Source organism: Cottoperca gobio, chromosome 2 (assembly GCF_900634415.1).
Source record: "Cottoperca gobio chromosome 2, fCotGob3.1, whole genome shotgun sequence".
Lineage (NCBI taxonomy): Eukaryota > Metazoa > Chordata > Actinopteri > Perciformes > Bovichtidae > Cottoperca > Cottoperca gobio.
The window spans coordinates 1,501,756-1,562,703 of record NC_041356.1 but is presented as its reverse complement, the minus strand read 5'-3'; the positions used below and the strand labels follow the sequence as shown (position 1 = coordinate 1,562,703).

General features: G+C 40.0%; 1 protein-coding gene across 2 annotated transcripts; it reads right to left on the bottom strand.

Annotated features, from left to right (window-relative positions):
• Positions 1–2,751: 2,751 nt before the first annotated feature.
• On the bottom strand, positions 2,752–24,537 carry prkx (protein kinase X-linked). Of its 2 annotated transcripts, XM_029447118.1 has the most exons (8): positions 23,810–24,517; positions 17,023–17,191; positions 14,877–15,140; positions 11,193–11,312; positions 8,690–8,785; positions 6,114–6,171; positions 4,689–4,766; positions 2,752–3,852 (listed from the first exon to the last, which is right to left on the bottom strand). In XM_029447118.1, the coding sequence occupies exons 1-8, from the start codon at positions 23,955–23,957 to the stop codon at positions 3,727–3,729; spliced, it is 1,059 nt and encodes a 352-aa protein (XP_029302978.1). In that variant the 5' UTR covers positions 23,958–24,517; the 3' UTR covers positions 2,752–3,726. The 2 variants fall into 2 exon arrangements, with proteins under 2 accessions (XP_029302978.1, XP_029302986.1); XM_029447126.1 differs by lacking the exons at positions 2,752–3,852; positions 4,689–4,766; positions 6,114–6,171; positions 8,690–8,785 and adding an exon at positions 9,709–10,944 and having other exon boundaries at positions 23,810–24,537.
• Positions 24,538–60,948: the final 36,411 nt, after the last annotated feature.

The window sequence follows — 60,948 nt, the reverse complement described above, 5'->3', positions numbered from 1 at the left end:
CATTAGCTGACTATTAGAGCCGGGTCCTGACTGTCATCACACTCAGCCAGACAAAACATGACTCACTTTTCCACTGCGAACACAATAACCCTCCATGCAACTCAGCACATCTACACCTCTGCGTTTCAGAGATAGACGGAGGAAATTAGAGCTCATAGAAATTTACCGTAATCCATGTAAACCACTTAAATGAAGTTGTGATTAGATTTAAAGAGATACAGATGAAAACAGTTAGTGGGAACACAGTCACACCTCTGTTGGAAAACACATGGTAAAAGCTGGGAAATGCCACGTAAGACACTATTCGTGGTTACTCATAATTTCCCCGTCTACCAAGACATTGAGTGATGAAGTGTCTCCTTCGTCATACTAGAGATAAAAACAGAGACTTCCTGGAGTTATCAGGGAGTGTAGACACCACCGAACAAGCTCATTATTTTTCCTTTCAACTCCTTTTTTTCCACAGTTGAGAGAATGTACAGAAACAGAAACAAGGGCAGAAAATGAAACTTTGGACTTAAATACAAATTCAAAGTATTTGTACTTCACTTGAGTATTTCTATTTTACTTTATAGTTCTGCACGATATTTATCAGAGAGCTTTAGATTCAGATGAATACAAATGATGTATTATTATAGATTAAACTACCATGCAGTATTATGTAGCTATACATCAATAATAATAATAATGTGATTTAATATGCATTATTCTAAAAGGTCATTCTGCATAATAAATACTTGTACATTAGGAACTTTGACGATATTTTGAAATCACTAAGCTATTGCTACTTATAAGTACTTCTTCCACAACATTGTCTACTTGTGACATTATATATTTCTGTAGAAACTCTACGGACTTGTTTTATATTTGATATCATTTGTTTTGGGTCCGAGATTGACCCAATGCATGCTGGGATATTTTCCAGTCATCTGAACAGGCAACAGGATGACCAGCCGAGACCAGCAAAGCTTTGTTTTTTTCGTCTAAACTAAACATGTGAAAACAAGAGTCGTGTTTAAAAGTTCACTTCCAGTTCTTTCATTAAAAAGGAATTTGTAGAAGTGACGGTTCTTTTCAGGAAATTAAAGACACTTTTCCCCCTAAGAACTCCAGCTTCACTGCATATTAATATAATTAGTTGCTCAATTATTCGGGTAATATTCCCTACTACAGTATACAATCATGTCTTGTAATGTTGTGTTTGCCGTTTAAATAAAAACTGTTGCGATGTAATCATTGTAGAATACTAGTATATACTAATAGTACTGTGTGTGTGTGTGTGTGTGTGTGTGTGTGTGCGTGTGTGGCTCCGCTGCAGCCACACAGCTGTGTGCATTTCATCACGAGAACCTGAAATCGCTTTGAAACGTCGCTGAAATTAAGAGTTTGTTTCTCCAAATGTCAGATCTCCATTTTATAAACCTGAAAGCTTTTGCCTGCCTACGCGGCTGACCTTCAGAGCGAGGAGGAGAGCGAGGAGACAGGCGGCATACAAGAAGAAGAGCGAACTCAACCTTTCTTTCTAATCGCTTTTCAAACACTTCCAAAGACTCTTCAGTCTCAACACAAACATGTGTCGTTGCTTAAAAAGGTACAAAGGGAGTTGCTAAGTATTAAAAGGCACCGGGATGTTCCGGGTAGAAAATGATGTACGAGTGCAGCAACAAAACAAAGGTTGACGCATATAAAAGAAATACAGAGGCCACGAACGCCTTCGAATGAAGCGACTCAGCGTTTGTCTCTTTGATGCAGTTACAGATGGACTGGAATGGAAAAACCGCAGGTAATGGATTCAATATAAAGCTGCCAGATGTTGATATTTCAGCCTGGTTGATAATATTAGTTTATTGCAGATGTTTAAACATATTCAAGTTATGTACGAGGTCGATTAAAGTTCGTAGTACATTTAGCATTTAGTATAAACCAGCTCAGTTAGCTCTTAAAAGGGAACTCCACCTCAGTGTGTTTCCAGGTGTTTAAAGCCTTTAGTGTCTGATAAATGTCCTCAAGTGATGTCACTTGAGTCAGCGTCGTCTACAAATTGTAAAAGTAAAAAGATTGTGTGGGTGTGGAGTTAGAACGCGTCTCTGCTGCAGGATACAATGAGACACAAGATATCTTCCCGCACTGTCAGTGGCCGCGCTGCATTGTGGGTATTGTAGGTGGGAGGTTTTGCAGGAGGAAGAAGAATGCGTGGAAGTCTTTAGTTCTGCTGCACCAATTTGATCCTTATTTTAAACTGTCCATGTTGTATGCTGTAATTCTTACTAATTTAATTGCCATTAAAATCCAAAATGTGCTATTTAATTTGCCAGTGTTGTAGACTGTGTAAAATATCCTACTCTGTACATATCTTTGTCACAACCCTTTAATCCTTAATTTAAAAGTCAATAAGTCAAATATTGACATTGCTCTCAAAAATGCAGCGGGTCCTTTGGTACATAATAACGCCTCGGAACAGTTTGTTGAAGCAAACTCGACTAAATTTAGAAGGCTCAACCCGGAGGGAGGCAGCAGCAGCAATGATCACATTCATCTACAATTTGCAAGCAACAATAAGTTATGAAACATGACTACATACATAATACTTTAAAAAGCCTGGGATACGCAACGAAACTGGCCTTTCTGCACTGTACACCACTGCTAATGTTCCCGAGCTAACGGTAACGATGACCCCAACACAATGCCGTGTCTGAACACCAACGGCGTCCTTCTAAGTGTGGCTCTATAATGAAGGGTGAGGCACAGCAATCTCGTCGTCACATGGATTTTTAATGGCAGCGAACAAAATCGTTCGATGTTTCAAAAGGCCGATATTTTTCGGAAAACACAAAAATGAAGCCTTCTGCACAATAGAGTGAAACGCTGATGAATACTGAGTGTAATGCAGCTCCTCTCACCCTCACGTGACCTCACGTTACAACAATGATAACGATGATGTCAGTGAAGCCATGGGAAAGTCTTTAGTTCATCTGTGGAACAGCTGGAAGCGCCCGCTAATAACGGAGTCCTTTGGCTGTGAATAAAGCGGGAAATAACAGAGCAGGGGAGCAGAAAGCATGGCGGCACATTCTGCAGCTTGCGTTACTTTCATCAGAACCTATTTCAAGTCAACTTTATGGAATTGCAAAAAAACACATCATGCCCATCAAAACTGTGATGGAAGGCACCTTTCTTTACAAGTGCTACGCATTTTCAAATAAAGTGTCTGACTCGTCTACATACAGTATAAAGTCTGAAAGCACATTAATGACTACTGGCCAGCTGACAGTTCCAGCACCAGGCAACAGTCACAGTAAATATGACTGCATGAACATTTTAAAAAAAGAGACAAAATATAAAACATTATAATATAAAACAAAGACCTGATAATTCTCTTTTTTTTTTTTTTACCTAAAAAGTAACAGTCTTTTGGTTTGTAAAGGAACCACTTTTTTGCATATGAGCAGGCTCAGAGAAAAACTGATAAAAAAAAAAATTAAAAACAGCAACTTAAAGATAAATAAAAGTATAAAAAAAAGCAAGTCATCTCTGTGGTATGATACGTGTCACAGCACCATAGAAGTTTGTCTTTAGGGAGGTCATTATTATTACGGATTAAATGCGACTCCCGAGCTTTGATAAATAAGGATTCTCTCCAGGATTGGTGGCTGTAACGTTACTTTACAATGTGCTGCGTCAACTCTCAGGATATTCCATTAAATAAATAAAGCAAGGCTCAAGCAATCAGAAGTTCTTGAAGGTCTCCAAGTCCTTCTGAGGCACAGGAGGGTCTTTCTTCCAGTCGTCCTCGGGGTACACGTCAAAGTTAGAGATGTCGCCCTCATGGGAAACTTTAGGGACTATGGGAGGCTGCGGACACATAAATAGATACATTAAAAAAATTAATACAAGCGAGTTAAATCGGAGCAATTAACAGCTCCGATGTGTAAATACGGCATTTCTTTTGTTTTTACAAAAAAAGAAAAGAAAATGGAGCTTTTATTTCTCAGGGTTTCATCACGGTGGAAAATACACAACAGCTCGATCAAACATGTGCCGGGAGTAGATGTTAAGGACGAACACGGACTAACTATCGGCTGCTCTGATGATGCTTATTATAGGAGGGTTTTTGTTGCGTTTTTTGATTGTTTTAGAAAAAGAAACAGATAATTATGCGGCCTATTTTCAGCTCGTAGAAGAAGAAGGCATATACATTATTGCGTGTTTATTTACCAGTTACAGTATAGTGTTAATAGTTACTGAATCCAATCATGATTTACAAATTCAGTAAAAAAATTAAGAAAATTAAATCACTTTTATAAAAAAAGAAAGCTGTAATAAAATTTGGAATATTGAATAAAAATGTCCTTGCATTTATCAATATTATTCTTAAGTTTAATGTGACATCAAGATATTGCAGTTTTCTACCTTTGGACAGTTGAAATGAAATAAAAAAATGGAGTTTGCTGCCAACATTACATCGTGTTACATTACACTCTTTATTTCTCTGCCACAGGCACTAAACTCACACGTTAGACACAAAGAAAAGACTGTTGGTGCAGAACAACAGTACAATCATTAAAAACTCTTCATTTTAATATTTAAAAAAATTATCTGATGAATAAAAACTTAAAAGTACAGATTTCTTTGACTGTAAAATGTTACTGATGAGTCACATGGTCGTCATTCAAATGACTTTCTCTCACCTTCAGTTTCCTCAAAGGAACTCCCTCCCAGTCTACGGTCTTAAACCAGCGATGCTTCTTCACATCATCGGCTCCGTTCTGAAACGGAAAACACAGCTGTAACACACACACATGATGACACATGACACAAATTATTGTGATGAAATAATAATCTAATTTTAAAATGGTCTACAAACAAAATGAAGCCGATTGGCCAATCAGAGCTCCTGCTGCTGCTCCGTGGGCTGAACTTCATTTCAATGTTATTTAATTTAAGTGATCAGAACTTTAAGTTTCTGAGTTCATTTTATATTCATACTGAGAAAATAATTCTCAGTAACACTTGATGCAATATTCATATTTCTTTGGTTGACGCTGGCACAAAAATGATTATATTAGTTATGAAGTCCAAACTGTACATAAACAGAGAGATGGAATATGATCCGTACATTTAAAAAATGTGTTTTGTGACTCCAAAATGTTCATTCATCATTAAAAGAAGAATAAAAATAATTTTAAATTGCAGGATTTAGAGTTTAAAAAAACAACCCAACGTTTTGTTTATTAATGCTACCCTATTTAAAAGTCTATAACTATTACAGTGGCAGAGCGGAGCCTCCGTACATCAGCCTGTGACTGTGTTGAGTTAATGCTCTGCACAATATTGGCAGCCACAAATCAATACCATGTTGTGGGATTATGGGATTATGCGAGTTCATCACTGGGTTTACACAAGTATTTGTTTTATTGAGAGGTTCCTTCTCACTAATGTTAATTGAAACACTCCGGTCCTTCAGTTTGAAAGAGAATCTCCACAGCTCGCACTGATGCGTGATGAAGTGGCCGGCTCCCAGTACGATGCAAAACATGCACACTGCTGTGTTTTGTTGTGCAGTGGAGCTTTTTATTATCCTCTTATATTCAGAGTGTCAGGGAGACGACTGACTTTAGATTCTAATTGACAGTTAACCTTCTAAAAAATGTGTTTTATTTTGGAAGACATGATTTTATCATAGAAGTGTTTCTAATATTTACTGTAATATTCTAATATTAGTGGCGTTTTTAATATTTACTGTAATATTCTAATATTAGTGGCGTTTTTAATATTTACTGTAATATTCTAATATTAGTGGCGTTTTTAATATTTACTGTAATATTCTAATATTAGTGGCGTTTTTAATATTTACTGTAATATTCTAATATTAGTGGCGTTTTTAATATTTACTGTAATATTCTAATATTAGTGGCGTTTTTAATATTTACTGTAATATTCTAATATTAGTGGCGTTTTTAATATTTACTGTAATATTCTAATATTATGTGCTGGATGTGAATGGATTACGTCTCTAATGTGAGTCATGTGGAGCTTGGGTCTGTCCGGCTCCTCACGCTGCAAACGACCTCCTGAAGTTATGAAATATGTGAGCTGCAGTCTAACCATCTCACCTTCATGTTGCCTAGCCGTCTGGCTCGGTCAATGACCAGAAATTTCTTGATGAGGTCTCTGGGGGAGGGGAAAGAAACAGTCAGTGAATCCAAAGCTGTACAGTGTCTCTGAAAAGTCTTTTCTCTCTCTCTCTCTCTCTCTCTCTCTCACACACACACACACACAACTGCCACAAGGTTGCCCAGCACTGTCAAAATGACAAATGCATCCCCGCCAAAAGGCAGCTGACAGCCTGTGAGAGGTGACGAGGGCTGGCTAAGTGAGTTGTGTCCCATTGACAATCTTTTAATTGAAGAAAGTCAGCACTTTTTTGCACTCAGGACCTTTCTGAGACTATAAACGTGTAGACATTCATGTGAGGGGGGACTGAAGGTGATTCACAGGGGTTTTAAAATGGCAGGGTGCAGGTTTCCTGATGCGACGCGATAGCTGCTGACAAACGGAGATAAAGGTGCCGTATCTCACGTCCGACGAGCTGCTGACAGCCTCATAAATACAACGGCTGGATGTTGACAAGTCAGCTATTTCTCACTTTGGTCTAAATCCTTCTTATGCTAAAAGACAGGCCTGTGGAGCGATATGTCACAGAGAAATATTTTAATCAGCTTCCGGGGGGGAATATTTGTAATTATACCTTCTCATGTCTGAGGAGTCATCCGGAAATGATGGGAACAAGAAGAAAAGGCTTTTATTTTCCCATGTTGTTTGCTTTGACTACAATTTTCCATCCTTATGGCCATTTCCCTCAAGTGAGACGGTTTACGCGGCCTCAACAGGAAGTTAGTTTAGGATTAGGCTAGGTGTGTTGTGCAACGGATTTTAGTGTTTTAGTTCTTATTCGTTGAAGAGCAGATCTCTTCTTAGCTTGTTCCGTTGCCCCCCCCAAGTATTTATTTTATTGTTGAACATTATTTTTCACTTACTGTAACATTTAGTTACAGCCTGGTTATCCTGAGCAGTAGATTAAATGGAAACTCTTTCTTGGTGAAATTTTACTCCAAAGACTTGACAGTTACCGTTCTGTATTATTCCTTAAAGTATAACAAAGCTCTTTATTATACAAGTGACTGAGCTCCACACCCCTCAGACACAAACTGTCTGCCCTGCAGCAGTTCATTGGTTTGACATCATGCTCAAGAGCACTGTGACAGTAGATGTTAGTGTTACTTATTAAAGCCCCTCTAACACATTCTGCCCAGCCCAGAATATATTAAAAAATATATATATATATTTTACCCTGTCACATTGTCTCTGCTGTGCAGCTGCTGGAGAGGCAGCGCTCTGCCTGCAGCGCTCTGCCTGCAGCGCTCTAACTGAAGCGCTCTAACTGAAGCGGCTATACCTGAAGTGCTCTGCCTGCAGCGCTCTCCCTGCAGTAGCTCTACCTGAAGCACTTTACATGCAGCGCTCTGTCTGAAATGCTCTCCCTGAAATGCTCTCCCTGAAGCGCTCTGTCTGAAGCGCTCTGTCTGAAGCGCTCTGTCTGAAGCGCTTTACAGGCAGTGCTCTACCTGACACTCTCCCTGCAGCGCTCTACTTGCAGTGCTCTACCTGAAGCGCTCTTCCTGCCTCTCACTTCTTGATGGATGGGAGTGTGTGACATGGAACTGTGTAACAGTGATATAAATGGTGGAAATATTTAAAAAATCCTTCCGTCTGCTGGCTGCAAGATGGATGGCTTATCAGCTGGAAGCTAGGGTCTGCTGAATTATCAGGAAGAAGTGTGTGTCTGGCCTTTCCTGTGTCAGGACTGATGGAATGTGTGCATACACACTCACACACTCACACCCAAAGTGCCCTGAGCCTGTAATCTTGCACATTCCTGCACCCTTCAGCTGCTGTAATGGCTGCTGTGAAGGAGGCAGTCCAAATCTGCTGGGTGTGTCATTAGTGACTGAAGCTACCTAAAGCTGCTCGTCAGCTAATTGACCTCCATTTAAAAGGACTTTGCAGCACTTACAGATACCATCAAGTCCAATATGTCATATTATATATACGTTTCATAATATATCCACCAGAATGGTGTTCTGGGTGTGTGGAGAAAAGTTCGAAACATCAGTTAAACCTTTATGTTGAGAAATAATATTAATTTCCTGGAAAGATCTATGTAATTTGGTGCTAATAATATAGAAAATATATGCAAAGTTATTTTAGTTAGTTAACTATCATGGGTATGGAGGCGTTGTTGTTTAACAAAGTTATCAATGTTTATCACATGGGCTCTGGTATCTTAGAATCTGGACAGGAAGTGAGCGGATAATCACGACACTGAAGAACTTTTTGTTAGTCGATGTTATGAAAAGCAGCCGTCTTACACTGCAGCCTCACCGGCTCGCTCGCCAAGTGATGCAGCAGAGAGGTGGATTAGTTTCAAGAGAAAACTTTTCTCAAGCCACCATATAAATTAACAATGGCACCACAATCTCAAGACTGCACACACACACACGGCCTGGTGTCTTACTTGACGTAGAAACACACACACACACACACACACACACACACACACACACACACACACACACACACACACACACACACACACACACACACACACACACACACACAGGTGTCTTACTTGACGTAGAAATCCAGATGGCGTGGGAATTCAAGTTTTCCAGCCAGAATCTTTTGATAGATTCCAAACGGGTTGTCGTCAAAGAATGGCGGGTACCTGAGGAGAGGAACACGAGTCACACACACACTCTCACTCTCTCTCTCTCTCTCTCTGGACTGTGCAAAAAAAACAACAACAAAAAACAACATGATGCAAGGAGCAGGTAAGAGCTCACGTCACGCCACCTGGATCACTTTGAACTAAATGGTGAGTGGGGTGGGGGGAGGGAGGGGTAACTTTCTGCTGCAGACAGAGCAGCCTTTGTCCACAGTGATGTTGAGGACTGTGTGTGTGTGTGTGTGTGTGTGTGTGTGTGTGTTTCTACCACCCACAGGCCCCTTTTTCTTCAGCCGCACACCACTCACCGAATGCTTTTCCCAGCTCCCTGTTCTTCCTCTACTCCGTTCTGGACAAGTCATTACCCGCAAATTACATAATGGGACGGGCCTCGAAAGGCATTACGCACGGAGCAGACAGGCGCGTAATCGCACCGGTTTGTCACACGCCCGCTTGCCTTCCCAGTGAAAAGCTCCAGAGTCAGGAGACTGTGGGATGAGGAGGCGTCTGGGAGCCGGCTGTGTGTGGGTTTTTTTCTCTTTCAAAACTGGTGCTGTCGTAGGTGGACAATGTGGGTCATTGTGGCCAAAATGGGAGAATTTTCAATTTTCACACACAATGGGTCCCTTTGAATTTGTTAGTATATGGATAGTAAAGGTATTTAAACAGTGTGATATTAGAACATTATCTGGTGAAGGGAGATGTCATGTATAAGTTGTTGATGCTTCATATCTTAAGAGGTAAAACTTTAATCTGCTTTTTTTTTTGATGGGCCAAAGCACATTTGTCACTCCACATTTTTGTCCTATTCTTTCCAAATTTTACTAGGTTTCCAGCTGTACCGTAAGAAATATTAAAGCCACTGTGTCACATTCAAACCCTTCAGATTGTGCTGCCCCCTAGTGGTGATAACAAAACATAGCATCCTGGTGAGAATTGTTGCAAAGACAACTCTACAGTGGCTCTATTAGTGACGAGGGAAACTCGAGGATTTTCATAATTAATCTCCTTAATATTTTTTTAATGACACACCTTAAATTAAGACTCATTTAAGTTCTAATGTCTATTTCTATTGTACTTCAACTATACTATAACATAGTAAGACTGCTGTCAGACTGCTGTCGTGACTGGTGGTGGCGGCTTAAACTCTCCATCTCTGATCATCAGCCTGACGCACTGAACTGAGGGTGGACGAGGACTGACTGGGGAACAGGGAGACGGGGAAAGGGGGGTCAATTTCATTTTAATGCGCTCACTTCAGAAAATCGAGTTTGGGAATAGACACGCTTTGATTGAATTGGGATTCATCTCTCTCTGCATTAAAATACTTTTTTGATGGAACTTATTTCAGTAATTAACATGAAAGTGACCCCGAGTGAACCCGTGTACGTTGCCTGGGCTCTTCCTATGAACTGACGTAGGTCTTGCTCCGGCAGGAGGTGGATTTTTAATGTGAGAGGAGTTAGCTACAGGATGATTAGTTTCCATTAAAAAGCAGAAATCTGGCCTTGAAGCCAGAATTATTGAAAAGGGGTAAGAGCCATTCTTTTTCTTTCTACTCTCTCTTGGCTTCCTCCCTTCGGGGCCCTGGACCCTTCACTGGATGTTTTTCATCAACTTGCACTTCACCCCAGACGAAGGATGTAGGGGGGGGGGGAATCTACTAACGCTAACTTTTCAGAAGCTGCTGATACATTCCTGGACCGGGACCTCTGATGAACAGCTACACAATACTGCGAGATAAAGAGAGCTCTTTGTCTGAGGGGCTCTTACAGTGGAGGGATGTGCCGAGAGCTGCGTAGCTTTATCTACCAGGATATGAAGAACCTTTTTAGTAGCCTGGAGGAAAGACGCCATCCATATTAAAACATACAGCATCTAATATGACTTTTTATGCTTTAACTTCCTGATGTTCCGTAGGTATAATGATTGCCGAAACTAAAAAGGTACACCCACAAACCTCAGTGCAGTTCAAAACTTGACGCCGTTGTTCCTCATCTGTTGTAACAATGATCCCCGTCGCGGCTCTGCGGTATCCAATGTACTCAGAAATTAATGCATATTGCACACGGTGTAATGATACTGGCGGTGCAATTAATAGAATAATGTGCTCGCGCCTCCTTCCTGTTCTCTCGCTCACTTTCTCTTGCAGGGTTGTTCTGTTGAATTGCATCACAGAAGTTCACGTTATTGTGTCCACGATCTGTGTGTCTACACAATTGTCCTGAGAGATGATCGTCAAGAGGTTGTACACAGCAGCGCCATAAACCCACGTTACTCTACAGTAGAGAAACTACCAAGGGGACTGAAATAGAGATGCTGCTTCCCCTCCGTTGCTCTGGGGTGCCCCCCGGTGTTTAAAATGAGTGCAGTGGTGTGTGTGTGTGTGTACACACACTGCGCTTACCCAGCCAGCATTTCAAAGATGAGGATGCCCAGAGCCCACCAGTCCACTGCTCGTCCGTGACCTTTGCTCTGGATGACCTCAGGAGCAAGGTACTCAGGAGTTCCACACAGAGTCCAGGTCCTGATCACACAGAGAAGTGGGGGGGGGGGGGGCTTATTAAAACAAGCAACTAGACTATTTGACCTGTTTCCAATACATAACAAGTTATTTCAATGATCTTATCCAGAACTATTTTTTGTCAATTAAGCTGCCAGTTTATTTCTTGTTTACTGCAACTTCAGAGAAGGACAACCAACTCATTCTCACAGTTGAGAAGCTTGAACCATGAAATGTTGCCATTTTTTTATGAAAAATTAAGTTGATGACTAATTTCCTGCCAATCGACCAGAGACAAGTTGATCGACAGGAAAATAATCTGCGTCTATTTTGGTAATCGATTAATCATGAAAGCACATTTTCAGATTTAGTACAGCAAAGTTTTTTTTACTGAATACTGAAAGTTATATTTACAACATTCTGAAAACACTGCTGGGAACAATTATCTTGAAATGACTTGGTAAGATGGGATATTTTTAGTGTGCTTCACCAACGTTAGGGTTAGGGTTAGGGTTCAATGTGTAATTCCAAGCCACCTGCTTCAAAGAAATAAGTAATAATCTCTAGTCTTTATATTTTATTTGTAGTAGTTTGACATATTTATTGTATTCCAATTTATTATTTATATTGCATTCACGCCTTTCAGTCAGTCAGCAGGGCAAGAATACTAAAATTTTACCAAACTGCTGAAACTCTGAGAGCGACAAGTGGTATTACAAAACTGGACGGAGCTAGTCAGTTAGCATGCTAACTTCAGAAGATATCTCTGCAACACATCACAGACATCTTTGACATAATGTCAACACTGTTTTAAGTTTAAATTCTGGCAGATCTCACACATTGGATGTATGTAAGTGAGAGCCTCTGTGTGTGAAGAGAGAGAGGCCAGTTGCATGGGTAAGACAACACGTGTCGGTAAAGTGATCTGCCGTGCTACCTGACCCAGCTGTGGATATGACCTCTCTGTGTGTGTGTGTGTGTGTGTGTGTGTGTGTGTGTGTGTGTGTGTGTGTGTGTGTGTGTGTGTGTGTGTGTGTGTGTGTGGATACAGGAGTAAGTATCAGTCAGTATAGGATGCTCAGCCACAGGAATGAGGGCGAGAGTCTAAATGGAAGCCTTGGACAATGAGTGAAGGATGCCTGTCGAGTGTGAACAATAAGAGGAGGTCTGCAGCCGATTATGTTTGTGCGACACACTGGAACAGACGTGCACGGTGTTCTCTGAAAAAGCCACTCGTCCTCTGATGAAGAGCACTTGGCCCAGCGCCAGCCTTTCATCGTCTGTCACCGATATCACCTGGGTAATGACCTCTTTGGGCCCAGTTGCCATGGTGATGGTAATTTGTATGGAAATGATGTTGGTCCTGGAGGAGGAGGATGAGCAGGCTACTGGCGTGGGGGGAATGTAGCGAGGGGGTACGGTGGGAAGAAGATGCTCTTCAGGGGCGCAGTGTGACATCATGTCTGCCAGCAGGGGACGCTGTGGCAACACGGGGTGGGGCGGCAGCTTGTGTTGGCGCTTCATCACATCCTGAACACGGGAGGTACAAGAGAGGCTCGAGGCAATGAGACAGTTGTCCTCCATTTCTTTAAGTGGGTCACTTGCACATCAGAGGTTTCTATACTCCCCATCTGTTTTGCTCACACAATGCAAGCTTACTCCAGGATGTTCAGCGAGGGGTCAGCGCATCTTTTCAATTGTGCGGAGGTCCCCGGGAGGCCTTGCTCACTGTATCTAATTAAGACTAAATGACATCAGTCGGGGGACGTTTGTCCTTCAGTGGCACCGCCTTGGAGTTGGGAGGATTCCCTTTAAATTTCCAGAAGACAATATGAGCAAGATAGCTGTTCTTCATTACTACTGTCAAATATTGGATTTACCAACAGATGTTAAATGTCAAAGATTACAAAATTAATCATGTCAAGAGGTAATGGCTCAAACAAGCTTGAGGGTTAAGTGTGCTTGACACAGACTGGTCCATAAAAGGTGTTGGATAACATTTAAAGTCAAAGTGGTTCTCAAGGTCCTCAGTGAAATGTCTTCTGTCACCTCCTCCTCCTCCTCCTCCTCCTCCTCCTCCTCCTCGTTGTGGTCTCCATACGATTAAGTGTACAAATGGGGATGAAGGCGAACACAAAAAAGCAGACGCCGCAACCAGAATGGGTTTCTGAACACTATGAGACGATCCGAGGCAGGGGTTCAGACTCAGTTTCCTGTACATGAAAGAAGACTCCTAAACCAATGCATGACCTCCAGACTAAACCGAGTCTTAGAAGTGTTTCAGTCAAGTTCAATTCCAGCAAATCTTCACTGTACAGCTAAATGGAAGTGTAGCTTGCTCAGCGCGGCCTGTGAGGGAATGTACAGTCAATGTCACAGTGAGGAGAGACAGCTGCCTTGTCGTTCACTTTCTACTGACAATCAATCAGCCGCACACACCGCAGGGAGAGTGAAAGACGTTCCTGTTGTATGAGCAAAGATGCCATTATTAAAATCACCTGTAACCCAGCAGCATATCCAAACGTTCATTACATAAGTGTGCTGGTTTTTCATGTTGCCGTCATGTCTGAGTAAATGTCTATGATAAGGTCAGTCTGTTTTTAAGTTTTAACACAATGCTGTCACATTGAAAGTAAGGCTAGGATATGCAAAGAGGTAATGTACTTTTGAAATCTTCTTCTTCTGTAATTTCATAAATGCATCACTTCATTTGAATCTTTTATGCAAGACAAGAAGCAAAAGACGGATGTAGAGCAAGTTTTACATAAAGCATGAGAGCAAATACGACTTTAATGAGAGTGCCGACTTAATGTCTTTCTCTGCTTGTGCACTGTCATACTTTATTAGATAGATTCCTCCTGTCATATCAGGACAGAACATAAAGACGTTTACAGTCTGCATGACAAAAGGCCATTAATGAAGCTGGCAATATACATACGGCAAAGTTAACAGAATCACGTTTTTTCTTTTTTTTTATTGAAGCATTTTTATGTGTAAATCATGTACAGATTCTGCTCCGTGCTTTTATCTCGGACCCAGTTACTCTGATACCCTTATCGTACCTATTAGCTTTCATGATCTATACTGTACGACTCTGCAACTTACCGTTAGTTGTTGATTGATTGTCAATAAAAACAATACTTCAAAGTTCACTTTTTAGCCGATACAAAACCCAAAGATGTCCACCCAGAGACTGGAACCACAAAAAGGTTTCTGTTTTTTAACACCTCCTGAAACCATCATTAAAAATGTATCAACTTATGGCTGAATTGACTAACGGTTGAGGTCGGATCACAACCTGGTGTCCACGAACAAACTACTCATGTGTTCATACTGGACAAGTTGTTGTTACTGGCTCCTCCAAATCCAGAATAACTGAAAACTAAAGCTACTTTTCAATCAGACTGACCCGTCTGAGCTCAGACTGAAAATCAATATCATACTTTAAATCACTTCTGAAACTCCATGGGTGAGAGGATTTATTAACTGTTTTTTTATGTTTTATTTCCTAGTTTGCTACTCCATTCACCGTCAACTTCATAATCGCTCTTTGGTTGTCAAATTGGATACTTTTGTTTTTCCCGTCACCTGTCAGAGAGCTTCTTCGCGAAGCCGAAGTCGGTCAGGCGCATGTGTCCTTCGCTGTCCAGCAGGATGTTCTCGGGCTTCAGGTCACGGTACACGATCTCTTTGGAGTGGAGGTACTCGATGGCGCACACGATCTCGGAGGTATAAAAGAGGCCGGTAGCGTTGCTGAAGCGCCCGCGGCTGCGCAGGTAGCTGAACAGCTCGCCGCCCGGCACAAAGTCCATCAGCATGTAGAGGAAGCGCTCGTCGTGGTGGGTCCAAAACCTGAGGAGCAACAAAAGGAGGACACGTCTTTTTTAATAACAGTAAGTGACTTCTTCTACAGTGCGCGGTTGTTCTACGTGTCCTGCTGGAGGGGAAAAGTGTTAAAGTCGTCCCTGACGAGTTAAGCAAATCAGATAAAATAAGAGGCTGCATCAGTCTCAGACTCTTGTTATCCCCCAGTGGGATTTGGAGCAGTGTGCTACAACTATTTCAGCTGAAAGGGCACATGAGAGGAAAGAAAAGAAAAAAAGAGCACTGTCACTGATGAAGATGGAGGAGGCTCCGGTGTTTTCCGTAAGTGCTGGCTGCTAGCCATGACAACGATTACCGAGTCTTCCCTACGCTGATATTTTATCACATTTCCTTTTGCTGTTTTCTGATGCTATAGTTACCTCTATTTCCAAATACAGTGTTGCACATACAACCATGTCTTCTTTGACGATGCTTTATCTACTTGTATCCCCATGACAATAGATTAGTGGCCCCAACTTTTCGAAGATTGTGTTACGTCTTTTTTCAGGGATGATGTAATGATGAAGGGTTTCCCTCTATATATTGTATAGGCATGTTGTTTTTGTACAAGTATACATGAGGGTTGTATGTGTGATATCATATAAATGTAATGCTACTTTCATTAATAAATAAAATAAAATGGCATTTTATGTAAAATTCTTGTGTTTTTTTATTTTCTCTCAGCACTACACCAACCGGAAAGTTTGAACCTTTGGTGAATTTCGGTTTATAAGTCAGAATTTCTGACCCGATTTACTTCAACGGCACTGAATTGATTCAACACAATAACCCAATGACTGGCAAAAGAAGATGGATTAAAGTTAGCATTATTTCAACAAAGCAAAACAAGCTGTCTACTGTAACAGTCTTTGCATTGTTCAACATTACACAAGCTAGCAATGGCGCAAAACTCCAAACTGCGGTAATTAGTATTTCCCAGCTACAACACAAAGTGAGCCTTTTTTATTATATATACAACTGTTTACCTCAGACTCCATCGAGCTTCTCATTATACTGTGCGTGACGTTCTTAGTATCGAGGTCTTATATGTAATAACTGGGAGTACATATCATACTGTATCTGTATTACTTGTGATTACTGGAACTACGGCAAAGAAATGCAAAGCAAGAGTTTTGCATATTGTTATTCATAGTCTGCTCCTTAAGTCTTCAAATGACATTGGATTTGTATCAGTGGGGAAATCGACTGTATTATGGAAATGAGGTCTTGGATTTAATTTATTATGTATAATATCTACCGAGAGACAAAAAAAAAGGTGACTATTTCATGTGATTAAAAAACCCACGTTTGTTAAATCACGAGGCGTACTCGCTTCTTTTCAGGAGTGAGATGGGAGATGTGTATTAAGTATGGAGTCTGGACGTGGATAGCTTAGCCTAGCTTAATGTCACAGTGAGGATTGAGACCAAAATTAATGTTTTGCGCATCTGATTTTCCGATTTGATTTTCCTGTTGTTCACATGATGATGGGAGTACATGAAGGGTTATTGCTGGTTATTGCAGCCAACAACAGATCAAATGGGTCTCGGGCTGTGTTAGCAGGTCCGCGATAGTGCAGAAATCACAACGGTGGACAGGAGGGATTCAGCATTAATGTGCTGTCCATATGGGCAGCTAATGGCATCAGAGGTTGCCTGTACTATCAAAGTCATGAATACTTGATGACTCTCAAACTGCTGTTTGAATTAAGTGTAACTTTTCTCTTAAAGCGCAGACCTTTATTTCTAATTTGAATCCATGTGTCAGAATTCACAAGCGATACGCTGAACTTTGACCTTCTTCATTAAAATGTTCGCCCAGCCCTTTCCCCGCCGGTGTGCTGGCGGGTGCGACTGGGGAGCAGACTCACAGGCGGATGAGGAAGGGGTGGTTGACCTCTGCCAGCACCTCCTTCTCATTGTGGACGTGCTGCTCCTGCTTCAGTCGGATCACGTCTGGGATCTTCATCTGCTTCAGGGCGTAGAAGGCCCTGCTCTTCTTGTCCTTCACCAGGAAGACTCGGCCGAAAGTCCCCGTGCCTGAGGAGGGGGAGACGGGGAGGGAGACGCTTGTGAATACACAACACACAGGGGGACCTAGACCATGACAAATAAAGGCTTATCTAACATTCCGCATGTATTGATTGTGTTTGGTTGTACTACACTGATGTCATTAATGCACGCAAGAAATATTCAGTGAAGCACAAAAGTGAAGATGCACCTGAACATCATCAGACAATATTCTGTGCAAATGACTCAATTATAGGTCAACAAATGCATACACAAATATATATCTACAGCTGCAAGTATACTGATTATTGTCAATGCATATGTATTTATTGTTTTATACATATAAAAAGGGCAAAAAAACAACCACTAATCATCCCATCGAAGACAGAACTATGGTTGGAAATTGTGTTTAGCACACGTGTGTGTGTCAGCTGCGAAGCCCCGCCCTTCACAAAACGGAGCGAAGGAGATAATATGAATGCGCAAAGTAGACAAACTGAAACGTGCACATAAATTAGATCAATAGCATAAGCGTTTAGTTTATTTAATAAAAGAGCAGCAAAATTGAGTTGTGAATAAAAATAAAAAAAACACCTTGAATTTCAGGCAGGGCGCTGGGCTCCGTTGGCAGGGCGCAGCGCCATGACGTACAACATAGCATCCCTCTCCATTTATATTCTTTTGCATTTCGGTTTTGCTTTTTAAAAAGTAGGCCTATTTACTGCTTGTGTTTACGTCTACGAAAGGCGAGGAGAAGCATTTGGCATTTCATTTCTTGCTGATGAGTGCTGAGGGAGGCTCATGACAATATGTGATATAACAGCCAGTCTGAGTCACACATGGAGCCGCTGCAACTTCCTAATAAAAAGCCGGCTGTCTCGTTCCTCTGCTTTACCAACAATGAACCTTTGTGTCAGGGCTCGGGGTGTTGCCACAGCAACAAAGAAACACCGGCGCCCCGTTGATCAACTCATATCTCCATAATGTCAAACTTTTCATGCAATAAAATAAAAAAGCCTTTTTTCCCCTATAACCACATCTCTTGAAACATCAACTTCTCCTAGCTTTCAGTCTAATAGGGATGTCAGCATCAGTTAGTTTTGCTTTCAATAGCTCGACACCCATTAACCGGTTACTAACCGAAAAAAAAGGAAAAATTATTCTGTTGAAGCGTTTCAAACTGCTACAGTATATTGTGTGTTGTAAATTTCTTGTGCTGGCTTTGCTGAAGTTTTTGTTTCGTGGGTCTTTGTTCTGGGTGCTCCAGTCGATCGTCAACCAATGGTGATCAGCTGATTTTCGCACTAAATAGTTTGATCTGTGTTATCTATAAAAGGCCAATCCAGTGCGGCAATGGTATGAAATGGTGGGCACGGTCTAATGTATTCATACTTTATTTTGATAACAGTAGATATTGTGAGGTAAATGAATCCTGATTGTATTAATCCCCACTGGAAAGACTATCATATGTATTTGTCTACCTCAATCAATATATATTACTATACTACGAATATGTTTCTGCACAATTATGTATTTTCTGCACAATTATGTATTTTCTGCACTGAATGTATTACAAACATAATAGGGGCACTTCCCCTTTAAGAAAACAGGTCAACAAACCATCACTTCCTGACTGCTGACGGAGGAGCGTGATGGCGCCTACGGGGACCAATGAGGAGAAGGTCAACGCCTACTCCATGTATTAGATGCAATGTTTACAACCCTTTGTTCACACTTGAGCGGAGCCGTCAGACAGTAAACTGGGGTTCTTAGAGCGTTCAGTCTGTGAAACGGCGATGTGAATTGTGTCCTCAGCTGAGAGTATTTTCTATGTTTGACTTATCACGTTAAATAAATATATCGATTGCACCAGAGGATTGCTGTTTTGATTCGACATTCAAGCTCCGAGTTCTTCAACTTTTTCCACCCTTTAATATTTCCACCACTAACAAACATGTTAAGCATTAAGCTGCCTTCACATGATAGGAAATGTCCTCTGTGCTCACCGCGAGGTAGGGCGCGGAACTTTGCGATGAAGGCAGTTAGTTGCTTTTCTATGGTTACCTCCCCTGTTTGCCTGCACCACTTCTGGCTGTATTCTTATTGGCTGCTCGTCAAAAGGTCAGGGGGCATCCGGGGTCAAATACAGTGAAAACCATCCTCCGCAGTTCAGCGAGGATGCGGCACATCCTCACACACAGGTTAAGGTATCCTGTACATAACTATCGGCAGTATATCCTGTGTGGGTGTAATGTATGTCATCGGGTGTTGTGGCAAGTACTTCGCTCTTGTGTGTGTGTGTGCTAAAACCAAAATGTGTGTGTGTGTGTGCTAAAACCAAAATGTGTGTGTGTGCTAAAACCAAGTTTGCGAAGCTTAGTAAATGTTAGCTTACATTTTTTTTTACACATTTTGACTAAGGTTAACGCACTGTTGCCAGATGTCGCAAAAGTTTGTTGCTGAGACAGACAAATAGGTCTGAAACAAAGTTTATTTTCTATTGATTTCTATTTTCTTTTTGAAAAATGTATTTTTAGCGTTAGAATATTCGGAAGATATGTGGCTTGATATGTGAAAAAAAGAGTCCAATATTGACTTTGGTGACTGTGGGGCGAAAGCATCCGTCTTAATCCATGTTCACGTTTCCCATTAGAGTTAACGGACTCTGACCTGCCGCTAGTCTCTTAAAGAGACGGGGCAGCGGACAAACCCACGTGACGCAGATACAGGAAATTGTTCAACGCTCTTAGACAATCCGACAAATCGCTGCATTTGAAGCATATTGAGACCTTTAACTTCCCAAAGCCAATGTGTGGCAGAACCGTTTCCTCAGAACAACTTAAAATTACAATAATGTTTGAAAATGACCTAAAATTGGAATTCCACAAGGAGAAAACATAAAAGGACAAGAAGCCATTGCTTTTCATGACAAAACAGGAGGAACTGTCAGGTATTCCCCCCCCCCCGCCCTCTGCAGAACATCGTGCTACATCGGTGTAACATTTCACCTTGCAGAACAAGGCCTGCATTGTGCGAGTGTTTGATCCTACAGCTGCTTCTTTGGTATTTTTCAGAGCTAGAATTGTTCTCAGAAACCAAGCGGGGATGAAGGCAACTGACAATTAGACTCAACCAAGAAAAGGCCAGTTGATTTCAGAGAAGTAATGTACCGTCACTGGAAACTGGGTCATCTCAACTCCTTCTTCCACCTGCTCTGTTTCTTGTGCATTGAAAAAAAAATGCAACCGCACGCAACTTTTATGGGTAAAATATTCAGAGATCGGGGTAACTGGACTGTGTTAGGCTACCAGAATATGTGAAGGCAGCAAATATAGAGAGTTGTCAATGACAATTAAACAACAGCAGGCAGATAAAGCGCTCCAGCCAATTTGTTTTCGGCAACAAATCCCTCCCATCACACAAAATAGCTCGGTAAATTGGATTTTTTTTTTGCATGGTGCCCTCTCCCAACGGCACAGGACGAATGCCGCACACCTCCCTGATCAGGCTTTGTTGCTCGCATGTAGCTTAATGCATATTACTGAGCGACGCGTCGTCCATAAATATGCAGCATGAGACCATGAATCACAGTGAATGTTAAATCTGCCTGCAAAATCAAACTATCACTCCTAATGAAAAAAGGTCTGAGGGATTCGGTGTCAACACTGCTGTTTGCTGTGAAACCCATTAACCATCTGGCCTTTTGTGATGGCCTGCAACACTGCTACTGTCAAACAGCACTGTTGTTGATGCACACGACTAGACACTGCAGAGATGGGTCCTGCTTTTTCGTGCGGAGAAATAATTTTGCTTTTTTTTTATTTAATATCGATTATCGCGTGCATCCGAGAGCAGATCTTCCACATTGTTTCTTAAAGTGCATTAAAAAAGGGGCATTTTCTTTCAATATCGCTACAAGAAACAGAGCATTTCACCTACTAAACTAGCTTTAGAACTGTATAAAAAAAGGGTGTGATCAAAATACGTGACACAAAGGTTGTCATTGAAACACAGAAAAAGTACAGAATTGATTGTTTTTAAATCTCTGATCTCAGACCTACTACTACTGACCAATCACAGCTCTTAATTCCACGTCGCCAGTTTCAAATCTAAATCGTGCATTCACCATTGTTGGCCCCAATAGTTTTCCCGTCCGAGATCTTCCCCCTCGTAGCAATATTGTGGAAGTTTGTAGAATTTGTTCGCTTCCATCTGATAATTTGCATAAAAATGCTTGGCTGAATGCTTGGTCAGCCAACACAAGAGTTTTAAGAGAAGCTGTTTAAAATAATTACGTGTGAAGCGTAGCGAGAGGTGAAACATTGACCCCATCATCTCGCATCCAGTGAGACTGAACCCGAGTGCTCCGACTAATGGTGCCTTTTATTCTTATATGTACGAACATTTTAGAAATAAGAGAACGTTGGCGAATCAACCAAAAGATCAAAAAAATCTAAATATGTGCGTGCAAATGTTTCATGAATAAGAGCCCAATGTGCTCCATCAAACTATTACTCTTAATAAAAAAAGGTTTGTCCTTAAAATGCCAACCTTTCAGAAGAACTGAGAGCCAGACACGCATGTGCAAATGGAGCAATGATGTACAACATTGGGTCTTCCAGTAAGCACTGCGATCTTTTGTCACCACCGATTTTAGACTATAAAGATTCAAACCATTGGATCCTATGCTTCCCATTATGCAACTTGACATCATCTGTCATTAGACCATGTATGTCTAGTAAACCACATTGCTCAAACTCCACACTGGGGCTGGGGCGATAATAAAATAAAAAAAAGCTCTAAACCAACATTATGACTCTGCAACCGATCTAATTTTGGTCAAATCAATATAATATCACTCCATCTCCTAAAACATCCTGCTGCTCATTTATACATTAATTCAGATCCATCTATATAATGGGAATTATTTTACAGACGCGACAGATACAGGATGTTTACGTTTGATTTTTCTTTTTCAGCAAGTAATTGCTATGTGCTTAGAGTTCTTAACAAGTGAATATGTCACATAAATATTTCTCAGTCGAGCCACAATTTCCTGCGTATTGCATTGTTCAGTACAAAGAATGAATAAGAGCCCCACTGTGACAATTAAAGGCGATATTGAGTTTAGGGGATATAGTCCGGCCCTACTTTCTGTCACTAATGTGTCCAGTTTGGATTACCACAGATGACCTATGACGTCACCTTTTCCAGAGACGCAGAAGACATCATACAGCGAATTCCATTGGCTCAGAAGTACAACCCACAATGAGCAATAGTGTAACATTTGTACATTGACACTTTTATTGCAAGAACTGTTAAAGGCATCACTGTGAAATCTGATATCTGGGCGTCATTGTGATTAATTGAGAATGCAAATATGTATTTGTGTTCTTGTCTTACATGCAAGGTTTTCTCTTGGGACACATTATTCTTATTTATTTAATCATTTGCTTAGTCATAAAAAGGGAGGAAGCTCTGGTGTAATCCCATAATGTAGGTGTGACTCAAACTTTTATGATTTGTATGGACAAGTCAAACAGCACTGGCTGACTACCTCAGGGCAGGTCGTTGCCTCAACATGGACTAACCTTGGCGTGCGAGGTTCTCTGAATACCTCCTCACGCACACGCATTGTAGTATTTTCTGATCATAGAGCATGATGTGCAGTTTTCTAAGTCTACGGGACGATTACCCAGACTGTGGTGGACTGACCTCAACTTAGCTTTATACAAGACGAAATGTACAACTTAAGATAAAGTAGGTCAGCTGTGACTGGGTGACATTGATACACAACTGATATTCTGATATGAGACTATCAGTTCAGACAAGATCATGTAAAAGCTATCAATCAGGAACGGCCACATTTATCTCAATATCAACAAAACGTACAAAAGATATTTAACTTAACCCAGTTTAAGATTCTGGACTAAACTTTATCGCTTGTCAAATGTTACTGCTTGTTGCAGCTATTGGGATTCACACTGTATTTATTGAAAACTTCATTTAGGTCGGTAAGAGATTTGTAATGTATATAAAATGTGATACTCAGGCTGGGTATTGGTTGAGTTTCAGTACCATGACACATGAATGTTATCACGATTCTATCATTAGATTAAATACTCCAAACAGTAAACAGAATTTGAACACAAGCAGATCGACAAGAACTTCAATAAAATACAGAAAACAAACGACAAAATTTTATCACCTTGGACATTCTTTTAACTGTGGCATAGGTCAAGAAAAATAATTTAATAATTTTTAATAAATCAAAAACTGGTTGATTTACTGTGTCTTTTTATGAAAAATAAATAAATCCAGCTGCTAAACTGTGAATATTTTCTAGTGTTCCATTTGTTTAATGATAGAAAACTGAATCTGCTTGGGGTTTTGACTAACAAACTAACAATTTCAATATGCAAACTTGGGCTCTGGGAAATTATATATAGGAATCCTTAACTATTTTCTGATAATTAGACCAAATGATAACTCAAATCAATCAAGAAAATACTTTATCATTAGTTTATTGTCTGTAGTTGCTGCCCTGCTTGACAGTTTGTAATACTCATTACTACTGTATTATATTGTACAATGTTGCCTGTCCTGGGGTACAGGACAGTCCATGTGAGACATGTCTTTGTAACTCACCCACTGTGGCGATGGTCTCGAGGTCATCAAGGCAATATGTCCGGTTATTTGGTGACGCTTCTCCAGTCGAACTGCTGCCGTTGCTTTTACTTTCTTTCTGGGAGTTTGTCTCACTGTTGACTCCCACCTTTGCTTTGGAGGATGCCATTTCTTTTTCTTTTTTTCTCGGGACGAGCTGACTATTTGGGTTTAGAAGTATCCAGTGGGACGCATAAAGAGTTCAGATCATACATCGTCTCTTATCGTCACTTCATCTTCTTTTGTCGGAAGTTAGCTGTGGCGGTGCGGCTTGTTGTCGGACAGTGACGCCTTCCACATTGAAGAAGTGAGCAGAAATTGTAGCCAACGTTTATGGTAACAAGTTCAGTTAACTAAGAGACAATAGGAGATGAAGCCACCGTTTTGAGTGAGACAAAGAAGCTGGTGACAGGTGCACTGCACTGGCATGTAGCGTTAGCAGCTAACAACCAACAGAGAGCTAAACACCGCAACACTCACTGGCGGTATGAGAAGGAAGCTCCGGAATAAACGTCTCCTTATCCAGAATAACACAGACTTTTAGAACCTAATTAACTCGATAAATATTGTGGCTTTTCTGACTCAACTTTACTGCTTTTCTCCATTATGTACTCTGCTACAACAACAGACCTCACCCAGCAGCTCTCCAGTGTCCACATCAACCAGGAAGAGATACAGTATCGGTGGCCACATAAGTTCCGATAAGGACTTTCAAAATAAAAGACATTAACCAGCATGGCAATGTTTACTGAGAAAGCATTTGAGAGAATGTCATTGTTTTCTTTAAGGATTAATATATTCTAGATACATCAATCAATACTGTTGTTCTAAGAAAGTAACTGAACTATTAACTTCTTAAAGGTACATAGACGTTTGCGGTAAACTGTCCAACTTCCGGTATTTTCTACCTGATTGCATGTACCTTGACACAGCTAAAAGAGAATAGCTGCATGTTGACAAAATGCGACCAATGAAAACGAAGCATTCCCTGGGATATTAACCAATAATGTGTGAGGAAGGGTGTGGTGATTAAGGACAGGTATGATTAACCACCCAGGGCTACAAAAATAAATTCCTAATCAATGACAGCTACCGCTAGTAAAATAAATAAATTGAATAATATCTTTGCTGACGGAGCATTTTATTTAGAATATAATTAGATTAAAAGTTACTCCCAAAGAATGCGATGCAGTTAAAAAAATTTGATTCGAACGTCAGTCACATTCTTGTGACTATAAATTAATAAAAACATTTTTTTAATTTAATCAATCTTGCCAGCCAACATGTCAGTCTGGAGAAAAATGTCGTTAAAAGTAGTAGCCAAAACACGACATTGCCATGAAATTGTATGCAGACAATGATAAATTAATGATGTCATATTTACTGGTGACCCTTTGACCTGTTACATATCCCACATAATGCAGAAATAAATACATAAATGCATGAATAAATACATACATTTAATAATGTAATAATTAAAAAAATTAAAATAAATTTAAAAGGGAACATAAATAAAAGGGAAAAGTAAATAAATAAGGATGCAAATTAAAACTTAAAATGTGATCAATCCAACCCATCCTCCATAATCTTGAAACCTATGAATTTCCAAAAAGTGTTATGAACACATGCATGTTCTGTTGTGTAAGCCCTAATGTTTTCGTAAACCTTCATGAATTTTCATCTAGGCCATAAATATCAAGTTTGCACACTGCCATAAAATGTACTGATCACATTAAAGCATTCCAGAGGATTAACCCTATCAATTTTGGGCACATGGCTGTGGAGGCTATACTTGGATACAGGGTTCAAGGTGTCACGGGGGGAAAGAGGAAACTCAAGACTCGTGTGCCACTAACATACACTTAAAATACTCCTCACTGAGTCAGACTTGGCAGCAGAGAACCAAAGTTCTGCTTGGACCCTGTGAATACTTGGGACTTATTCATTGAAATATGTCTTGAGGTGTTGCAGCTCTGCTTGCTTTGAAGTCCTGTGTGTCCTACAAATTAATATTTTACACTGACATAACTCTCCTTCGGTATACCATTTATCCTCCTCTGGACTAAATAAATTTGCACAATTCTGCATAACAGAGCTATTTAAAAAGCACATTCATTTTAATCAAACATAATTTAGATTTCCTGATTTGCACATTCAGTGATTTCCTAGTGCAAAAGTTTTCTGACCACATTAGCAATACATAGCAGAGCGGTTGCTATTAGTATTCATGCTGCAGCCTGGTTTATTTCTTTTTCAGACTGTCTGCAGCATGAAAGGAATAAAGATGCGTTTGATTTAGACAGAGGTGGCCAACATTTGCACTTGCGTCCTCAAGCTGAGAAACTATTTGACACTCCTCTATGATATCAGCGCTGCTCTGGAGCTGTCTGTCAAACACAGATAAAAGGAGAGAGGCTTTAAATAGGATCGCAGTTGGGAAGATAAGGTTTGGTGGAGTGCGTCTGATTCTCCTGATGTGATGGAAAGAGTTATCTTGATGAGTGAGACTTTAAGTAATTATGTCCACAAAGCACGTGTTCAGTGATATCAGCTAATGATCTGCTATCATGGACCAAGTTTATTAAAAATGACTTCAGTGATCAGAGAAAATAACTTTTATCATTAGAAAACATCTCCAAATTTCAAACTTTTTGGAATATCAAACATCTGTTATCTATTTCCGTGTTTCTCCTTTTTTTGCAGGTAAAATAAAAAATGTCAGCATTTGGGAATTATTTATTTTACTAAGTGCAGACATTCTCAGATAACCCAACAACGACGAACCATCTAGCTCCCCCGGAGGCTGCAGTGTGTATTACAGCCGTTAATGATCCATGGAATAAACAACATGAGCATGATTTTCACCTTCACAAAATGGGATTAAAAGATTATATGTGTCCTAAAGGCAGCGACAGAAAAAAAAAGATCAAATGAAAATGGTTGATCCTATGGGGAGCACGATGCGTAATGTGGCTCTTTAAGATCCTTGGAAAGTCAAGATGTTGGCCCCAAGAGGAGGTGAAAGAAGAATATTGACAGATAAATGTCACTATAATATAAACTTCTTTTTGTGGGTCACTGAAAGCAGTAGGAGTCATCTTCCGGGGAGCACAACTTTTCATCGGAACTGTATCGCATGAACTGAACTGCAGATGGGTGAACGACCAGGAATCATGAGCAGGGTAGAATGTAAATGTACAGACTGTACCTTCCCGTCACAGCTGTCCTGGGATGGAAGCCTTTCCATGCCTGAAGCGTGAGCAACGGTACGTCTCGTACTTAACATTGTGGCTATTAAAGTCACACTGTGTTCTTAACCAAAAGAATATTTCTCCAACATAGGTCATGTAATCCTCTCTGTGGGTGTTTTAGTGAGCTGCCATCACCATTATCTGTTTCATGAATGCTTCCCCCATCTGCTGAAGTCAGCCATACAGTAATATGGTCACCCAACTATGTAATTTGCCTTTGCAAGCTGTGCCCACCCCCCTCCCTCCTTACCCCAGCACACACATTCCCTCCTTCTCTTAATGTTGCCTTCTGGCCGGTGTTTCAGCGGCTGCAGTGTTATCAGGATGATGATGGGGAGGGGGGCACTGAGGAGTGAAGGCAGTGTTGGTGGGGCCGTGGGCTTAAGCTGCTTGATATTAGAATGGCTTGCCTTCCCACAAATCTGCCCAGTGGTAATAATTCCTGTCAGGCTTTTTTAGAAATGTATTCCTCGTCGTCCTTCCATGACCTTTCTCCGTATTCAAGGTGGAATTAAAGTGAGAAAGGGGATATAAGAGGGATTTAGACTTTAAATAAAGTTTTACTACGACATAATTTAAGATTTTTGAAGAGTATATCAATGGGGATTAGGGTTACTGAATCTAAAGCTGACACAAAATGCTATGACAATTTCTTCTTTTTTTTCTTCTTCTTTTTTTATGAAAAAGATAATAAGATCTTAATAACTTTCCAGATCTGAGGGAATACCGGCCATGTTTGGTTTTGTAATAATGAAGACGGGCGACCTGTCCGAGATTGAGATGTGAGAATTCAATTTGAAGTAGTTGCTTAAAGATGATAGAAAGAAAATGTCAAGAACATACATTTGTATATCAAGCCGCATATCTGATGAATATTTATATCACATACTGAAAGAACGTGAAGTTTCTTTGAAAGTCGGCAATCTACAAAGGAGATTAGACGGTGTATTAGCCTAAATAATATTGCCGCCAATCAACTCGTGATCATGATAAAACAGTTTGCTGATGATGTCACACTTCTGTTACAAACTAAATCTTTATGGGTTTTTTTCTAGGGGATCTATAGAGGGGAATAGCAGGTCAACAGTTTATGCCACATAGAAGTGGTGTACATCCTCTGAAAACTGAGACTCTGAAGATTAATTTGAGATGCAGCTCAGCACTGTGGGTCAAGTCGTTCTAGTCATATATGTAATAATCTTTGTGTTTTGGTTAGGCGCCTATTCAAATTTGAAAGAGTTGAGTGTATAAGGGCTTAGGACATCATGTGGAAGTATATGATGAACCCATGCTCTATTATGTCTCATAAATTGTTGCAGCAAATTTTATGTTGATATCGTTTGTTACACGGATTTGGTGCAAAATATATCCATTTTTGACCACTCAAGAATTGATTGAATCAATTGAAAATTGTCAGAAATCCCTCCAAAATACTACATTAGGACATCAAGACCTTGAGGAATACCATAGAAAAACTTACTGTTATTTGGCCTTAAAAGCTTTTGACATTTGGAGATTTCTGCCAGATTTGCATTTTATACAGCGAAGTTTTTAATAAATGGTCTCACTTAAATTAAATGATTACTATGGGGACTAACATCATCACACATGAATATAATTGGGCTCATTGGATCCTCAAGCTTTCCAGTTATACCCAATGTATGCAATTCCAAGAGTGTTCAGGGACCCCAGCATGCAGAAATATTCAAATACAGCATTTTTAGAAAAGGCAAAAATAACACATGTGATTAGCATAAAGTGGGCATGTCTATTAAGGGGAGACTCGGGGGTATCCATAGAACCCATTTTTTCAGATATCTTGAGGTAAGAGGTCCCCTGTCAATGTGGCCATTCCAGTTTTTTAAATTGCCAAAATTTAGCCTAACTTTAGAGCATTATTTAAACACCGATTGAATATACTACCAAATTAATACACAAAATTATTATTGGCTAAACCGATGACCAGGATCTTTTCTTATGAAGATAATTTTCCCGTTTTGACCTGAAATCATCCAAATTGTTCTCACACTCAGTGTTAAAGATTAACAGATTATTTCTGTGAGTCTCATTAAATATCGGTAAATGATCAGAAATTTTAGTGTACAGTAACCACTTTTCAAATCATAATTATCATTATTACTAATAAAAAATACTTGAATATATTGTGTTTAGAAATTCTGCAGTTTTTTGGATGATTCTCTTTCTGAAACAAATACAAGTACAAGAACATTCCATAAACTTTGATTAAAACGGTAGACCTCCAACAATAAAACGTTTTGCCTTAATTAGATACAGCTGAAGACAGACAGGAAAGGGGGCAGCAAATGGCTGCGGGTTGGGTTTGAACTCACGCTAATGAGGAAAGCCTTAGTACCCATGAGTTCTCCTCTCGTCCAGTAAAATACTTTGTAATCAGGCACATTGGCTCAATTGAACCACGCATTAATTTGTGGTGTTTTCTACACAGTATTAATATCTGGTGTGCTCTGCTCCGCCTGTGATACAACGCTGGCAATCACTGATCTGAACTGGGAGGTTAGAGCGAATTACATTAATAAATGCTTTCTGTAATTACTGTTTCATTCGGTAATAATTACTATATTGAGATCATCATTAAATCTAATGGTAAATTACTTTCTCCGAATACTTGCTCACTGTATGCTTTCATTAGATAATTACTGACTCATTTGGCATCCTTGCATGACTTTTCTGAGGGGGCACAAAACTAGTAATTCAGCATCAAGAAGTGCAATGCTTAATTATTCTTCACTTAGGCCCACTCATGTATGCAGAGTGTGCGACAGAATATCATTTAAATATGTAACGCCAGCAGTGCATCTAAACACATGCTGTACTGCAGAGAGTTGCAGCATGTGAAATAAAATGGAGCTGAAAGCCTCGTGTTTGAGGTGAGCATGAGCAGAGGATGTCCGCTCTCTGAAGTTGCAGAATTGTGGACGTTAAAATAAGACTGCGGTTTGGATTCAGCCATACTGTGAATTCTTAATGCCACCATCTGCCGCCAAACCAGATGTCAATGAGTGTTGACTCTCATGGCTTCGGGATTACGTGCCATGCTTACTAATGACCATATCCAAAAAGGGATACCCACATACTGTCGGCCCTGTTCAGACCTGGCATTAACAAGCATCTTGGGCACCAGAGCGAGATCAACTCTTGACCCAGAGCGAACCCACAACGTGAGTTTTTAAGAGCCGTGCGAGGCTTTGGTATGAGGCTCTCCCTAGTGTTAATGTATGGATGACAATTAATGATGTACCTGTATTTTATCTTATCATATATACATATTTTATTTTCATACATTTTGTATGCCCTGTAACCATATCATTTCTTAAAGCGCAATTAATATTTTTTTTGGAGTTAAAACACTACAGGACACTGATTGGTCAGAAAGAATCTTCACTAGTGTATCACTGGACATCTTGCCTTTTAGCAAACTACCGTCAATAGCGATCACATTTTTTCCCACATAAAAAAGAATTGCCAAAACTACGCTATAAACCACGGCCTACAATTGACAAATTAACTGCATTTATATAGAGCTTTTCTGGTCTTTGCGACCACTCAAAGTGCTTTCACGACACGCGTTATGGAGGCTACCATACAAGGTGCCACACACACACACACACACACACACACACACACACACACACACACACACACACACACACACACACACACACACACACACACACACTTCGGGGTTCAGTATCTTGCCCAAGGACACTTCGCTACGTAAACCTCAGGGGCCAGGGATCGAACCGCTGACGCTCCGAATAGTGGACGACCGCTCTTCCTCCTGATCCACGGCCTCCCACATTTCTGAATTTACATGGTAGTTTCAAGGGGCCGGGCTACATCAAACAGGGGGTACTATCTGAAGTGGAAAATGAGAAAAGGACCTGTTACCAAAGTGAGCCTTAGCCTCATTTACCTGCACAGGTTCGGTTTCTCCTCTAAGAGCCACTCTGTCAGTTTATGTGTTAGAAGATGTCTTTAGCTTCAAATGTAGTATAAAAAGCTGAGCTCTCTGTGAGCTGCCATCAGACTGCAGCCTGTATTTACAGCCTCTGACAAAATGGCTTTAGCATTAAAGTATAGAGCTTTGGCACCTGGAGGTGTCAGACAACTCCCATTCACTGTGCTGAGCCCACAGCCAGTTACTGTAAGAGAAAACAGATCTCAATGCAGTTATGAGCACCTATCAGTTTGTTTGTGTGGCTAATTTATACACACACTTAAGCTAATTTACATTGACATAATGTAGATTTGGAAGGGCAGCATCACTAACTTCGGTGCAAATCAAAAGTACAAAGGCATAATATGAGCTGATACCCTGAGTTGACTTAAATTGGACACTGTGCTTGATCTCCAAACACCCCCCTGATTTGATAATTTCTTGCTCTCATCTCCACCAGCAAACACAGCAGGACAGAGACGTCAGGGCTGCAGTCCTGACAGCTGAGGGATCCAGACTGACAGAGCCTGAGGCCAGCCAGCAATTCTCATTATCCATCTGCCTCAATCTGCCCAAAAACAATATTTCTGTAACACTTTCCCCTTTTTACAAGCAGAAAAGAAATAAGAGATGTAATCTGATGGAGGCAAATGACTACGGTTTTCTAATTCATCACTTCATTGGTTAGTGAAGTAAAATGCTTTCCTTTTTTTTTGTAGCATTATGATAATAATAGACTCCAGTACATTAAGCTTTCAGTGCAGGTTGTTCATACCGAAGTTACTATGTTGCTGAAATGAAAGAAAATCCTTTAAAAGGCTTTCCAAAGTGGGAAGTTATTTAAATGATTGCAACTTTGGTCATATTTTTTAATAGTTTTGGCCATCATTGATATTAGTAACAACAACATTGGACGCATCAATTGAAAACCTATAAAGAAGTTAGACAATCTTGCTGCCATCTTTCCTTTTATAATCAAAACATTAAATGTTTCCTAAATCTTCTGTACATAATAAATACAAAGGTAATGTAATCCCCAATATAGGACCATTGATTATTTGCCTGCATGTGAAGAAAGCCAACTGAGGCTACTGTTGTGCGCACGCTCTTGGACTTCAAATCAAGTCTTAATAAGCTTCACAGATGACAACACAGATAATGATAGCATCCGCTTCATTTAAACAAAATGAGCACCTCTTACGACGAGACTGAATGGCAACAGCATAATCTTCCCCCAAAATGACATCTGTGTTTAAGTGACATAGCCCTCAAGCGGTAATTATCACTCTTGTTCAACCTGGAACAAAGCAGGAAGTCTGATGTTGTTTTAGAGAGATATCCGTGTAGGGAGTTTTGGAAGGCAAAGAAAAGCTGCTGATAGATCAAATGTGTAAGTGGGTGGAACTTGCTGGGATGTTTGGGCTGAAGACACATTTCTAAACCTTATTAATGGTTTGTTGACTGGATGGTAATATTTCTTGACATCAAGAACAACATTTATTATTACACATGCCCTCCATCTTCATCAGCAAAAAACACGTATGACCAGCAGAACAATAATTATTGAAATTATTATTAATAATAATTAATAAATTAAAGTCATATTTAATATAATTATTCATTTACATCAAATCACCTCTAGGGACACTACCTTTGTATTAAAGTTAATGTAGTCTCATAAAATAGTTTTATAAAATATTCTAGACTACAAATTACGAAATGATTAATAATTAGATCAATAACTATTAAACAACATGTATATTAAAAAAACCCACATAATATCTGATACTAAACAATCAAAAGTGAACGTGTACACAATGTGTGTGTTTGTGCTCATGTGCACATGTAAGAACAAGTGTTGCCCGGATCTTTAGAATCCCTCTCTGTGTGTGTCGCTATGTTTAAAGGCCAATTCACAAATTATTGCGAGATCGTAACGTGCCGGTCAGTGGCTCCACCCGCTTGATCCAGAGCAGATATCTCAACAATTATTGGATGGATTTCTATGACATTTTGTGCCAAGAGGATGAATCTCTGTAATCTTCTGACACCATAAGGTCAGCATTTTTTATTTATCCAAAACTTTGGTTTATGACCAAATACCTGCATTCCCATTGTTATAGCATATATATATATATATATATATATATATATATATATATATATATATATATATATATTATATAATTCGTCTCATTTAACCATTTTTATGTAAGCGTTAAGTTAGTTGGTTTTGACCCTGTAGTGAATTTCCACTGTGAGGCCTAGTAATACAATTCAATGATAACTTTACTTCTTTCTCTGTTATTTGTTCTCTGTGTGTGTTTCACCTGTGGGAGACTTCATCTTGCCTACTATATATATACTATATATACTTGCATCTTCATGTCTGTGAGAATGTCTCCTATTTCGATATTTTGACTGTGAAGACGGTTTCAGTTAACCTCCCTTCCACCTGTTGAGATAGTATGGGAAGAATATCCACAGAACTAAGTGTGCCTAGCACCCCCACATTCCTGTGTGTATATATATAATATGTTTGTTCTATTGCTTTCCGAGTCAGACTCGGCAGCACTTGTTGAAATCTATCTTTTGACAATTGATTGGTTATAACTTCATTATTTACTCATCTCTCACTCAGAGAGTCACGTTGAATTTCACTGCTGTGTTTACTGCTAATTAGCAAGTTTAGCATGCAAAAAACACGAACAGATGCTAACGGCATGTTAGCATTTTCATTGCGAGCGTGTTAGCAGGCAGACGTTATCATTTAGCTCAAAACACCGCTGTGTGTCTGTCACTGTTCTTGTCACTTTGTCAGGTTATTAGTACTCAATGCATTGTTCAAACACACACCAGCATAAACTGCGGCTCTGCTTCGTATTTATTTAGGAAAAGGATTACTCTTCCACTTGAAGCCAGAATGTACCAGAACATTTCCACCCACACATCCTTCAGAAGGATTTAATAACTGCTTCATCAAAGTTTTGTCTCGGTCTTCAGCAGTGATATGCACTGTTTTGCTAAACAAACAGTCATTTGAGACTGATGTACACACCATAAGGACAGTTTGTACTTGACATACAGTGATAAGATGAACACAGATACAATCCTTATTCCCAAAAAGTTGCCCTATCAAATCTATAGAGATAACAAGGAGGAGATGTAAATAAAGAGAAACTTTGATAAAGCTGGGAGGTGCATTGTCCAAAAGAGGCTGCTGCTCAGCATCAGCAAGAAGTCCATAATACAGAACAGAGAGTTGTTCTCTCTGAAGTTCACCCTGAAGCTGATTCATCCATAACACAAACAGTCTCTAAGGAGAGCACTGCTGAACATTCTAGACTCAGCCACAGCCAAAATAGAAACGCAAGATATCGACAAATCCTGATAGAGCCTGTAAAGTTTCTACTTCAGTTTTCTTTAGCTGCTGGACAGCACAAGATGCACAGGCACATTGAGCTCAATTTATTGTATTCAGATCCGGATAAAGTACTCATTCTCATTATAAATGTGTTAAAGAGGACATATTATGCTAATTTTCAGGTTCAAAGGTCCACAGGTTTAATGTTGAAAAAGCGCTTTACTTTTTCCATACCGCCTGTGAAAATATACTTGAAATGTACTAAAAGTAAAAGTACCCATAACGCAGATTTCAGTTTTCTATATTTCATATTACTGATTTATAACTAATGATGCATTATACATCACTTTAATGTTGCAGCGTGAAAAGGTGGGGATGATTTTAATTACTTAATATGCTTGGCTATCTTAACCTATAATAATACATCATTATGTTTTAGTTTATTTATATATAAATCTACAAAGTAACTAGTAGTGGAGTAAATGTACAATATTTGCCTCCAAAATGTAGTGGAGCCAAATTATAAAGTAGCATAACATTGAAATATTCAAGTAAAGTACCTTAAAAAGTACAGTACTTATGTACTCAGTATAATAAAAGCACCTGTAAAAGAAAACAAAGAAAATGAAACTGTTCTGAATCCACCTTCCTTGTACATATTTATATATACAGTACATATTGAAGTAAATAATACATTAATTTTCATTGCATAATGTTTGTATTAAAAATACAATTCTTGTTTTGAGCAAGTTTCTTGGACAAACATGATGAAAAAGCACATATGCAATCAATGAATATTCAATAGTTTGATGACAACTTGTTACAGTGACAAAATGCACACTGTATGTTTAAGCAATAGCTCACGACAGTCCATGGTATATGGTCATTATATCACACATTATACCTCCGCTTCGCGTCGGGCTGAACCACGCCCCTTAACTGTGATATAATGATCATATATCACGGTCTGAAGTGAGCTATTGCTTTTATAAAACGGTTACCAAGTATGGCAATATGAAAGAAAAATACACACTCCAATTTAAACAGTTTTTATTATAAAATAATGATGTTCAAAATAAAATAGTCCCTCCGTTGCGTTCTGCACAAAACATAGTGCGATGTGGTTGCTATGCACTTCACGGTGTTCTGTTCGTTTAGTTTTTTTTCCGTTTGGTCTACCTGCTCTTCACGTAGCTCTGCATGTCGTTTATTAGGGGCTTTTTTCTCTGGAGATAGGCACTGATCAATCTACTTGTTTGTTAATTTAACATCTGTAACGGTTGTAGCTTTTTGTGAGACATGGAGGGATACTGACTTGTTGTGAAAAGTAACTACAATTCTACCTGTGATATACGCTCATTATACCACGGCTAAGAACCAATCAGATTGCTTGATTTGACATGTCCGTTTTATAATATGAAATATACAAGGATGAACTGATCTGTGGATGAAGGTTTGTTATGATGTATTCCACTGCCAGACCGTTTGACTCCAGAAGATCAGGTCTGTTCTAGCCCTTCCTTCTCCATGTGGTAACTACCACCTACTTCAGGGGTCGGGAACCTTTTTGGCTGGGAGAGCCATAAAAGCCAAATATTTTTTAATGTATTTCCTTGAGAGCCATATATTTAATCAATTTGAACGCAACTTTATGCGTGCATTTTTTTAAGAATAACACGTCTCCGAGTACTAATAGCGGTATCAGTGTTGCATTGAACACGTGCTCTTTTATTAAATAAACTAAACGCTTACGTTATTTATCTCATATTTCAGTGTTTACTGCACGGGTGTCAAACTCAAGGCAATTATGACCTATTTAACCTCTAATGTCTGTTGTTGTTGGTGTTGTTTTTGTTGTTGTCCTGCATTTTAGCGCCTTGAGATTGCTTTTAGCTTTGAAAGGCTAAATACAATTTATTATTATTATTAATTATTATTATTATTATTATTATTATTATTATTATTATTATTATTATTATTATTATTATTATTATTATTATTATTATATCCGGCCCGCGAGAAAATATCATATGTCTATCATACCTGGCCCGCCGGTTTTGGTAATGCATGGCACAACCACGGGAAAAGACATTTGAGGAAGTATCTAAATGTGTGAATGAAATGAAAGTTTTTGGAAAGCAAAGGGAAACACACCACAGATCTCTGGGACGATGTGAGCTGGACTGTTTGTGCGACATAACGAAGCATCTCACTGTTAAACCTGCAGCTTCAGTGTGATCACAGACATGTGTGATGCCGAGCTGCCTGTGGGAGACTCTGATGCAGAAGGAAACTTTGGTCACTACGTGTTTCCAAACACTGACAAACATCTCCACCGCTGTGTTCCCGACAGCATTCTGCTCATCAACTGAGAGCATTTGCCGACTTTGCAGCTCAGATATTTTAATTGAACTGCTCAGCAATCCGTCTGCAGTTGACTTAATTTGTTCCATATCTTTTTGCACTTTATGTGTACCCTGTGCAATAAATGTGGACCGTGTTTGGCCCTCGACGTAGTCCCAGTTTTTAATGTTGGCCCTCTCTGTGAATGAGTTTGACCCCCCCCCCCCCCCTCTACTGCTTGCTTTGCGCAGTTTCTCCTCAGCTGTTTCGCGAAGGGCAGGGCTCCGCCCCCTACACACACACACACACACACGCACACACACACACATACTTGTGTAAGTGTGTGCGCTGTGCAGTCAGAGACAGAGCGGAGGAAAGGAGAGGGGAGAACTAAAAACAAATCCTCTGCTAAATGTTTTACTTTAAAATGACATCGTATAATTGTTTATTACTTGTTAATCATGTTAAAAAATGTCAGCTCAAAATTGTCTGCGAGCCATATCGCGTCATCAAAAGACCCATAGGTTCCCGACCCCTGACCTACTTCATTCCTCTGGTGGTGGTTCGACAACATTGCGACCTGTCCCTTCTGATGTAGCTGCTGCAAAAGATTCTGCTGATTTGTCTTTCATGTTCAGACTATAGCAGGCTGCAAGAAACTCTTAGCATGCCTCCTGAACGTGTCGTACTGGAAAATCTTTTCACAAGCTGTGAATGGTAAGAGCAATACCTTTTTGGTATCGCCACTAACCCAACAATTCAGCCTCTGCTGCAGCTTCCGCGATATCTAGCTGTGTTTGGGGGGTGAGCCAAAAGAAGTGCCAAGGAGGAATTTTGCAAATGTGTTACATGGTGACGTCATCAATTTAAGGACGAAAAGGAGGGACTTTAAGCAAGGCGTAGTGTTTCTGTAAGAGAAACTCCTGCTGGCGTGAACATTTTTACTTTGTAGACCTTTTACATGCACTACAAGACAAGGCAAAAAAACCCAAAAGCATAATATGTCCTCTTCATCAACCTTAAAGCAGCAAGTTACTGTTGTAGCTGCTCGAGTGGGAAGCTAGTTTAATTACTTTATATACAGTTAGCTGAGTTAGCTCAGTGTTTCCCAACCTGGGGGTCGGGCCTCTCCAAAGGGTTACCAGATAAATCTAAAGGGGTCGTTATGGGTGAGTAAAGAAGAACAGTCTGCTACACGAAGCTGTATTGGGTTTGTCTTAGATTTCTTTGTAAAAATGTTGGATAATTAGACCTCTTCGGGCCTCAAACTGTTATTTCAATGCAACCATGTGAGAAGATTAGAGGAGAAATGTCTCCTCGGTGGACAACATCACATCTGAAATGTAACAAGGAGTCTCAACTACAAACATATATTTTGTAAAAGGTCACAAGCCACAAGGTTGGACAATGATTGGTTTAATTTTTAACAATGTTTAGTATTGTATGCCCTTATCATATGTTTAAAAAAAAAAATAGCTACAGCTGTCAAATAAATGTAACTGAATCTTTACAGATTAAGATTATGCAAACACATCGATATGATGCACTGTTGTTGCTGAACTGTTTTTTAAATTATAAGTACTTGAAAAAACATACTGCTAATACTACTTGCGTACTTTTACTTAAGTGACATTTTCAAAGCAGGACTTTTAGTTACAAAGGAGTATTAACCTGCCCTGAGCTGACAGTAACCTGTGTTCAGCATTACAGCTATTTTTGTTCAAAATACTTTGAAGTCTGCTGCACCCTGTCTTCACACAATGAGGACTTTCTATATCATTTTAAGGGCCATTTAAGGTCAGCCTATTTCTGAGGAGCACCGCTCCAAAGTGACCATTGTTTCAGTGATTGTTTGGCCATCTGTCGCAGCAACAGAGCCACCGTCTTAGACGTCACCCCTGGTGTTTAATGAATAAGCATAGTTCTCTAGCAGGGGCCTACTGAATGCATCTCCCCTCTCCTCACCGTCAAACAGCCAGGATGTCTCTGGGGCAAAGACGTGCTCTTTAGACCGTACCTGCTATCCAACCACCTCTCGAGACGAGCATCTCAGATAAGCCCCGAGTGTTTGATGGGGAAAAACTGTCTCTCTTCCTTTATCCATCTCAAACAGAGAGCTTTTTTATTTTTTTGCACCATTATTCTGTGCTCTAACTGATAAGGTGCGGAAAGCTCAGGGTGGCGTGAAAGACATATTGTGAAGGCCTCGTGGTTTGCAAAGATAAAATGAGACTGAATCACAAAGGTCAAAGGCATCCAAAAGCACGCCGAACCAGTTCTGTTCGAGCTGCACAGTGGAACGATCAAGGATAATGTTTAATTCTAAACCTTTGTAATGAAAATGCCCCGTGTTCTCTTGTAACGAGGCTCCCGTCCACGAGTAGACACACAAAATCTTCTGTGCGGTAATACAGTAGAAATAAAATAGTCCCCACATGAAACTGCTCACAACAAGGTGTGTGGCATATCTCGAGTAACCGGGTCATGATTTATGGAAAGAGACATTGCTGTTGAGTTTTTCAAATACATTTTGAGCTTCACAAACCGAATGTCATCTGGTTCCCTTATATTGTAAGAAAGGCCGACATCTCTATGGCTGACATCTCCAACACTCGGCAGGTCACACCAAAACTATCTCAATCTATAAATAGCACGAGGGAAAGATGTAGTTTTGACTTTGGGATTAACTGTCCCTTTAATGGATATTGCAGTTTATTTCCATAGTTTTGTCCATTTGGATTTTCTATGACAACATCGAGACCGGGGAAAATGGCGACATTTATGACAAGTTAAAAGTTATATGACTCCTTTCATTTGCTGATCATTGCAGTATTGTATTTCCTATGTAACATCCCATAGCAGACCACAAGAAAAGGAGTAGTGGTTTGAGGTAGTGACAACATGTGACTGAGTAAACCTCAAAGCCAAGCTGACAGTTCATCACTGTGAAAATCAGTTCAGTCACCTGGAAAATCTGTGAGGGTAGCTACAGTAGCATCAGGTCCTGTCGAGGTGCGAGGCTGTGACTGCAGGAGCACAGTGAACAGTGCGAGTGCGAAACAAGCTTTACTTTATTTACAGCGAGAGCAGAGAAGGCTGCCTGACCTGAATCTGCCGTTTGATGCCCCCAGCTATACTGTGGGGGGAACACAAAGTGTCAGAACATTTATTTTTTTAACTTTAAGGTTGTTGTTGTTTTATAAATCAGCTTGCTGCTTCTGCCTGACATCTAGAAAGGTGTAAAGGTGAAGTTTCTCTGGTCAGAATTCTGTCGGCTCAGACATTTTTAAGCTTGGTATTTAAATAAAAAAATATATATACAGGTTTTTAAAACACGGGGAAACCTGCTTCAAAATATGCTATTAATTCTTTTTCCATTGCCAGTAAACGAGTATGCCTCTCTGTTTCTTTTCTGGTGTCAAGATCAACGTCACATGAAGTTCTTTCACAAAGACATTTTGATCTGGATGTGAAAGTGAACTGTTGTAGTAATATCTATTAATACTACTAGTATACCTGAAGAGAAGGTTTCAATGATTTGTTTCTTTAGTAATGTAAGGTCTTTCTGCAGAGAAGACGTTAAAGACTGATTTATTTGTTAAATATTCTTTTTAAATCAAAAAACGCAAGGATATGAATGAAACTATACTGTATATATTTGTGAACTGTTTAAAGTAATTCACTTCTTTAGTCGAACCCAATGAGGTTAGCAAGACGAACAAACACCAAACCTTTTGATCAAAAAAGGTGTTAAGATAAGGCAATTTTCTTTTCTTTTACCGTAGTGTGATATACATTTTTGCAAACTCCACTTCGACTGTTATTGTACTGGCCAACAGTACAACCAGAGCAAGGAGAGTTTTTTTTTTTGGGGGGGGGGGGGGGGGCAAGAACAACGGCCCAGGATCTAAAATTGGATCGAGGTTCCTGCTGTGGAAATGCAGGAAGAGTCCTTCAAAGAGGTTCCTAGGCTCAACCAGCTTTGGACAAATCCTGCTAATGATGCAAATATTTACTTCTAGCCTATGTTCTTGTTGCCTCTTTAAAACGTGTCTACAAGAAAAGAGACACACGAGCACAGGCTTCCCGTCGAGAGCAGCGAGATAAAGATATCCAAGTGTTCTTTGAGAAAACGAGTTAATCTGTTTTAGCGCGGCTCAATACAGGAAGCTGTCAGAGTCCGCCGCAGATTATTAAGATAGGGAGCTGTTGCTTTGGATGTGTGTTATCCACTTTTCTGCTGCTACACAATAACAATGTGATAAATGTGCAATTGTTTAGGAAGCATGTTTAGCTCTGTGCAGTTACAAATGAACAGCATTGACAAATTGCAATTGCAGGGTTCCCACGGTTCATTTATCATTGTAGTTCCTACACCTACAGCAGGAGAATGTCGAAATAAGATAATTGCTGACCATAAACTAGTGATGATCATGTTATACTGTCTGTATGCATATGAGATTGATTTGGGGCACATAACAGTGAATGTGTTTTAAATGGCTACACTGATGGAGACTTATACACACAGATTACACCTACACCAATGACCCCTAACAATGGGGGCCACAGGCCGTCCATGCTGGTCTTTTATAAGCTATGATGGTTTTATTTCTCACATTAACTGCCCAGCTCCTAATCTGTGAATTAATTCTGAGCCTCTGGTAATAAACTGTGAAGTCCAGCTACATGATGTATTCAGCCAAATCAAACAAGTTCGGGAACCTGGAAATGGAAATAGTGTAGTAATAGAAATTGAACCCATCCTAGTATTAGGAGCAGTGTTGGGGTCAAGGGGAACCTCGGTAGTGCCCAGGAGGTGAACTGGTACCTCTGAAAGTACCAGTCCACACTCCATGCTTGGATCATTCGGGGAGGGGGGGTTCCCAAGCCTCTACGGATTGAGGTACTGGCGCCCTGGACCTAGGTCGATATTGTGTCATTATAGTGAACATTTATTTAAAGTTCAGTTTTTGTAGCTATGTGTGCTGCTCAGCATTGTTCTGATGTTTACATGTTTAGTAATCCTAAAGATGCTTCAGATCCTGAAAGTCTACCATCCCCCTCTAAATAACATACAGGAAGCAAAACAGCATCTTCCCTGGAGAATCAATCCACATTTAATCTGCTTTATTTATTTTTACCACAGGTTTGGTTTATAACAATATCCCGCAGCTTGGGTTTGCGTATTGTTGTGTTCCCACACTCGGGGCACCTGACATTGTGAGAGTGGGGTTATCCCCACATAATGGCCTCTGGAGCCAAGCACATTTAAAACATCACTTTAAAACTATTCTGTCAGCTACTGACCTTAAGTTAAAGAACAGTGATGAATAACACTAGCAACCGAGGATGTTTTTAAGTCATGGAATAATCCAAAATTCCTTTTCTAAATGACTCAGTACCTTTAAGACCACACTTTTAACTGCTTCGCCTCACTTGTAACAAAGGACCCGTCCCCTCTACACCTTATGAAGTTAATATGACAATGTATTAGCGAACAGTTGTCTATTGAAAACAGCTGCTGCAGGTTGATGAGAGCAACATTATATATGTATATATATATATATATATATATATATATATATATATATATATATATATGTTTATATGATAAACGGTGTGTACATATATATATATATATATATATGTTTATATGATAAACGGTGTGTACATATATATATATATATATATATATATATATACACACACACAGTATATCTATCAATGCAGCTTTTGGAAAAGACAGCTTATTACAGAGTGTGCCCCCGTTTTAAGACTGTTAGTTAAATCTTGCTAAGATAGACTGATGCAACACTAATAATGATGTTGTCAATGAGAAAGGATGAAAGGAGCGTGAAATCCGTCCAGGCCTTGGCCGTGTGGTGCGTTGGCGAAGAGGGGAAGGGGGGGGGGATGTTGGGGGCTTTAGCCTTCACTACAGTATCTGTCAAATCAAATCAAATGTATTTATATAGCCCAATATCACAAATTACACATTTGTCTCAGTGTGCTTTACAGACTGTACAGGTTACGACACCCTCTTAGACCCTCGCATCTGTATCTGGATGTCTATAAACACACCTGCAATGCTTCCCTCCCCCTTCTCTTCTCTTCTCTTCTCTTCCCTCCGTACACTTTTATGCCAGCTGTCTATCTCAGGAGAATGGTGGTGGTGGTGGGGGAGATAGATTGGAGAGTACTTAATGACAACTTACAGAATGGCTTCCTGACTAAACACAGCAAAGCTACTCTGGCTATGGTTGAAGTGCACCTGCTGCGCCTTACACCTCCTTAGCAAACAGGAAGGCTTGTCTCTTTTTCTATGTCTGGCCATGGGGGAGGGGGACATCCCCTTCACTGCCACGTGGGGGCGCTGTGGAACTTTGCCTGCTGCAGGTGTCGCACACTCTTGTTGATTCTGCTCTGCACTGGAGGTTTAAATTAAACATTAAACACTGAGGAAAATGAGAAGAGAGGAACGGGAGGATGACAGGAATGGAGTGAGGGAGAGTAAGGGAGAGATTCTATTCATGAAATGTCTACTTTATTTCTTTGCAAAATCTGACATAACACAGTGGGTGGATGATTCATTGCTCATGAGGGACAATCTATTTCGGCAAAGGATGAATAACTTTTCACCTTGAGACCTTTTACTAACAGACCCTGTTGTAAATATATGAGATCCCAAGGGATTGATTTTAAATTCTGCTAGGTTATCAAGTCACAATAAAACATACCCTTAACCAATCAATTAAATATTTGGAGGAGTGGTTTGGATTGGATTGTGGTCGGGGTTAGGGTTAGGTATGTGAAGTGTTAAGGTTAGGTATGTGAAGTGTTAAGGTTAGGCATGTGAAGTGTTAAGGTTAGGTGTGTGAAGTGTTACGGTTAGGTATGTGATGTGTTAAGGTTAGGTATGTGATGTGTTAAGGTTAGGTGTGTGAAGTGTTACGGTTAGGTATGTGATGTGTTAATGTTAGGTATGTGATGTGTTAAGGTTAGGTATGTGATGTGTTAAGGTTAGGCATGTGATGTGTTAAGGTTAGGTATGTGATGTGTTAAGGTTAGGTATGTGATGTGTTAATGTTAGGTATGTGATGTGTTAAGGTTAGGTATGTGATGTGTTAATGTTAGGTATGTGATGTGTTAAGGTTAGGCATGTGATGTGTTAAGGTTAGGTATGTGAAATGTTAGGGTTAGGTATGTGATGGTTTAGGGTTAGGTATGTGATGTGTTAAGGTTAGGTGTGTGAAGTGTTACGGTTAGGTATGTGATGTGTTAATGTTAGGTATGTGATGTGTTAAGGTTAGGTATGTGATGTGTTAAGGTTAGGTGTGTGAAGTGTTACGGTTAGGTATGTGATGTGTTAATGTTAGGTATGTGATGTGTTAAGGTTAGGTATGTGATGTGTTAAGGTTAGGTATGTGATGTGTTAAGGTTAGGCATGTGATGTGTTAAGGTTAGGTATGTGAAGTGTTAGGGTTAAGTGTGTGAAGTGTTAACGTTAGGTATGTGAAGTGTTAGGGTTTGAAGTGTTAAGGTTAGGGTTTGGTATGTAGGTTAGTGATTAAGGATTTTGTGAATAAATACTTAGTTATATTCGGGGTTTAGAATCTTAAAATGTTGCGTCTGATGACAAATTCAGCAACATGCGTGCTTCCTTTCAAATTTCGGGGCCAGATGTGACGTAATCAGGTGGCTGAAATGTCAAAAGTGGGTGCAGGCAGGCGGAGTGAGAGGATTAATGCAGTGGCTTTGAGCCATGCAGCCAGTTTTGCTATCACGACCTTGTCGACTAACTGCCAGTCAACTCAGACCTCCGAGGGTTTCTGCTTCCTTAGCCGAGGCCGACGCCGTGTCTGTCATGCCGAAGATCTTCCTTCCTCGCAGCCCACCGAAGACGCCACATGGCAGGTAGTCAGCAGTATGGAAAGACTGTTATTCTGTGAACTTCAAGGAGCAACCGCCCCCACCCACACTGAAAGCAGAAAGAAATTAGAAACCCAACTCAATCAACCTTGGCTTGAATTTTCCCTCTGAATTAAGAAATCAGCCGGGGACAATTGGAGGACTTTCTCAAAGACACACGGAAAAAAGTGATTTTCTCATTGTGTAGCCAGGGGTTTTTTGTGTCTAGAAGAAAGTGAATACATTAAGTCACATTAGATAGTGCCTAAGTACTTGACACCAGTGCCCAATTAAGATATGTAAGGCCTGGAGCACAGAGCGCTGACGGAGCCTATAGCTGTTTAATAGCAAATATATAACAAAAGTTCTATGGTTTAGACTTTGATAACCTTGTTTTAATTACGCAATTACATGGCCGTCTTCTAACCCTGCTCTCTTTGGTGCATTTAAAAGCAGCCTCCACAGTCAGGGCCATTTGTTCAGCATAACGACAGCTTTGAACTTGCGGGAAATAATATGCAAATATCTCTCCTTTGATGCAGAGCAAAGTGCGCTTATTAAACTATTAGCATAGTTATTCTGGTGGTAATCACCCAGAGAGACTGCAAATTGGCAGGAGAGTTTAAAAATAGCGTTGTTTGAAAATTCTGTGCACTGTTTAATACCTGACTGCATGCCCCGAGGCAAACAAAAAATGGCTACCGTGTCTCCAGCGTCACTGTAGAATGCAGATTCATAAAAGCAACAATGTTACGTATATCTTCATAGTTGTATCATTTTTCAATGAAAAGCTTATTAATGTTGCACAGAAGCATGTTCCCAGCAAGGAGAACTGTGCTGTGAGGAGGAAGACATGACAGCTCAACCTGAATTGGTTATGGATAAAATACTGATGAGGCAGTAGCTTTTATTACCTTGAGAAGCTTCAGTAATGATTGGAACGTTTTAGCCCACATTACACGTGCACAACATTAAAGTGCTGGTCCTTAAGATCCCAGTTTTTTTCTTTTTGTGTGTCTCCATCTGTGGTGCTCCGTGTTCCAATGCTGCATGTCTCCAAGATCACCTGTAAGTCAAAGTGCAATACCTGAGGTGCAAACTCCAAACGGGTGAGAAAGCTGACAGGTTTGCTATATTTTACATTTTTCCTTGAAGAAAACGCAGTGATGTGATGCACAGGAAGGTACCTAATAATCCATATATATGACAAAAACTATGTGGGCAACATCCCTCGTGTCCGTCTGTTTCCCGGTTACGACAGTTTGAAAATAAATCTTTATACTACACCATCCAATGATATTTTATTTATTATATACATTGTGCTTCCGACTATCACACATGTAACAGGACGAGGCAATAGGATCCCAAGTGGAAACACAGATGGAGAACAGGTTGAAGAAAAAAACGTATCAATTTTCAAAACGTAGCCTCAAGCGGCGATCCCAGGTTCAAACCTTTTTACGGTCAACAGAAGTAAGGCAAGGCAAGGAAAGTTTAGTTTTTACCACACATTAATACTCCAAAGGCAACCCAAAGTGCTTTAAAGGTCACACAAGAAAGTAGTTCTAATGCGGCAAGCACAGTGAGTACATACTTCTTATATATATATATATATATATATATATATATATATAGTATTTATCTTATATCTAGAGTGTTTGGTAATAACATGTATATAAACTGGAAGCGTTACAACCTTAAACAGTGTTTAATACAATAAACCAAGTGAAGACAAGGAAGCTGTAGTATACCCACCTTAATAACAATACATATTCTTCCCTCTAATAAATATAAATCAGAAGGATTGCTGTACCAAACCATTTACCCAGGACTTCCACAGCTTTGTCCCAGAATGCTTTAATTAAGTCTTCTTCTACATTCTGCACCAGTCTTAGATCATATCTATGTAAAATCTTGTATTTTCTAAACTGCATTGTTGCTAGTTTCATTTATTTACCACATTCTGCCATGATTAAATTATTTTCTCAGAATAAAATAATGGAAGAATTTGTTTGACGAGATGAGAAAAGATAGAGCTTTAGTTTATTTCAGAATGCAAAATAATATACACACATGCAAAATAAAAATGCTAGAATTAGCCAAAAGGCTATTTTTAAACTGTAGTCACTGGTTAATGTGTGACAAAAGGCTTCCTCAAATATGACAGTGAAAAAAAAATTAGGGCATGTGGTTTAAAGGTTGGAAAAGGACACGTGACAAGAAGAATCCATTTTCAGGCAAAAACATTAGTTTGGGGAAAAAAAGTTACTTTCTTTGTTATTACTGTATTATTAGGGCTTATTTAATTTTTTGGATGTAAATGTGTATTTGTACTGGTCACCAGTGATAGATGATACAGATCCTTGTCTGTGTTGCTAGTGTGTTGAAGTTAAAACAATAATTTAATCATTAGAACTGTGATTAGAGGAAGTTAAAAAGATAATTTAATAATTTTAAGTGTACCGTAATTTTCGGACTATAAAACGCACCTGAATATAAGCCGCAGAAGCTAAATTGACTGATTTGTACATATATAAGCCGCACTGGACTATAAACCGCAGGTTTTTTAATATTTAATTACCATATGTAAGGGTTCGTGCACAGAGGGGATTCATTAATCCTCATCTTCGTCTTCTTCCTGCGTACTAAAACCACCAAAGTCCTCATCTTCAGTGTCGGAAACGAACAGGCTCAGGGTGGCTTCGTCAGCCACTCTCCTCTCTCTTTCGATGTCGCTCTCAAAAACCAACAAACTCCTCTTCGTCACTGTCGGAATCGAACAGCCTCTGAAAGGCCTCAGCTGTGGCGGCGTCCTCCTCTTCATCACGCAGCATTCCAGCCTTTCGGAACCCGTTGGTGATCGTGGATGTTTTAACACTCCTCCACGCTGTCAGGATCCACTCGCAAACTTGAGCGAAAGTTGCTTTTCCCATGCGACCAGTTTTGGTGAATGATTTATCGCCAGTAGTCATCCACGCCTCCCACTGAACAAACTGTCTCGTTCTCGTAATGTCCGTCTGTCTCTCGTACCACTCGCGGTTCCACTTTTACGCGCTCTTTTCCGGCATCCGGTGGACTGTAACCTGTAAAATCCATAGATTTAGGAATTCCCCTAGTTGCCGTTAGCTGTAAAAATCCATAGATTAGCCGCACCGTTATATAAACCGCAGGGTCGAAAAATGGGGAAAAAGTCGCGGTTTATAGTCCGGAAATTACGGTAGTTAGAGGAAGTTAAAAAGATAATTTAATCATAACTGTGGTTAGAGGAAGTTAAAAAGATAATTTAATCATTTTAAGTGTAGTTAGAGGAAGTTAAAAAGATAATTTAATCATAACTGTGGTTAGAGGAAGTTAAAAAGATAATTTAGCTATTATAAGTGTGCTGACATGTGTATCAATTAGTCAGCCATTGCTTTAATTGGTTACTGAAACATCTATGAGTGTTTTCTGATGTGGATCGGGATTGTATTCCAGTGTCTTTGTACACTAAATGAGCATATTTCATTAGATCATCCCAATTTAAAAATCTATTCATGCTAATATAAATATACTATTCACATAGTCCCACTGTGACGATACTGCCTGGTAATAGGCTATACATGGTTAGTGCTGGTTGAGAATCTACACACAATTTATGTTGGTTATGTTTTGTTGGATTTAGTAATAAGAGAAAATGACAATTTACACACACACACTCCCCCGTGATTACCAAATTGACTGATTTTTTCTGCTTCGGAGCTGATTTAATCCAGTTTATTTTCCACTCCCCTGCTGGTTCCATGAAAATCTAATTATGCCTCAGTTCCTCACCATACTGTCTGTGTGGTCATTTGGATTCCGTTGCCTTTAGCGTCCACATCCTAGCCCGTCATCCTTATTTTCTTATTTTCACCCGAAGACGTTTCTATAGACCCCGTTGTTCCTTTTTTTTTATTTCACTTGCTCAGATGATCGATTGTCTTGTTTTTCCACCATCACATTTTATCAGCTGTATTTTCTTTATTGTCACTCAGCTGCTGTTTTTACACTCTGCACAAATACACTCAAACTAGTTTTGTTTGTGCAGCTAATACACTTTTTTTCTGCCAACACATCTCAGGAGAACCATAACTTATTTTTCTTTAACATCATAACCCATTTGATTCAGATTGAAAAAATTAACCACATGCAACACAAAAGAGAAGCTATGGATGAATATTTACAGTATATACAGTATATCTCAAAAGTGAGTACACCCTTTAGATTTTTGCAAATATTCTGTTATATCCTTTCAGGGGATAACATTATCCTACTGAAACTTTGATATAACTTAAAGTAGTCAGTGTGCTGCTTGAATAACAGTATAGATTTATTGTCCTTTGAAAATTACTCAGTACACAGCTGTTAATGTCTAAACAGCTGGCAACAAAAGTGAGTACACCCCATAGTGAACATGTCCTAATTGTGCCCAATGATGTTGTTTTCCCGCCCTGGTGTCATGTGACTCGTTAGTGTTACAAGGATTCAGGTGTAAATGATAAGCAGGGCTGTTAAATTTGGTGTTTTGGGCACAATTCTCTCTGAATGCTGGACAACATGGCACCTCATGGCAAGGAACTCTCTGAGCGGCTGAAAAAAAGGATTATTGCGCTTCACAAAGATGGCCTTGGCTATAAGAAGATTGCCAACACCATGAAAATGAGTTGCAGCACAGTGGCTAAGATCATACAGCGGTTTTCCAGGACAGGTTCCACTCGGAACAGGCCTCGCCAGGGTCGACCAAAGAAGTTGAGTCCACGTGCTCAGCGTCATATCCAGAGGTTGGTTTCCAAAAATAGACGTGCGAGTGCTTCCAGCATTGCTGCAGAGGTTGCAGAAGTGGGATGTCAGCCTGTCAGTGCCCAGACCATACGCCGCACACTGCATCAAATCGGTTTGTATGGCCGTCGCCCCAGACAGAAGCCCCTTCTGAAACCGATACATAAGAAAGCCCGCAAACAGTTTGCTGAAGACAATGAATCCAAGAACATGAGTTACTGGAACCATGTCCTGTGGTCTGATGAGACCAAAATAAACCTGTTTGGGTCAGATGGTGTCCGGCGTGTGTGGCGGCACCCTGGTGAGGAGTACCAAGACAAATGTGTTTTGCCTACAGTCAAGCATGGTGGTGGCAGCATCATGGTCTGGGGCTGCATGAGTGCTGCCGGCACTGGGGAGCTGCATTTCATTGAGGGACACATGAATTCCAATATATACTGTGACATCCTGCAGCAGAGCATGATCCCCTCTCTTCGGAAACTGGGCCGTAGGGCAGTTTTCCAACATGATAATGACCCTAAACACACCTCCAAGATGACAACGGCCTTGCTGAAGAAGCTGAAGGTTAAGGTGATGGACTGGCCAAGTATGTCTCCAGACCTAAACCCAATTGAGCACATGTGGGGCATCCTCAAGAGGAAGGTGGAGGAGTGCAAGGTGTCCAACATCCGTGCGCTCCGTGATGTCGTCGTGGAGGAGTGGAAGAAGATTCCAGAAGCAACCTGTGCAGCTCTGGTGAATTCCATGCCCAGGAGGGTTAAAGCAGTGCTAGATAACAATGGTGGTCACACAAAATATTGACACTTTGGGCACAATTTAGACATGTTCACTATGGGGTGTACTCACTTTTGTTGCCAGCTGTTTAGACATTAACAGCTGTGTACTGAGTAATTTTCAAAGGACAATAAATCTATACTGTTATTCAAGCAGCACACTGACTACTTTAAGTTATATCAAAGTTTCAGTAGGATAATGTTATCCCCTGAAAGGATATAACAGAATATTTGCAAAAATCTAAAGGGTGTACTCACTTTTGAGATATACTGTATCAATACATGAGAATCATGAATAAGCTTTATATAAGGTTATTTGTTTTATTTCACTGAATAGCAATAGTTATAATACAGATTGTCATACCTTTTGAACAGGTTAGATAAATTGGTTGATTTATCTATTATTTAACAGGTACTAATACCTTTCTTGGAGGGGACTTGCCCAAGAGAGAATGAATTGGGACTTGAGACTTCGACCAAATAACTTGAGTCACAGTTTCATAACAACGGATTTAACCGATTTTGTATATTTGGAATCGTAAGAAAGCTAACACCACACGATTTTGTCAAGATGCGAGTTGAAGAGTTTTAAGATTTCAGAGTTTGGATTTACAGGGACTTGGGATCACAGAGATCTGCTGTGTCATTATTTGTTTGTTGTTTCTCACATTAAATAATTACGTGTGCCACTTTTAACTTGGGTTGTTTGTGAGCCCATGTGTGGATTTATCCAGGTTAGATCAGTGATTCTTAAGCACAGACATACATCACAGATCTATAAGTTTGAGCACTTTCTAAATATTCATCCTCATTGTGTCCTCTAAATGGCAGGGATGAAATATGAACAGGCACATTTATTTTCATTTAAAAAGTTTTATTAGTAACATCAATCTTTGTATTAGTATTGATCTTTATCCTACCAGAAACGGTACTGTTTGGGTGCAATATTTTTTTTTTTCCTGAAGAGTGTTCGCATTAGTTTTCTGTACGATTACATCGCACGAAGGAAACATGAACGTCTATTTATTCATTTTAGTGGCTAAAGTGCAGTTTCAGAGGCAAGAATTACATTTGATTTCCATCAAAACTGGAGAACACTGCAGCAGAGCTACTTTTTTAATATGCGAGGAAAAGCGGATAAGAAGCAGCTATTACCACTATGAACATAACATTGATTTATGCTCGTCAGGTCGGATTGCAGAATGGGACTTGAGTTTTGGCGATTCAGGGGTTAAAAAAGTCATGCCCTTTTATCTAAAAAAAAGGGTGTTTTATATCTGTTCACACACATCTGGCATCATAAAAGAAGGGTGAGAGGTGATGATTTTGTACAAGTGGGGTTAACGGCACATACATACGGATAGTCTCTACTCAAAAGCACTGTTTTAGAACTTTTAATTTTTCCTTTATTTATCTAGGATAGAGAAACTATATTACATGTGGGTGCAACTTGAACCTGTGTTTGTCTCCTTTATTACATGGTCAAACAATATATAATTTTGTCTCAAGTGCGTGTTTTCACATGCAAAAAATGTCCTACTTAGCAGGTAAACAATGCAGCAGTGGAGTCATGTTGTGTACCTGTGCGTCGGGACTTTTTTACAGACAGAGAGACGCATCAGTTATTGATTGCAGCCATTACTAAAACTCAAATGGGCTATTTTTTAAATCAACGTGGAATAAACAGGCTCCAGAAGGGCCTTGGAAGAGCAGGATGCCTTTGTTTTCCGAGACTCTGGCTCTACAGATGGAGCCCCAGGGTGCAGCCAACACCTGTCTGCTGATGGATTAGCACCTTTAAACAACATTCTGCTTTAAATAACCAGATTGTGATGCTATTCACTCGAGGTGTTTCCAAACCGCTTATTCAAGAAAACAAAATTAAAAGCAAATTAAAAGCCCTTTCTTTAACTTCATATAATTTTTAAAAATATTTTAAGCTCGATGCCTTTTCAAGTGCAAACCACCGAACACATTATTACTGCATTGTGATCTTACAATCAAGTCTCTATGTCTTTGATCTATTTTTTTTCATTTTTATTTTCGACTATATTTTTCTTCCTTTTCACTGTCCCCTGTGTTTTTATCCCTGTCAGTTTAAAGCTGAACTATATTTAAAATTGTAATGTAGGCTACAGGCTAATACAGTCAGATTCTAACCACTTTATCATCCATTAAGGAAATGTACGTCTGGTAAATGATGAATTAACGGACGACGCCGAATAAAACTTTATTGTGTTAACTAAAACTGAGTTTTCCATCTCAGGTTTGGGTGGTGATGGCCTAGTGGTCTAGTGGTATGCCTTCCAAACAGAACACCAGATATTGTGAGTTCAATACCAGGGCTGCCACCATTGTGCTCCTGACCAAGGTACTTAACCCTGAGTTGCTCCAGGGGGACTGTCCCTGTAGTTCAGGGCTGGGGAACCTTTTTCCTATCAAGGGCCATTTTCTTTTTAAAACATCCTTCGAGGGCCATACTAATTATTTACCTCATAACCTCTGCAAATATTTTTTTAGGACACAGCCCATTCATTTCACCTTTCTTTTATGCTGTGCAAAAAAGCAACTTTTTTTATCCATGTAGCTTTCTGTTTTATCAGAAAACAATCCTTTATTAGTCCCACAACGGGGAAATGTATCTTGTCACAGCAAAAGAACATATGAAGTAAAAAGGCAATAAACAATAATTAAATAGAATAAAAAATAATATAGAAAATAAAGTGAATATTGCACATGGCAGTGATAATTACACAAATTATAAAAAGTGAGTATTGTAAATGGCAGTGGTGGAATAGTCTGTTCTTGGTGTGGTGGTCTACCTATCTATCTTTCTATGTTTGTATGTGCGTTTTACGAATTACCTCACGGGCCGGATCAAATGGTCTCGCGGGCCGTATACGGCCCGGAGGCCGGAGGTTCCCCACCCCTGCTGTAGTTAGTTAGTTCACTGTAAATCACTCTGGATAAGAGCGTCTGCTAAATAACCTGAAATGTTTGGTCAACTCAGAGTTCTGGATTAGGATCAGAGTTTCTTAAAAGGTGCAATGTGTAGTTCCGAGCCACCTTCTCCAAATAAATAGGGGGCAGTATTTCACCTCTAAACTGGGTCCATGAAAGAACAATTTTAGAGTTTTGGTTTTTATCAGATTTCACACCTATGTGAGAAAGTTAACTTCCGGTTGCAGGAAGTGAGGGAGGACCTTGACGAAAATAATCATAGAAAATTAAGTCCAATAGTTTAAACTCCATACTGTGAGGATCCTAACAAGGGTAATTTAGATATTGGTCTAAAAATGATTAAGACTGTTAAAGGGCCTACGAAATGATATTTCGTCAGTGTTATTGGCCTTGGTATATGATAGAGGTTGCATATCTATTGTGAAATGTGCCATATATATATTTTTAATATTGATGTATTTGTAATAAATCACAATCATAATAGCATAAAAATGACTTCCGCTAACAACAATCGATCGCTGCGGCGAGAGCATACACTTCGGCAATGTTTGGGCGATGACGTCACAAATAGAATACAGCCGCCGCAAGTAGAATACAGCCGCCGCCAGTGTTGTCTGCGTTACAGCCGCCGCCAGTGTTCGTTTGCATTGAAGCGTCCAGCAAAGACTGCTGTCAATTATTACGAGAAAGAACGGACAACAATCGATCGTCAAGGAGAATTGTGAAGCGATGTGTTGTCAAGGTTAGATTTTTTTCAGTAGGGGTTGAACAACAGCTGATTTAAAAATTGTAGCAATATCTCCTGATGATAACGACTTATTAAATATTGCTAAAATATCTAAAGATAAAAAGGCAGAAACTTCTTTTATAAACCCTGTGAGGAAGATTTCATGCCATTAATCAAACTCAGTAATTCTGACTGGAATCCGAGATAACATTAATAAAAAATCTGATACACCTCACTGTGTGGTAGAATAAACACAGATGGCATGATCTGGGCTCTAATGCTCCACACTTTTACCAACAAAAAGGAAAGAAATTTCTTAAATCTCTCAATGGAAGATGTGAGAAGGATTTTCATCTTTCTTTTTCTACAGTGATGTTAAACTCTTTTAAAAGCTTTTTCATGGCATTAAAATTACCTTATTATACTTCAGTCATTAACCCACAGTGGTGGTTTTTGTCATGACGCTGGATTTGCATTTCCTGTTTTATTTAGATTTTTGTGTTTTTGCCTTTCTCCCCCAGGTGTGTCTCATTCCCTTCATTAGTTTCCTCCTGTGTGTTTGCCTTTCTCTCCCAGCTGTGTCTCGTTCCCTCATTTAGTGTCTGTGTATATATCCCTGTCTGTCTCAGTGTTCTTTGTTGGTTTGTCATTTTTGTTACTCTCATGTTCTGCTTGTGCTATCCATGTTGCCTTGTGCTTCCCTTGTGCTTCCCTTGTGCTTCCCTTGTGCTTCCCTTGTGCTTCCCTTGTGCTTCCCTTGTGCTTCCCTTGTGCTTCCCTTGTGCTTCCCTTGTGCTTCCCTTGTGCTTCCCTCGTGTACCCTCGTGCTATCCTGTGTCAACCCTGGTTCATGTTTTTTGACTTTACTTGTTGCCTTGTTTTGATTTTGATTAGCTTTTGGAATTAAAGCTCTCTTTTGTTTAAACCTCATCTTGCTTGCTGCATTTGAGTCCTCCTTATTACAAGACGTAACAGTACGAGCCGACCAGAAATGGACCCAGCATTGCTTGAAGACAAGGATTTTCTATGTCTGTATGTCGAGTTAATATGTTTTATCCGGGAATGGAAGAAAGCTACCTGTAGCAGGGACCAACAGGCCTGCGAGGAGGTGGCTGAAAGGCCATGGTTGAGGAGTCTTCTGCCTGAGGAAATCATGGATTTCCTCAACGTCACAGAGGGGTCTGCCTTCAAGCCAGCTCACCAGCTCACTGTTCCTCCTGCTCCAGCACCTGACCCATTCCTGGGTACTCGCCTGGCCCGGGGAGGACAAAAAGGCTTCCAGGTCTCTGAGGAGGAGTTTTGGCCATGTTTGCCACCGTCATTCCGCCTCCCATTTCACCTGTTTACGCTGCAGGGCCGCGACAGCCTCAAGTTCCCGCTGCTGGCCCGCGACAGCCTCCTGTTTCTGCTGCCGGGCCGCGGCAGCCCCCTGTTTCCACTGCTGGGCCACGACAGCCTCCAGATCCCGCTGCCAGACCTCCGCAGACTCATCTTGCTTGCTGCATTTGGGTCCTCCTTATTACAAGACGTAACATTTTTGTTTAAGCAGAACTTTAGACATTTTTCCGCTGCTTGAATCTCGTAGCCATCTCCTCCGCAGAACTCAGAGAAATCTAGTTTGTGCCTGTTATACATGTATGCAATAATTAAATTAGTAGAAATGATCTGGCAGGGTCTCGGAACTGGAGGACATCTAGGGGACCGGTCTACTACCCTCCGGTGACCAGTCCCCTAGATGTCATCCAGGTTTTAACAGTACATGTGCAATAAATCTTAACTCAAGGTCCACTTACTAGCTTTGTATTGGATCTTTCAACAACATCTCATGGTCTTCATCACTGAATGGAGTTTATGTGGTAATATGTTGGAAGATGGAATGACAACTGCACTCACAGCGCTTGGTTAAGGTTAGTTTAGATCATGTAACATGATGTAATGCTGAAATCATAATTTATAGTAGATTGCCGCTCAAGCCACATGGCCCGTTTTAGACCAAAGTGTAAGACTCAATTTCCTCAAATACCAACAACTCTATTTGAGCTGCCTAATTGGCACCTTGCCCTTGGTATGAAACCAGAAGGACAAAATTAATTTCAGTCAGTAAAATACCACACCACCAGAGTGCTGCTTGTGCTGGCCACCACAATATAAGCCTGATTACCCATAATGATATAATTTTAAAACTAATTTCAACTACATTTTCCATCTACTTGTTGAAATGATCCACCATAGAAGTCATTATGTAACATCTACATCATCTACGCTGTCCTGACACTGCCTGCTTTAAATTATTGTACTGATGTACACATTAAAATGCGTCTTTAAATAGCCAAGGCTGATCATTCCGAGAAAGAAATGCTGAGAATGTTATATCACACACACACTAATCTGCTTCACATTGCATTAGAAGGGCTCAGAGGCGGGAGAACAGAAAGTTGATTAAATAAAATGCAAATCGGTATGAGATTTTACACTTGACTTTTAATGTTACTATCAGACAGTGGGATGCAATTGCTTCATGTTAGTATTCAGCTGAGCACAGATTGTGATTATAGTGTTAAACTGTATGACTACAGATAAAGCTGGAAAATCATTTCTCAGCATGACTACACATGAGGGAATGTCACTTAGTGACAGGTCTGTACAAGGGACTGAGCTTTCTACATTTACAGTTTACCACTGTAACTTGTTAATATTTGGAATCTTAACACTCATTCATTTGTGCCCACAGAGACATCCAATAGTTGGACAGCAGGTTTAGGGGCGAATAGTCCAGCGGTCACGCTTTACTACGGAGGCCTTGACATTTCTACAGCACTAATTCAATCAGTACAACATGAACTACTCACCACTCTGCTGCTCTTTAAACAGAAATACCGTTCCTAGCATTCTTTCCGATGCGCAGATCGAGTATTTAAGCTGAACAAAGTCACGTGACATGGGATGACGTAGCGCACGTCATAATTAAGATGTCCCTTGTATCATCATGCAGGTATTCCGCAAATGTAGGTTGAAACTAGCTTCTAAAAGCTTGCCAGTACTAGTTCACAAAAGTGTTCTGTTACTGAAGGAGTTAGGGGTTAGAGAAACAAAGAAAATATACACAAATAACTACATTATACATACTATAATGATATAAATCGATGTATGTGTCTGAGTTTTGATTATCTCGCCAACCCTTGGACCGATTTACTTCACGCTTGGCGTACCGTGACGGTACAGGTGCTTGGAGCAGCCATATGGCTTGAGCATATTTCTAAGCAATTGCACCTTATGTAAGTTGCACATCCTAGTTTAAACACTAGATGATGCTACCATCTTGAACACTTACTAAAATAGGCTCAGCAACAGCAGTTCCTTTGGGCCAACAAAATACAGGAAACTGCTAGTTGCTAACTACGAGGTATCTTAGCTCATTGCCTGGCACGACAAACCCTTTTTGAAGGGTGACTATATAAAAGATTGTGTCGGGATATTGTGCACAGATAAAAAAAACAGTTCCCTGGAGAGTTGAAGAGCTGTCAGCTTATTTAAAACAGCTTAAAGTATCAGGTAAAGCTAGTGCCTTTGCCATTTTAATCCTACTGCATGTGAAGAGAGTACAGATGCCACGGACAGAGCACAGTTGTTCATTATTTTGCTAGAACCTTTAACTAGGCTGGGTTGAGCATGGGGTCAATCATAATTGAACATTCTAAAATATGTATTTAAATTAAAATCATCGAGATTACTTTATTATTCTAGAACTGTAATTTAACAATTTAGAACAGTAACCTAACCTTCTAGAAGTGTAACATTACATTCTAGGATTATAACTTTACATTCTAGATCTGTAATTTAACATTTTAGACCTGTAATTTAACATTTTAGACCTGTAATTTAACATTTTAGAGCTGTAATTTAACATTCTGAAAAGGTAATTTACAATCTCGAAGATCTCCGTTTTGTTCTCTTTCACGGTTTGGCTATCTCACTTCATGGGATCCAAACAATGTGTCTTTTACCGTAAATGTCACGATAGTATTTGTAATACTGCAAATTAAGGGCTTTCATCAGTCGGCCATAGGCTCATCACCGTTGTGTTACCTAATGCAGATAGTGACTTAACAGACTGTAATGTCTTTAGATGACGGGCCAATACTTTTGCATACAATTGAATATCACAATTAATAATTACTAAATTAATTTCAATATTGTTTGGGGTATTTTCCTTTCTTATGCAAAACCAAGCTTATTGCAGCATTAACATCGCTGTGAAATCCAACTTTTGGATGGCTATTTGTATCATATGTAATAAAAACAGGCCCAGTACACACCAATAATTTAAATACACCTCAGGGGGGATTCCATCCCAAACCTGGTGATATAAATCGGTTCATATCTTTCAATGCAGCATATAGTTTATCTAATGTTGTGGGGACATCTAATGATTTTGCGTTCTCTCTTGGAAGCGTTGGTATTTTAGGCCCATCAAAGAACATATCAAAATGATTTCTTGTTCTCTGTTCTTTTGAAGACAACATTATATATACAAATGTTGAAATATATAGGAGATCGCCATCATGATATATCATTTAACATAATTTAACTTGCCCGTAGAAAGCTGGGTGGGAAACCATCCAGGTACTCTATTTGTCTTGCTCTATGAATTAAAAAAATCATCTATTTGTGTAAGGAAGGAATGAACCAAACTTTGATTTCGGATTTTTAATTTTCAGGATCAAAGTGCCTCCATTGTTTAACAATTCATCTAGCTTGAGCATTCTCTAGATCAGGGGTTCCCAAACTTTTCAGCCCGCGACCCCCAAAATAACATGATGCTTGTGTTTTCACCTTGCAATGACATGTTAAGTCCGTTCAGTCTGTAAAATATGCAAGACAAATACCCTAGCCTTGTTAACCAGGGTCAGTCAGGTGGTCCGCGAGCTGGGACCCATGCTCCATCAGAAATAAGCACACCTCGTCCTGCAGTTCATACAGGCGGCTGAGAACACTTCCCCAGGAAAGCCACCTGACTTCTGTGTGGTACAGCAGGCCCTGATGCTCTGACCCCAGTTTGTTGCAGAGAGTGGCGAACAGCCTGGTGTTGGGTGGACGTGTTTATGTAGTTGACAATTTTTATCGCAGTCTCAAGAAGACTTTTAAGCTCTGGGTCGAGCGCTTTACTCGCAAGAGCTTCTCTGTGGATAATACAGAGCGTAACGTTTACATGGGGTACCACTTATAAGTCTCTTGCTTTTAGTCCTTTCTTTTCCCCCAACATTGCTGCAGCACCGTATGTACACACACAGATGCACTCATCCCAAGACAGTCCCTCTTCTTTCAGTTTGTTGTCAAGTTTTGTGAACATTTCCTTGCCTGTGCACTTTACCTCCAGCGGGGTGCAAAACAGCATGTCCTCGTTAAGTTTTCCCTCAAAACTGTATCTGACGAAAACAAGCAGCTGGGCAGAGTTTGATACATCTGTGGATTCATCTAACTGCAAAGCATATTTCCCTTTCTTCACTCTGTCAATCAGCTGACACTTTATGTCCTGGGCCATGTCCGTGATGCGGCGGGATATGGCCAGACAGCGGCACTGCTTCGAGCAGCAGGTTTTATTAGGGTTTCCCCAATTGTGTGTGGCTTTTTTGCCTGTGCAATTAAATATGCCACCTCATGATACCTTTTGAGCCAGAAGTCGATGGCCTTTCTGACGGCGGTTCTCCGCTCTCCTCTGCTTGCCTTCTCCGCTGGCCTCTTCTTGGCCTTGTCTTTGGTCGGTATTAACCAAAGTTTTATTTTGAAAAATAATGTCCTATAGCAGGGGTGGCCAACCAGTCAGAGGTTAAGAGCCAAAAATGTTACTATGTTACTGCAAAAAGCCACATCATACACAAAGTCACAGATGCGCACCCCCCCCTCTTTCTCCCCTCTCTCTCACATAGACAACATTTCAATCTAAAACTTTATACACACACACACACACACACACACACACACACACACACACACACACACACACACACACACACACACACACACACACTCAAAGACCCTCCCTCCCAAAGACACACACACCCTCACACAGACAGACAGACACGGCTCTGCTCAGACAGATTTATTGTAAATGTCACACACCATAATATTGAGAGAAATTGAATTAAACCTCTCCTACCAGTATTCAGAGGCCAGTTATTATTATTATTATTATTATTATTATTATTATTATTATTATTATTATTATTATTATTATTATTAACAATGAACATTGTGTGCACTCTCACACAAACTCTCTGTAAAAAAAAAGTGAAAAAGTGTTTTATCTTCCTATGCATGTTGCTTCTTTAAATTAGTGGGACTTCTGACATTCCTTGCCTTGAACAATCAACCTCAAATCTGGCTTGTATTCCGTTGTGGTCACTCCAAGCAATTCTTTCACACGTGTGTCAGTCAGAACAGATCGATACTTTGATTTCACGTGTTTCAGGGTTGATAACCCCCGACTCACAGACGTATGTTGACCCAAACATTGATAGTAGCTTGGCACAGTTTTCCAGAACTCAAGGGTCCCTTCCCTCAGAACAGGTTTCAACAGGTCTTCCTCAGAAAGTTCAATCATCTCCAACTGGGCCACCGCCTTGTCCGTGACTAGCGCATGCCTGTCAACCCTCCCGTTTCCCCGGGATTATCCCGTATTTTTAACCTTTCAGAAAAAAAAAATAGGCCTAATTAAAAAAAGTGTAAAGTGACCTCCGGTAGAGCAGATGGCAGTATTATGTTTAACTTTAGCTGAAAAACTTTATCCGCGAGTAAACACACAGAAGAAGAAAACAGGAACAATAACACAGAAGAAGAAGACGAGAGTCACAGTGAACGGTAGATAGATGGAGACGCAGCTGTACCTGCCAAACAAGTTAAAACTTTATGTAAGTACCTGACAAATGGGAGGAGACCTTCCCTTATTTATAAAAAACGAAGTCGGGCAAACTCGTGCTTTTTGTAAAGTGTGCCATTCAGATGTTAGCATCGCACACGG

Excerpts from the sequence above, each read along its gene's own strand:
- prkx (XM_029447118.1), bottom strand. The coding sequence starts at position 23,957 with ATGGCATCCTCCAAAGCAAAGGTGGGAGTCAACAGTGAGACAAACTCC. Across the intron at positions 4,767-6,113 it reads GACGGCTAGGCAACATGAAG|AACGGAGCCGATGATGTGAA; the intron begins GTGAGATGGTTA and ends TTTCCGTTTCAG. Across the intron at positions 3,853-4,688 it reads TTCCTTTGAGGAAACTGAAG|CCTCCCATAGTCCCTAAAGT; the intron begins GTGAGAGAAAGT and ends ATGTGTCCGCAG.